We start from the raw sequence: 57137 nt of genomic DNA, 5'->3' as shown, positions 1-57137 counted from the left end.
GCAGTGTTCATAACCGGAATGTGTTTTTTCACCCCGAGAGTGTTCTCAGATGTTTCAGAGGATGGACATGTCATTGATAATGTGGCCAGTTTAGAAAGGTACTAACTTTTTGCCAGTTTCTGAGATGGACAGATTACAAATATCTTAAGCTGAGCTTGCTAGTGAATGGAGAAATTATCTTAGATGTATTTGCTGTCTCCATTGAAAGGCTGCTCCCTGTCCACTCTTTGGTCTGACATAAAGGATGGACTCTTCCAGAAACAAATGAAAGTACACATTTACATTCATGAATGTCAGTAATGGGTCAGAAATGTAACCTCCTAAAATGGCAATGCATTTTAATCAAAAGGAACTCCGCTAGACCTCTTTCTCCTTTTTCCAGCCCTCCCCCTCATACTTTGTTTTTCTACATGCCAGCTTCTCCAGTGGCTTCTGGGGTGCTGTGGAATCAGTACACAGAATTTAAGTAGCTCTTCTCATTCTTCTAATTCCAGCTGATTGCAGACACGTGTAACAGCAGCACCCATGCCATTCTGTGGCCAGAGAGAAAATGCTGTAATGGATTTTCTAAAAGAAGAGCACTGCTATTTTCCTCTTTGAGCTTATCTGGCTGAAGACAGACCTTGACTTTAAAAGTATTTTTATTTACCACTGCCCTGCCCTTTCCATACTGCCGCATTTTCTTTCATTGCAGGAGCAACAGTGTGATAAAATACCACAAAATTAAGTCTAATGATAGTTGAGTTTCCAGGAGAAAGCGAACGTGGCATGCTAGTGGCAGCAGCAATTAGTCAGAGAAGAAATACGTGTGTTCATCTGCAGAACATCTTCTTTTAGTTACACAAAACCAGCACAGATGTAAAGGAGCAAATACCTTTGGAGACAGAAAATATCTGGCCCAAAATATACCCTTAAAAATATAAATACCAAATACATCAGTGTTTGGACAAAAGATTACATTACTCCCTTGCCACCGAAATACAGTAAGATGCTAAAATGCCCTTTTTACCTTCCCCTGGTCTGCTATGAAACATGAGCAAAAGAAGGATTTAAAAAAGAAAAAAAGGAAAAAAATAAGAAGAGGAAGAAAGAAAGAAAAGCGTCATCTTAAATTTTCAGAGGATTCTGTAACGCCTTGGCACCATGTCAGGCAGCACGTGGTATATATTAGAGGTAGCTCTGCTGCACCTCACAAATGTGTCTTAGGGTTTCATTTTTCCACATATCATTTCACAACAGTGGGCATCTTTTTTTTCTTCCTTACTAATACAAAGTTCCCCAGTGAGCTGGCTATGCAGATGTCTCTTTCTAAGCAGCAAAGCACCAAATTGCTTTTTACCTGTTTCGGAGAGCTGGATGTAAGTCACAGTGAAGAGCTGAGCTGGGCAAATTAATTTCTGCATCTCACGGAGAACTGTGAACGTAAAGGGGTTTTCCTGTGCAGAGTGGAACATCAGTAATGTCTGCTTATGAAACATTGCCTCTCCTCTTGTGAAAGGAGCTGCAGGGACTAAAGCCACTCTGCATCTCAAGTCACTGTGCAGCTGGTACTTCCCTTCTCTAAGGGCCATCAAAAAGGAGTGTGGCCCAGGAGCCGGGCATAACAGAGGGAAAGCATACATACGGGTTTCTGGCAGCGTTCCTGTATGAATTCCACTGAAATCAAGTAATCTATAGAGAAGATTTATATCTGGAATAATCAGCAAATCTGGTGAAAACATCTGTTTCTGAGCAGAACTAGCTGGACTGGCTTATGGTCTAATGGCTCACAACACTTTCCTCCCTTACTGCTCCTGTTTTAGCTCTGTGAGCACTGTGCAGATGAAGGAAACCAGACTCAATGTCATGACTTTCCCTAAGTTGAGATAAAGACTTAAAGGAGAAAGAAGAGATGGCAAGTCAGCTTCAGCGGGCTGTTAGCCAGGGACACACACCACTCTTCAGTGTGATTCCACTTCAAGTGGAGAAATCATAAAAAGTGGTATTCCAGGACCTGAGAAAGAGCCAGATAGATAACCTGTCTGAAATATTTGGGAATGAAACTGAGTCTTGAATAACGGGGAGACAAGCTAGGCTCATTTTGACAAATGCCAGCATAGTGAATAGTAGTCACAATCATATGTGTGTTTCTAAAATAGACTTCTAAATGGTCAATGAACAGGTCAACAAAAATATCGTAAGCTTCTTGGTTGCTCAGGAATAGAGCTCAGTGATTCAGACCCCTTTCTTAGACATATCTGAGACTGGTATAGTCCCTCCAATGCAGGGAACAGAGGACTCATTCAGTCTATCTGAGACTGACAACCAGGTCTGTGCTTCCCCAGTTCCTCTCTATCTCCTTCATTTCCTTCTCTCAATCAATGCATCTGTGAATCCGTGACTGGACCCCTGCCAGGAGTATCTGAAAATGCAGTCTCATATTGCCCAAATCTATAAAGAGGAAACTATTCAGACAATTGATGGACCTTAAAGGCAGAGCATTAAATCGATCCTTTGGCAAGGAACGCCGTGTGTAACTTTACACAGCAATTCCCATAAATACTAATATGATTATCAGTCACAGCATAGATCATCCCAAGCCGTGGTTTTGTTCTAGGAGCAGCTCTGAGGTAAGGGCCTGTGGTGTGTGCAAGCACTTGTACACGCTGTATGCTCCCACTGCTATACCCTCCCTATCTGTGCCTCAATAATCATCACTGACAATGCATCACCGTGTATATTTGAGGTGGCCACGTTATTGAAGAGCAGCAAATCATCCAGCGGAAAAAGCACTATTAGATAATCAAAAGGCGACAGCTTAGAATCTCCGCTGGCAACAGCTGCTGCTTCCTCCATCTCAGGTATTCTGTTCTAAACACTGGAAGACCTCAGACTAAGCAGTGGGGTCTTCTGGGGCAGCCGGAGCCTCACTTCCCATTCTGTAGTGCCACAGCCAACCGAACAGAGCCTCACTGCCCCTGTAACGCTGCAGCTCTGCCCTTTCTCAGTCCCAAATGTTTTCATTGATTTGCATTTCTGGATCAGTGCTGAAGGGCAAAGTAGATGAAGCTCTGTGTTTGTGTGAAGGTACTTACATATTCACATATACACCACAGATCTGAGGTACAGTTTGAGTGCAGTCCTCACTAGGACATTTCCTGACCTGCCTGCATAATTCTGCAGAAACTTACTGTGCTCTAAACCATTTTGCTCAGAATTTAAATTTAATGTAAACAAGCTTTGAAAAGAGCATTCCTGGAATGTATTTATTTATTTTTTTAAGTGTTCTAAAGGAATCTTAAAAAATTAGCATGTCTTCAAAGCTTTCCCTAGAAACTGGCTGCCATTATATATGCTATCACAGAAAGAGAGTTTTTCTCTCTGCTGGGGACACAAAAATACAGCCCTGTAGTCCTTTCAGCATAATTTTCCTGCTCCTGTGTTCTCATGCACATTTTTACCTCTTGGCTTCTCTTTGGAAACCGACCACCTACAGAGGCACATAATTAGTTAAAGAGGATAACTGTGGTGAAATGCTCTTCGTGGTCAGTAGGACTGAAGTGTTTGGTTTTACTTTGAATGTAGGGTACATTTTTTTGCAGGTGCCCAGATATTTTTAGCTTGCTTCTAAGCACCAGGTAATAATGGCACATATCATCAACCACACCAATCTTAACTTTACTTTAAGCTCCCATCGATATAAAGAACACATCACCTTCTGGTCATGAGTACCTACGGATAAAGACAGCCCACTTTGAAAAACAGCTGATTCCAAAGTTTCAGAGCTAAAAAAATGTTAAATGTGTTCTCAGAACCAAAGCAAAGATTTGAAAGTGTGATGTATTATTAAAGGCTTCATTCCATTCTTCTGATGATTATTTGAGATCATTTAAGAAAATCTTCTGGAAAGAGACACACGACCTCCAGTCCTCACCGCAGCAGGTCAGACTCACACTGACAGCAGGGACACATTCACCTGCTTTTGTGCCAGGAAACTTGGGCATTCTGTGCTGTGTGTTGTCAGGTAGGAGATTTGCACATGTTCCCATCCCATCCCTCCTCTTCTGTTTCAGGTAGTAGCCATTATAAACACAATCCCACCAACACATGCTGTGGTAAACAGTAGCTTTATTTTTAGATTTCTGTACAAATAAAGATTAATTAACTGGATTGAGTGGCTTATAAGAATAAGTGTTGCTCAACTGCATCTAGAAAGTGAATAAATGAGGAGATTCTCACCTGGGTACTCAGTACCCATGTCACAGAATGAGAACTTGTTGGTCATAATCATGCTAGCTTGTACCTATATAAAAACAACCAAACTTCAAACAAAAATTGCAGAGAAATATGTCAAAACTGTGCATGATATATGCAGATCTACAGTTGTATTAAACCAAGGAAAACTTCAATTTTTCTTTTCTGTAATTCTTTCCAAACTGTAGGTCTGATTTGAAGTTCACAGAAACCAATAGTAGATTTCCCTGTAAAATTCTGAAGAGCGTGTATTAGATCCTTATTATGTGAGTTACACTGATACTTGCCTGATTACTCAGTAATTGTGCACATGGTACAGAAGGTCCAAAACCAATGTTAACTGCTTTTCCCAGCAGTTACACCCCAACAGGTTTATGATGGTGTAGCTTCACAGAATCATAAAATAATACAAATACAAGTTGGAGAAACCACTAGCATCATCTAGTCCAACTACCAACTCATCTCCACCATATCCACTCAACCATGTCGCTCAGTGCCACATCTACACATTTCTTGCACTCCTCCAGGGACAGCTGACTCCACCACCTCCCTGGGCAACATGTTCCAATTCATCGCCTTCACTAAGAGCCAGTGTTTTTGTTTATTCTGAGGACTTTGATCCTTTAAGTACCCCTTGAGAGATTCACAGGTCAGTTCACCTCTTTAAGGGTGCATAAACTAAGAGATGTAGAGTTACAGCTCAGCTTTAGAGTTGCAACTGAAATTCTAGTGATCAGAAGATCTGTCTGGTTGACAGAAATCTTTCATTGCCATCTCTCAGTTTTGAGGAGGCTGGTAATCTTTAGATTTTCAAGTTCTCCTTGCATTTGAAATCAGAAAACAACTTCCTCTGAAATTCCACTCTCAGAGGGCCACCAGATTTCTCCATTCATAGAGCATAGAGAATGAAGGAGCCTTTGTTACTCGAACTGACTCATCTTTCCTTCCCAAAAGGCTCTGCAGGAGTTAAAATCTCAGTGTAGCAAAGAGGGAGTTCTTGCTAATCCCCTCCCTCCCTTCCCTTCCCTTCCCATCCTCCCTCCCTCCCTCCCTTAATTCCTTCCTTCCTTCCTTCCTTCCTTCCTTCCTTCCTTCCTTCCTTCCTTCCTTCCTTCCTTCCTTCCTTCCTTCCTTCCTTCCTTCCTTCCTTCCTTCCTTCCTTCCTTCCTTCCTTCCTTCTCTTCTCTTCTCTTCTCTTCTCTTCTCTTCTCTTCTCTTCTCTTCTCTTCTCTTCTCTTCTCTTCTCTTCTCTTCTCTTCTCTTCTCTTCTCTTCTCTTCTCTTCTCTTCTCTTCTCTTCTCTTCTCTTCTCTTCTCTTCTCTTCTCTTCTCTTCTCTTCTCTTCTCTTCTCTTCTCTTCTCTTCTCTTCTCTTCTCTTCTCTTCTCTTCTCTTCTTTTCGGAAGTGGTCAGACAGAAAAATAAAGGAGATACAACAGCATACTTCCTTAAAAGTTGAGCTTCCTGATTAAGAACAAATGCAGGATATACAGATTATTTCAAGTCGAAATGCATTCCCCTCTAGAATTGCATGAATACAATTAGCCATTAGCAACATCATTACACACAGAGAGGCCTTAGATCAGGAAATAATAGAAACAGCCACATACTGCTGAAATGTGGAGAGGGGGAAAACCACAAAGCAAGAGCCAGCTGTTGAGTAAGTACTGTCCTGATGCTGCTCCATTTGTCTGTTGTCAAGCTGAGGAGAGTGAATGAGCAATCACGTAGTAAAATACACAGTGGGAACTACGACACAGTGGTTTGCTGCTCGTTATTACCGAGCTGTAGTGATGTTTAACCCACGAATGCTGCAGTTCACCAGTTAAACCCAGGGAATCCACGTGTCACTATGTTCTGTGAATGAAAATATTTCAAAGGCAGGAAATCCTTTTATTTTCTCTGCTGTCCAAGTGCAGTGAGTACCAGTAACAAGCCTGAGCACCCAAGTGCGAAACTTAATCCAAAGTTCTCCTACATCTGGTGCTGCTGGGGCCATCTCAGTGTGAAGGAAACTTCTCTGAATGCATTATGATGCCAGAGTTTCCCTTCCAACATTTCCCTTGCTGGATGTAAGTCTTCTACTTGATTGGCAAGTACAGCATCTGCACATGTGTCTGGCTCTGAGCTTCCTTCATCTGCTGAGTATAGTCCAATAGGAAACATTTACTGTCCTTGCAGAATCTTTACAATTATGGTGTATAGAGAACCTAGCTGCCACTGGATTTAAGAAACGGGTTAAGATAACCAAGTATGCTTCAGCTTTCCTCTATGCATGGGGTTAGATTGGGATTATCTGCATCTGGGGCTTTGAGAAAAAAAGATAGAAATAAAAAGCTATGTTTTCCATTTTGACATGGAATAAAGCTACAAACTGTATCATCCAACAGCACTTCCAGATATTTCTGACATCCTGCTTAGGAGCCAAATTCTATGATATTACAGCCATAATGAGTTCAAACAGACTTTTGGTCTGTGTCTTTGGTGGCTGTATTTGTGAAGTAGCATTACAGCTCAACCTGAGTACTGTAAAAGGAAAGCTATGAACACTGATGCCCAGAAGTTGATGTTTAACATCGCTCTGCTTGTTTCAGGCTAAAAGGGGATCATTTCAGAGGTCTTTCTGGTGTGCAAATAAAGACCAGTCTTCATAGCCCTACCAATCCCAAACCCTAAGCTCTAAAGAAACACTTCCTCACATACTTGTAATTTTATATATATATATATATATATATTTTAAATCAGGAATTGATTTTATTGTCCATGTTTGAGTTGCAGCAGCTGGTTCTTATGGCTGAGGAATTTTTTTTCTTATCCCACTGAGCCTAATTTCCTCAAAACTGAAACAAATCATATAATCCTCTCCACGATTGTGCTGCAACGATGTTGTCATCTTTATTTTAGTCTTCTCTTGAACAACCCACATTAAACAGTGAATATTGCAAGGTTATTTAATATGTACTTATTTAACAACCTTAAGCCTATCAATATATTTTTTTACCATTCATTGTAGTGGCTTTAAGTTGTATTCTGCCTAAAAGTTGGGTCCAGTTGAGTCAAGAGCAGGGTACAGCTCCAGAAAAAGAGAGAACAAGGGAAGTAAAAGCACTCCTGGGTAGAGCGTGGTTGAGATCCAGCCATGTTCCTATGGCAAGGCAATTCTGGGAAACTTACTTACTAGTAATAAATCTCTGTGCACGGTTCTGAAGAACTATCTGGTGGACAGAGCAGCTGAACTGAATATATGCATACTGTGGTATAAACATATCTAAAGAGAGAGTTAAAGTATTTGACTTAAGCTTGTCCGAACCAAGGTCACTGTGCTATCTACAGATTAATTGATATAATGCCAGTATATATGTGTTTAAAGTTTTCCTATATGAATCCAAGGCTCAGAGTCTTATAAACTCCCTTTGTCCAGAAGCTTTTGCTTTGGTTTCTGAGAATTACTCGAAATCTGAAAAGAGCATCAGGAGTTAGAGAAATCTGAAATTCATCATCTATAGCTCCTCAAGTGTGAATTTAATATGAGAGTAAAGCTGACAGTATTATTGCTGCCAGGGTGCATGGCTCTGAAACCATCCAGCAGGGCCAGAATAAATTAGGTTTCTATCTGAAAAGGATGTCTATTGACAAAAGTGCTTCAGCCCTTTTCTCAAGGGAAAATCAAAACCATTCTTTTCCAGGATTCACATACAGAGCTTTGGAAAGCATTTACTTTAAAAACAAAACCAGACGTATTGCTTCCTCTCTGTGCTGCACTCATCAGCTTAATATTCTAATAGATTTAACAAGAAATACTAATAAAAGCCATGGTTTGGGCTGAAAAGAGAAAAAAATGATTTACAATGAATAATTTACAAACCAGATTAATTTAGTTTCATCCCTGTTAAAACAAAATGAAACTAGTTTCCTTTATGGTACTTTCATCTTACTTCACAAGTGTTTCCATTGCTAAAATGAAAAGCTGCTTTTTAGGACAGGTATGAGTGACCAGCTCAAAAACAGCCATATTCAGATTCAGAGTGATTCATTACATTTCTTCCTCTCTTCTGTACTCCTATCAGAGTAATTACCTGCGAGTGCTTGGGATTTTATTATCTGAACTATGGGATCAGTTATAACTCACATTAAATTGTTTCCTTTCACAACACTGCCATGTCTGGGGATGTGGGTAGATTGTCTCTCCTCTCAGATGAGAAAACATTGGGAGAACAGTTGAGGAAGCCAGATGCACTTCCATTTTCTCAGTTAACAATGACAACTTAAAGCTGAGTAGCAGAAAGAGTTACAGAGCTTACAATAACAATATCGATTTTCATTTCTGGAACACAGAGTCCCTTTCCAAAGCATTGTTCTGAGTAGAATACTAGGCAGCTACCCTGATAGCTGCACTTAGCAGAGGTGTTCATGCTGCTCTTATATTGAATTAAGCAGGGTGACATGTAGGAAATACATAGTAATAATTATATGGCTTACTATTTTTCAGCATCAGTGCAGTCATTCCAGTCATCTTGCACATACTTGCACATACTGAAATCACAGAGATTTAGTAGAGGCCATGGTATTGTCTTGTAAGCTTTCAGAAGCTGCACTTGCTTGTCTCACTAAGTCAGTTGACATAGTTACATACATATATGCACTGTACTCATATGTTGTATCTAGAAATATATCTATTTTAAAGAGGATGGATGAAAGAGTGGTGCAGCAGAGAAGGACCAATTTCTTCTTGCATCTCAGGGAATACTGTCACAATCTACTGAACTGTAATATGGGGAAGAATAACTACCGATCAAAGCAGCTGCAAAATTGCAAGTAAGCCAGGGATCATAGCATCAAGAACTGATATCTTTCACCTTCTTTAATCTTCTCTGGGAAAGATTAGGGCTACTCAGGAGCATGTATTCTCAGACTGCTCTCTCAGAGAGTATACAGTGCCACATAACTAGAGGAGGGGCTATCACACCAGAGAGCCGTGCAGCCATCCGGAGTGACCTGGACAGGTGGGCTGACAGGAACCTCATGGAGTTCAATGAGGGGAGGTGTAGAGTCCTGCACCCACTGGGGGCACCCATCTGGAAAGCAACTCTGCAGAAAAGGCCAACTTGGCGGATACCACAGTGAACACAGGCTAGGAATGTGTCCTTGCAGTAAAGAGGGCTAATGGGCTAAGGGCTGCCTTGGGCAAAGTGCTGCCAGCAGGTGGAGGTAGGCAATCCCTTCCCCTCCGCCCAGCACTGGTGAGATCACACCTGGAGTGCTTAGTCCAGTTTTAGACCCCCCGGGTACAAGAGAGACATGAACGTACTAGGGAGAGTCCAATGAAAAATCACAAAAATGATAAAGAGGCTCATCACTCACCTCTCTTACGAGGAGAGGCTGAGAGAGCTAGCTCTGTTTAGCCAGGAGTAGAGGCTCAAGGAGATCTCATCAATGTGCATGAATCCCTGAAGGGATTGATAGAGATTGATAGAGATAGAGATGATAGAGTCAGGCTCTTTTCAGCAGTGCCCAGTGCCATGGTAAGAGGCAATGGGCACAAACTGGAATACAAGGGGCTCACTCTTCTTTAATGTGTGCGCGATGGAACACTGGCAGAGGCTACCTAAAGAGACTGTGGAGTCTCCTGCTTAGAGGAAAAAAGCAGTCTCAACATGTTGCTATGAAATTTGCTCTGGCTATCCCTGCTTTAGAAAAGACTGGACAACTGAGAAGATGATCATTTTCAATGTTATCCATTCTGTAATTCTACCAGGAAAACAGTCCAGAATCACCTTAGGGTGTCAAGATGGACCCTTGGCTACCATCTCATTTCATCAGGAGATAGAAGGCCCACAGATGAAGGCAGACAAATTTCACTGCAAACTTTCACTACTTTCTACCGTATTTACTCAAGTTAGGCTTAGATGTCTGGTAAAAGCATGTGATTTTCATTTCCACATTGATTGCTACAATTTGGAGGGAACATCCTCAGTGAAAAAGTTATCAGTGCAGAGTACAGACCAAGCTTACTTCAGTCATTTTACTGTGCGGCTTTTATATCCAATTCCCTGGATATTAATGTGTCAAATGAGAAGAATGCATCCTTGAATTCTGACACACCGAGGTCTGTATTTAAATTAGGATGTAATTTGACACTGCAACATGCTCTGAGTATTCAGAAATGCACCTTTGGCATAATAGACAATATTGATAGTCATAACATCAAGATTCTGCACGCCTTTCTCTAATTGGTAGAACAGAAAACATGCCAGTAAAGGTTTTGCAGCCCATGAATTTTGGAAGAAAAGCGAAAGGAATTGCACAGGGCCTATGAACTGCCTTTGGCAATTACAAGATTAAATGAAGACACATGTCTTAATTCCGCATAGATTTTATCAGTTTACAGAATAGCCCAGCAGACTGCATTTTCCACATTTTCACCAGTCTTACACATCTTTTTGCAATTAACACATGGTTCAAAGATTGGAATAATAATAAAAAAAAAATCATTGATATTTTCTGTTTATGTCGGCTGGCGTTCGTCCATTATTTCTCCCTAAGTTACTCCATATTGGCTGGGAATAGTGTTTGACAACAGCAGTCTTCAAAGGGTTAGTGCTGCAGGAGCTGCCTAAAGTAGATTCTGCAAACTCTTACATGAGTAGGCCTGGTTTAGTCAGATGATGATTAACAGAGAGAGCTGATCCAAAACAATTAAAGTCATGTAATGTCTTTTAAATGATTTCAGGCTGCTAGGCTGAAATACATGGTGTTAAACTCAGCAGCACAGTGCCTGCGGGCTAGGTGGCCATCCAACAAAGCAGGATCTGCAGCAAGCCAAGCAGCTGTAGGTACACATGGAAAGGAAAAGCACCCCCTACCTTCCAGGGAGCCTTCTGCAGAACTGCAGCACCCAAGGCTGCAGGAACAATAAAAAAACAGTGTTTTTCTTAGTATCAGCTGCACTCAGATTTTCATTGTGATTAGCTTTAGAGAAAATTTATCTTCTTAACAAATCTTGTTGGTTTGTTTCTTTTTTCCTAATACAATTAGGTTTCTACATTATAATAGTTCAGGTTTCGATATCTCTGTGCCTGTTGAATCAGACCTTTTTCTGTCAGTACTCCCAAATGAAAACATTACAATGAAATGAAAGAGGTCCATTCTCAGAGTAGGAGCTGCTTGTCAAAATAGCTGCAAAAATTTGCTCCTCTAAAGAAAAAATAATGTACATTTGTGCTCGACTGAATGTTGTTAAAATTATTCATTATTCATTGTGTTCTTACAAGCAGGGATGAATTTCTGGCAAGTGAATGATTGTGCCTTGTTAGTACATTACCTAAAAGCCATGGCAAACATTAACAGAACAGGTCCTGTGTGTGCCACAGAGAGTCACAGTTCAAAGCTTACAGATGCACATTGGTTGATATAACCCTCTGTCAGAGCATTACTGATGTGAATGACTGCCTCAGAGATCAGGTACAGGAGCAAACCTCTGGACTGAGGCATGACCCAATGCCCACTGTACAATCCTCCTGAAATTACTAGCAAGAAATGAAAACGTGCAGCATACTCACTGTTTTGTATACAAGGGTACTGTTACCAGACATTGTATTTCCAGGGTATTTGCAGAAGTATTTGTTCAGTTGTGCAACACCTCAATTATGTGTAATCTAGATTGTTATGTACCACAAAACCAAGGTGGAACAAGGAGAAATAGTGACACACTCATAAGTGTGGCAAGCTTTTCTACAAGCCAAAATTCTGTATACATGCAGACTGCAAAAAACCTGTGCTTCCCAGCTTGTGGCAGGCTTCTAAGACTGTTAGATCATGTTGTAGTATGTGGTGAGCAGTGGTAACATCACAGAGATCACTGCTGATAATGCAGGGCAGGTGTGCCAGTTGCACTCTCAAGTGCAGCCTGATTCCTTAACAGGATGGAGACACTGATGATACCTTTCCCTTCTTACACACCTGATTTCCTTTACACAGACCCACCAGTGCATGCAGGAAGGCAGATGCAGCACGCGCCAGAGAACATCTCCACCTTAACAAGCAATAGACTGATTGTGAGGCACTCAAGGAAGTGCGTGTTCTGCACCCTTGGGGCACAGAAACTATCATTGCGTCTGTTAGCAGTCATGTTTGGGGTCATGGAAGCAGGAATCATGTGTGCTATCACTATAACTGCTTCTCAACAAAAACCTTTGAGTGGTCAGACTAAAGGCCCATCTAACCCAGTAGCTTTTCTATTACTGATCAAATGCAGTTGATAAGAACTAGAAAAACTTACATGAAACCAAGCAGGTTTAAAATCTTGGAAAAAGTCATAGATGCATTATGGAATAACAGCTCCGGGTGCTATCTCCAGCCCAAAGTACCCTAAAGAAGGCCTTAAACAGTAAAACAAATTAAAAAAAGAGGCCTTCATTGAGGTTATGCATGAGCTTATGTTTGCATTGTTTCTCATGTGCTGTCTTTAGACATCACTACTAGTTATGGCTAGAGCCAGAACATGAAGCTCAATGGACTTTTGAGAGGGTCTGAGATGTGTTTGCTCAAGTTTTTGAGTATCAATACAGCCTGTTAAAATGGATATTAGGGGATATTGCAATGCTCAGCTTCCTATCAATGTTGCTTTCAAAGTATTTTTCCTAGACTACTTTATAAAAGCTCTGCTAATGAGAATGCCAATTCCTTGAGAGGCACTTAATATCCTTATCCTTAACCTCACTAGAAAAAGATTTCTCAAAGAAAGAATCTGCAGAGTATCTCACTGCAGAATATCACTTGAATGTTAATGGATCCTCGTGGAAGACCCTTGTGGAACCCATTTAACACAAACTTCTGTAATGACTGCACACCTTAGTAACCATCTCTCTGAGAATGGTTTTTCATATGTACATTATATCTGTTCTCTTCTAGACTCACATCATGTTTTCTAATTGATTAAGGGTAACTTCATGAGACACAGCATCAAAATATTTTCTAAAATAGAAAGTAGAATATGATCACAATTGCTTCTTCATTTTCAAAGTATCCATTACTTACCATAGGAAGAAAGAGGATTATTCCAACAAGATCTATTCTGACAACACTGTCTTCTAACTCTCTCCGTGTTATGCTCCAAGAAGGCTGCCTAGTTACTTGTTTCAGTACTTCTGTTTCCAGAAACAGAAGCTTTGATGACAGACTGCATTTTCTTCTTCCTTTTTAAAACCTCACCCTTCATATTACCTGAAAGGCCACCTATTCTCCATGAATTCTCAAGGGTAATTTTTAACAGCACTGGAATTTAATCAGCCCCTCTTGTATGCATCCTGGGCCATGAAGGTGCAATACTCCTTTGGACTCTGACAACTTAACTAGCAAAACTAAGTATTAGTGGGCTCTCAATCAGCTGTCTGATGATGGTGAGTGTTCATGGAGCTACAAGGTATGTTCACCCAAAGACTAGGGCACATCAAACATGTGATAAAAGGTACCTTTGAGGGACAGCATTTTTCAAACCCTGCTGGGAACATGATGAGACATTCATGCCCACTGCTTAATTTCTAGAATGAGACTGAGACTAGACTGCTGTTCTTTATGTTCTTTGAGACCTTTTAGGGGCAAGTTCATCAGTCCTCATGTAAGATTAATTGGCAAAGAGAATGTCACTGAGATGATGTAGAGATGAAGCACAAGAGATGAACTCGCGTATGCTTGGTTCAAATGTGACTTTTTCCTTCTGACCTTGTTGGAGAAGAATTTTAGTAGATATTGCAACAATTTTGTGAAATAAAATATATTGCTTTCCTATTTCCTTCTGCCATCAATTTCAAAAAATTTCGTAGCAGTGTCATACACAGGTAAGATTTAATTTGTACTCTAATAAATGCACACTGACCACAGAGCACATTTTGAAAACTGGAAGCAAGATGGTGTTGTTTCCAAAGTACCTGAAATGTAAAAGTTGCAAACATCATTTTTGTGCACAGCCACTTGTCCACTATACCACATCTGTAAAGTTATTCATATGTCTTTCCATATGATGAAAGCTCTGAAAGTCCACAGACTAATCTGTACAAGCAGAGAGCACCCATGTATATAATACAGGACTAGGATCTGGGGGCAAGGGAAATTTGCAAGGCCATATGTGTTCATTTCTATGCCAAGTACAATGATGTTAATGAATAATCCACTGCACTTGTATGTGATTTGCCCTGGAAAATGACACTCTTCATATCTTATTCTCTCTGCTGCATTTTGAACCTCTCAGACAGTGAGAATACTATTACCCACTTGAACAAAACCTCATATATTATGTTAGCCTCCATGCTTGCTTATTCAATTACCTCACATACTGCATAATTGAATCTCAAAGCATTTGCTCTTTTCCAATATTTGCTAAAGATGGCAATGCCGATTTAATGATTTTATTCTATTTCATTTTATTTTTGGTGAGGGGAGGATCTTTGGTATAATTGCAGATGGAAAGCAAGTACAGTTTTGTGTGCCTTGAATTTCAATTTCTGGAAGGAAAAGAACAAGGCAGTCAAATTATGCTGTGGAAAGTAATGAGTAGTACTTTCAAAGTAACAAAACACAGAGGCTTGTAATAACAAAGCTCTTATGTTTGCATGGGTATCATCATCAAAGCTGACATCAGAACTACAGGGACACCTGAGTGTTAGGACACACTTGGGACCATCGTTAGTAAGTACAAAGAATAGCCCAGCCCATCTCCATGGCCAGCATAGCTCCCATTGTATGCATTTATCTAATTCTTTCTTAACTCTGTGCTGTTTTCTGATACCTTTTCAAAAATGTTATTTCCAGCTCAGTAACAGTTTCTGGATGGATCACGACGCAGAAGGCTTAACTTCCACACTGCAAAATGTCTGTATAAACAAAGAAATCACAGTAGCTCTTCCTCAGAGCACAACTTAAACAAGCACAAAACAAAAATGCTGTACCTCTTACAGCTACATCAGGACAAACAAACAAGCAAAAAAACACTTTAAAGGACATCTTTAACAGGCATAGAAGTTCAACTTTGAAATTTCTAGTCATTTCCTTGTTCATTTTTCAACATCCCTTGCTGATGTATGAAATGTTAAGAGCAAGAGACACTTTGCAGCTGTGTTATCAATCCTTAGTGTAGCCATGCACAACAGTATATACAGCAAAGACCCCATTTGTTGGTATAATAATGAATTATGAAGTCACAAGCAAGAGGCTATGAGAAAACCATTTCAAATGAGCTAGAAGCACATGCTAGGTATAGAAGGTCAATCCTTTTATTCCACAAAGCTCCTACTGTAAGTCTACTCTTCATAGCCAAGCAGATACATACAGGTATTTGGTTATTAGGTTTAACATTATATGCTGCAGCGTACAAGGTCTAAGCATAGCATACTCTTGAATACTGTGTCTCTGTTAAAGATATGGATGTATTATTGAAGTCAAAATGGGATTTGTGATCTGTTTTCAATCAAAAAGGCAAATTGAAATGCCTTCACAAAGTCTATTTTGACAGTGAGTGATAAAGTATCTGAAGTGAAGACTGCCGAGATGGCTGAGACCACCTGTAATTCACTGGTTTGAACACTTTTGTTTCCAGATGCCCACCTTCAGAAATTCCTCAGCTTGAACAAATTATTTAACCAACATGCTGTTTCCTGACCTGATTTATTTTTTAGAGTAGGTGCAAATACAGTCAATTCAAGAACTGTGAAATGAACCGGTACTTGAAATTAATGCCAACACCTGCGTGCAAACACTCACCTCCACTGGATACTGCTATTAGCTACATCTTGTGTATTTAGATAACGGTATTTAGTACTACAGATTTCCCCATACTGCAGCGGCAGGCTGTTAATGTGCAACAGGACACCAATTAGCTATTAGTTAAGGCATTAATAGCAGTAATTCAGCTTATAAGGAAGATCCCTTGAGAAACAAGTGTAGTACTTAAAATCGATGCCACTAGAATTTTGTATGTCCTATCACAAAGTCACTGTATTAATAAAAAATAATCAGTTAATTGGTTCAGTAGATGAAAATCACGGTAAGACACTTAGTTAAGGGAATCACATTTTATGGATTGACTTCTCAGTACTAAAAATGAGATTAAAGGAGTGTGGTAGAAAGCAAGAAGAACAAAGTCAGAATCACCAAGGAAAGCAAATCTAGTGCTTTAGGTTATGAATGGGTCACTCACATGACCAGCATTTGAACGTATATTTGGTCCCAAAAGGGCTTGACCAAGTATGGAAATATGCTGTGTCTACCTTCCTTGAAAGATGACCAAAGGCCTCTGGCAGACAGTCAGCATCTCAGCATTTAGACTTCTGACCTTTTCTGGCTTGCTGAAACCAATATTCCTACACATATTTGAAGAAACCGTAGACTTCTGTTTGTATACTTGCCCTAGAATTCCTTATAGATTTTTATGCTTAATTTTTCATAAAGTTCATTCAGAATCCAATATGATTTTTTTGATTAAGAATTCAGTAATGGTATGCAATCATATAAGGATGTACGCACGATATTTTTTATTTGATGCCAAAGTTGCTGCTAACTGTATACAGGCATGAGAAGATAAAACACATACAGACAGGAGGATCAGTTAGCTATAGTAGGGAACATAATTTCCAGGATCTGAAACTTAAAAGTGCTAATTAAGGTTAGCTGGTAATTTCTCACATCTATATTAGCTGCTGTAACTATCAATCATTGCAAATTGGGCATACATTCCAAAGTGACATATTTATTAAAGATGCAAAAACTCATTTTCCCTGTGATTCAAGTGAACATAACCCAGACATAAAGAAATAAAAATTATTGGATATTACAGTGTACTCTGGACCAAACCATCCATCTCACTCCACTCCCTGAAAGATTCATTGCAATATCACCAAGAGAGAGATGAGAATGCTTATTACAAATAAACAAGGACAGATCAATTTCAGGGGAGTCAGTGTTGTCAGGGGTATCATCTATGAGAAGAAAATAGGCAAAGGGCTGAAGTTTAAGTTACGTATTCAAGCATCTTTCTTCAGTTTTTAATTAAACATCCATGCTTATCTTTCAAGCAGTGCTGTGCGTTTTGGCTGAGACAGGAAAATGCAGAATATGAAAAGCTCACAGTCAGTCCTATAAGATTTATAAAGGCTGCCCTACTTCACCTAAAGACATACACATATTTAAGCATTCTAATTCAGTGAGGAATAGTAATTAGTTTCAAGCATGCACAGCTCAAGGATACTTGCGTTCCTCTGAGTGCATGATGTTCTTTAGTTAAACAAATGCCATACATCCATCCCTACTGTAAATTATGAAAAAAAAGCAACAACCTTGTAGTTAATCCTGAGGCATCCTATAGATTGCCTGCTTTGCATCAGGTATAGAAACAAACAGCAGCGCAAGGTACACTACTTCCATACTGCCTCATAACCTTATACATACATAGCATTGCTAGAGCAGCCTATGGCTGCCTTTAAAACTAACAACAACTGATTCCTTTTGTGTGTGTGTTGGCCAGAAGCCACTTGCTTTCCTAGAATGGAAAAAGCTGGGAAAAGAACAGCTTTCTGGCTGTTTTTGTACCTTTCTCATCGCAACATGATTTGCTGCTTTCCAAGGAGCTGGGATGGCTCCCTTGGTACAGCTGCCCTGCAGGATCCTTTTACCCTTGGCAGCATAGCTCTGGAAGATGCTGCGCTACTATTTGTGGCTTCCTACCACAGCTGTACATCAAGTATACAAAGCAGATGCCAGACAGGCTTTGGCAGCAGAACTGAAATTATAGTGTGAGGACTGGGAGAGAAGTGACTTGTTTTTTTGTTGTTCTGGTTAGAAATTAGTAATCACATGTACAGAAGAAGGTAATTGCTTATTGTTTCATGCAGTTGTTCCAGAGAGAAGTCTTTGTTACCAGGAGAACAAGGGTCAAGTTCACTGAATGTAGACCCATTATTGGCAATAGGCTTAATCTAAGAACATTTTGAAGTTTCATCCAGGATCTATTCATCCAGTTTAACATTGCCCACGTACCTCTCTCTACAATCAGCATCCCAGAACGACAAATGACAGAGAGAAAAGGACTTTTGCCAGAATGAAATGGGAGTGGTAACGCTTCTCTTCTTGAGGAGTCTAGCAAAGTAGTTTGAGATGAATTTAAGTGCAGTGTGACACTGCTTCACTTCTGCTTCTCTAGCGTTGGTTGACTTAGGGTTTAAAAGCTGCAAGCACATAGCTATTTAGTGCCATTTTGAATGCCCTTACATGTCCTACTTGACCTCCAAGTACTACCCTAGAAGGGCACAGGTTTTTTGTATGTTCTTCAGCATATGTGCAAGCTATGCCTCAGAGGAATGCAATGGTATCTTGTGTTCCAAAGATGCAGATTCTCAGTGAGCACACTAGTTTTCATTGAAGTGTGTACCACTGGATCTGCAGCCATTCCAGTCCCAGAATCTTCACAATGTTCAGTATCTCACAGACATGTTTCATTTTGCAGCTGTAGCAGACAATGAATATTAAAACCAGTTGCAGGACTAACCTGTACTCTGTCCTTTTCCTGTAGCTCTGCTCCTGAGGTTCACATATGTGCTTAACACACATATAGCTCTCAGACTTTATTCTGTTCAGTGTTCAGGCTGAACAATGCACAGTTCATCAGGAAGGGGCGGTTAATAAAACATTAGTACTGTAGCTCTCTAACATATTTTGTCCAATTTCTCTTTGCAGTAACCTTGCAGACTGAGTGTGAAGCCAAATCCCCTAGTGAGAACCCCCATCCTTACTTTGCCTTCTTGTAGTGAAAGAAGAAAGTGTGCAGTGAAGGAAGTGGATATTGAACACATATGGGCCTCACCCTTTGTGTACTCAGCTTGCTGGAGATTCATGAATGAAAGAAGTCCAGTGAAAGACAGCAAATCTTCCCACAGGCAGCTCTGGGTGTTACTGTACTGTTAATACTAGTTTTAAAATCCCAAAACATTGCAAAGCTATTGTTATCATGACTAAATCTCATCCCATCACTGGCACAGTTTGTGAAAATATTCTTTCAAGTCCTGTATACAAGTCTCCTTTGCTTAATGATTTTTTCTCTACCAGGAGTTCCACAGAATGTAACTAAGGTCCAAATTCTGCATATCTACACTGTCTGTAATAAGTACTCATGAAGCAGGAAGCAGAGGAGGATAGCTGAAGCCTGTGACTTCCAAATTGAAAAATGAGAGCCTGAGGGTTAGATAAATGACCTAAGCAATTATACCTCTGCACACAACCCACGTGGTAGAACGGTGGGCAGCTGCTTCTCTGATCCAGTCCTGAGAACAACCACATTCAGTAGAATGCAGTTCTGGATGATGCATGAGCACCTTGCAGCAGGTGGATCATTCTCATGTACGGTATCTAGAGAGGAATCCTCTTTTTGAGTTTGTGAAATTTCCAGCTCTGCATTGCCACCAGCAATAGGTATTTCTGTGGTTTCCTTCTCTGTCCTTGCCCTGTCCTACCTCTCAGTTCTCTGCGTAGCTTCCTACTCAACACACCCCCAGGACTGATCACCATTGCACAGGAAATCCTGCATTTCTTCCCTATAAATTTCAGACCTTGATTAAACATCCATCAAAAACAACCACTTCCTTTCTTTTTCCCACACTGGATGATATGTCCTCTGAAATATCTCACATTTTTGCAAGCATCTTCAGAGGAAAAAAATGAAGACAAAAAAAGAAAAAATATTAAACAGTTTTTCCTATTATCTCATGTGGACAAGACAGTAGTCATCTGGCAAGACTGTAGGATCAGCAGGAGCAAGGTATTCATTGCTTCCCCTTTAAGAAGCATAAAAGGTATAACTTCTTCTGGTTTATGTAACTGTCTTTCAGAAATAAGATAATTTAACTGGCAACTACAGTGGACTTTGTAAGAAAAAAAAAAGACTCTCTTCACTGATGTAGCACCTTCCTAATCTAATCCCACATGGCTTGTGGTGACTACTATGTATTTTCTTACAAATTTATCACAAGAAACAGAATTTTGGCTCCCAGTACACACAATTTTGTTAAATAGCCTTTCCAAATTATTTTTGAGAGACCTGGTGAGTGGCAAGATAGAATACAAAAGATTATTTCACAACAAAGAACACCCAAACTGAAACCCTCAAACTGAAACCTTGAAATTAAGAACCCTATTGACAGCTGTAAGGTGAAAATAATACAAAGATGGTAATAATACAAGAAGGATGGTGATAAATATCCAAAAGGTTACCTATAGGAAAACTCACCAGCATAGAAGCCTTCAGTCTAGCTGGAAAACATTCAGGCAATCTCCACAGAGGAGCAACCTCCAAGAGATGCTGCCTTAGTGGTGGTCAGGTCTTAAATGAGGTCTAGAAGAGGTGGAGTCAAGCTCCACCCCTTCCGGGAGCACAGCTGAATTACCCTCACCTGTGCTCCCACAGCTGACCCAACACTTGTCTCAGCTGATTAATCAGAGGTTCAGGTTGTGATTACCAGTTTCCCATACAGCCAGCTCTTCTATCAGCTGACATTTATGTTTTGGCACTACTTGGGAGGCAAAGTTTCACATCTGCAGGAACTGTTCTCTTTCTCAGCAGATTTGTAACAGTGGACAGGTTAACTACTACAGGTTGCTTTCAGTAGAGGTGGAAACTCTCAGTCCAGCAGCAGCAAACCTGGCAAGCTATGCTGATTCATTATAGCTAGGACACATCCCATGACTTAAGCCACATAGAGAGGTTTACAACTGCTTTATATCAGAAGTCAAAGATCTTTAGTCCAAGCTATGAGGACTTGCATTTTTACTTCCAAGATAAGACTGAGTGCACAGAGATGAGACCATCAAGAGCTGCCTATGGTACATGGAACAGCCAGACCAATGCCTCCTCAGTCAGGAATGAATATCTCAGACATGGAGGCACCATCTCCTTGTTTGTTTGTGGTTTTTTTGTTTGTTTTCTGCCACATATGTAACTAAAATAGTTTGGCAAAGTAAAAAGTTGTTGCCTTCTGTCATTTGTCTTGTGAAGTGTCATCTCCAAGCCTGTTCAGTGAGCATCTGATGTCAATGGCGTGGGTATGACACCATGATGTAAGTGGGATCAGCTCTACTTCATCTCTCACAAATTCACTATTGTTTCCTTCTTGCTAGCAACTACCCATGGGAAATTCTGTCTCCTGCCTTGAGTGTGCTGAAATGCCAACCTCACAGGGGCCTAGATCATGGTGGTGTCCATCAAAATGAGTTTCAGCAGTAGAAGCCAAATTTCACTGCCTTACTACAAATGTTGGGCAGCCCATAGCTTTTTAAGTTGCCATACACCAGTGGTGTACAGAATGGACTAATACCCAGTGGGTGAGTCCACTGGGAAGGTAAGCAGTAAGTTCTTGCCTTAATTTTGTTGTTTCACCAATACTTTTCAAGAGCTGAGGTTGCCTTTACAACGCATTACATTCATTCTAATACCTCTAGGCAAAGAAATCCAAGGAAAACACTTCACAACAAAAAGAGATTATTTTTCCTTTTTTATGTGTAAACAGATAAAAACGATCTGTACAGCTGATACTAAAATAAATTCTCTTTGGCCTGGCTTTTGTTCGCATGACACGTAATGGAAAAGCTAATTGACGTTCTGTCATTTCTGTTTCAATAAACTGAACTCAGTTGTGCTGTCCTCTAGAATCCGTGGCAGCTGATCTACTTCCAAAATAAATCAAGGATCCAAGTTTATTTCTAAGCAATGATTACCTCATTCAAAAAGCTGTGTTAAATCTTTTTTTTTCCCCTCTCAGCAACTGATACAACAAAACTTCCAAAGAGTTAAAGATGAAGAGGGAAACTGCATTTCACAGGAAGCTGTTAGTTCTGTATTTCACAGTGGAGAAAAATCAATCATAGATATTTTCAAATGTTTTAAAAATAAATTAGCGTCTCTGAAGAAATACAGTATACTGGCAAATAAGATGGGAATGCAATAAAGAAAACATGGCAATTATGTACGGTACGAGACTGTGCCAAGAAGAATAATCGTATTAAAAAATTGAAACTTTTATGTCACTATCCATGTCAGGCTTTGGAAGGTCACTGAAATTATCAGGAGATGCATGCCTTCAGGAGAATGGGAGCTATAGGGCAGGATGGAAGCTATAGGGCAGGGACCCTGGGGCAAAGGCTTGGCCAGAAGCAGCTCCTGTGGCTAGAGTCTGGTTCTGTCTGTGGCTGCCCCATAACAGCCTGAAGTGCCCTGTCCTTACTCAGTGGAAAGGGACAATCACAGCTCCCCTGAGTCCCAAGAGCCACTTCTCATGAATTTTGCTCAGGATCCCAACACCAAAGGGAAATCCCAGCAGCAAGAGAAACTGAGGAAGAAATTCAAGTAGATGCCCTGCTTAGAAGCTTTTGCTATTCAGCACTCTATCAGCATGGAGCACCACAGGGTTGGATAGGAATCTAGGTACAAGTTACAGAGAAAAACCAAACCAAGAGAATAATATTAAAAAAACAACAACAACAACAACACACAACAACAAGAAAAAAAGGATTTTCACAAGACAATAGGTTTCTGTATACATGAGATTTTAATTGCTTGACATAACTGTAAAAGCTTCAATTGTGGAATGAAGATGTGTTCATAACAAAAATCGGTCACATTCCATGAACAATCAAATAACACAGTTGCTAGCATTGCTATTAACCATCTGCACAGATATTCTAGTGCTGTAAAGTGGAACATGGAAGTTTAACAGATGGGAATATTACTCAGAGGTACATTAGATCTTGATAGAAACATGTAAAGTGCATTTCAAATTAAACTGAAGCATTTGCTTACAGTCAAAATGCCTTATTTTTGTTTACAGGTGATGTCCACCACCTGTAGAGAACTTCATTCTGAAAGACAGATACATACTATTTACTAATGGGATTAATAATGTCTCTGCATTCTTATTTAAGTAGATTTCACTTCCTATCTGATTAGTATTTTATTTTGCATCTAATATGCTGGAAAATTGCTCTCTTTCCTCCTTTATTAATATTTCAGAACTATATCATATTGTTTTCCTTAGAGATACAGGAAGTAGCAAAATGGAATAAACCCATAATTGAGCTGTTCTGTTACTGTATTTATGGTACAGAGTGATGTATTAATGGAAGTTTTTGAGGGAAAAAAAAGGAGAGCTGGAGTTGGCTTCTAAATGTGCAGTGACGCAGTGCTTCCACTATAATATCCTGCAAGTATTTTTTTGCCACTGTCCATTATTCCTGCACAACCAAGATAAAGGAGAGACAACTTTCATTCCCTTGGGCGCTGTATTTCTGCTTTTTTCATTGCCCACTAATAATGCAATTCATTTCACTGTCCCTTATTACCTCGGTGTTATTTTTACCTCTATCATTGTTCCTTATAATTTGTGTTGTTGTAATACTTGGTTATCTTAGCCAAGATCAAGACAGTACAAATGTGGCCTCATTCTGCCAGTAATAATGGCAGAGGCAGGGTGAGAACAGAGAATGCAAACATTATTTTTTCAGGTTCACATAGAGAACAGGATAAGGAGAGGAGAAGGGAGCTACACCTACACCTGGGGATCTGGTGCCAGCTGAGATGTCCTGTTGTTCCCAGAAGAGGTGGCAGATGTGACACCAATTCTCCCTGCAGGCTGCCGGCCCAAAGCAGGGTGTGCTATGAGCTGCCCACGCTTGTCTAACAGGGTGCCTTCAAGTCACTTGGCCAATGTTGCACAAGGAGCGTGTCACAAAGTTGTGCTTGCACATAAATCCCATGAAATGCAGTCCGCTGTCTTAATCCCATATTCATTCTTCCTGTTTTCAGCTTCTCTTTCTCCCAACCACCCACACTACTGCTGTTATGTAGCAGAACACCCTTTTCTGCTTAAATTTTTCTTCTTTCTGTTTCAATCGTTGTTTTTGGCTTCTATTCCCATCTCTCGCTCAGCAGAAGGCTGAATGTTACTTTGGTTGGAGGATGTGTTATACAATGTTCTTCACCCCTTCTGCTCTTTTGCTGGCATCTCCTCCCACCCCAGCATGCTAAATAACACTAATATGCTCTGAAACATGAGGATCAATAGCCTCTGCGTTTTTATTTTAGCTGGCATAACACTAGCTGCTGATAGACGTGCAAACAGGTGATGCATTAAAAACCTCATGTCTATGAAATACCCACTCACCATCAACTCTCCAAATTAATTACGTATGTGAGAAAGATTCATTCTTCCAATTCAGATTGGATGTGTTCCCTTTAAGAGTCATTTTGCGCATATATTTTGAGCAAGATTAAGTAGGAAAGATTAACCTTCCTAATACAGTGCGTCGTTCCATATAGTCACATCTTTCTTTCTTATTCTGATATTAAGGAGCCATTCCATTTCTCTGTTGACATTTTTATCTTCTCTTTGCATCCTTCTCAAAAGCTGTGTAATTTATTGAATTTGCGATGACATACAAAGGGATGAGTAAGAAAAATAGTATAAAACCCCACATATAACAAATAGCAAGGGCATGCTGTTTTTCTCCCATGCAGATGAGAAACTTTTTAGCATTCATTTCTCATTTCACGACCTTTGTTTCCCCGTCATTTCCTTCTTTCTGGTTCTGCCTCTCTTTTACCAAGCACTTTGGACTCATCTGTTTCTTCTGACATTTCTCGGGCTTTGTTTGTGATTGCCCCTTCTTCCTTTAGAATTAATCTATTTGATTAAGTCTGTCCCTATCGCCCTTTAGTCTCTCTGGCAACATCTCCAGGTATTACTTTGCCATGAGAAAATTAAATGTAGAAGAATTTCTACATTGACAGTTCGTCAAAATGTCACCGTCAATGTGATATTTTCCTTTTGCATCACCAAATCAGGACAAATCCATGTCACTCGCCTACTTAACCACCACCTTGGGAACAAAAGAAATCCTATGCTTGGACTATCTCTCCTAAACACCAAGTGAAAGGGTCAGCATTGGCCTAGCTAGCACAGAGCTGTCAGAACAAGGGTTGAAGGGGTGTTTGGTGGGTGGTCAGCCTTATGGCCTCTGACTGAGCAGTGTTCTATCTATCTCTGCATACCTCTTCTGTCTCCCAACGAAACAACTGCACTGAGCCACCAAAGCTCTGCTGGAGGAGGCAGCACCTCTCATCACCCTGACATGTCCTCATCCCAACAGCACACAAAGAGACACCAATGCATTCTGAGAGGCCAGGCAAGCTCCTTGTCGCTTAAATCTAAATCTGGCTGTAGAGGAGCATGTGGCTTCACAATTGTCTTTTGCGTTGTCTCCTTCCCCCACGCAGGCAGTTGCTGTCATTTTCACGAGATGAAATGTGCACTGGTGTTACATTGGATGCTGAGATTCACACATACGTTCCCTAGTCAAAGTCTGAGGAACTTATTGCCGGCGTGCTGTGTTGTTTTGTTCTTTTTTTCTTTTGAGACGGTCGTGATGCTGTGAGCAGATTTAATTTTGAAAACGAGGTGATGTAATGAATTTTTGAAAGGAAAAAATAAATTAAAAAAAGAAGCAAAAAAAGCCAGCCACGAGAGACTCTGTGAGCCACCGCTCTGCCCCTGGGAACACCTGTTGAACGTTCTCCATCTCCCTCAGCCTTTCAGCAGCACACCCCAATCCCCTCAAAGCGCCCGGTCCCCCCCAGGGCCGAGCTCGGGCGGCGTGGGCGGCGTTGGCGGCCCTCACATTCTCCCTCCCCACCGCCGCGGGGCTCGCTCCGGTACCGGTCTCCGCTCGCTCTCGGCACCTCCTCCCGCCCCGCCCCGCCCCGCCGCCCTCGCGCACCGCACCGCACCGCACACACACGCGCACGCCGCCGGGGCGGCTCCGGACCCGGCCGCCGGGGCGCGGCAAGGGGTGGGAGGGAGGGAAGGAAGGAGGGAAGGAGAGAGGGAGGCGGCGGCGCCGGGTCACCTTCCCGGCCGCTCGCAGCCCGCAGGGCGGCCTCGCCGCTCTCCGCTCTCCCCGCCGCGGGTGAGCGCTGCCCCGGACATGAGCGGCGCCGCGGGGAGCGGCGTTCCTCACGCCGGGGAGCCGCAGCGGGAGCCCGGCGTCCCGTTGGAGCTGCCCGCCGCCTCGGAGGAGGCGAGCGGCGAACCCTCGGCGGAGGGGGAGAGCGGCGGCTCCGGCTGCGAGGCGGGGGCGGCGGCCGACGACAAGCCGGAGACCCGCTCGGTGTGTAGCAGCGAGAGCGGCAGCGGCAGCCACCCCGGCGGGGCCGGCCCCATCTGCAAGATCTGCTTCCAGGGCCCCGAGCAGGTGAGGCGGCACCCCGCGCAGCGAGCCCCGGTCAGCACCACGGACAGCGCCCGGAGCCGCCTGCCCGGCCCCCGCCGGCAGAGCCGCCCGTTGGGATCGGCCGGAGCCCGGCCGGAACAACCGCCGCCGTGCCGCGCAGCGGGTCCGCCAGCGCTGCCTGCCGAGCGGTGCGTCGTGCCGAGCGCTCGGGGCAGGGCGGTGCGGACGGTCTGCGGTTTGTTGTGTTCGGCTTGTGTGCCGCTTGTCCTCTGGGCATCGCGGTTTGCCGGCTCTCCCCTCAGGGACTTTAAGCATACAGATTTCTCCGGTTCCTATTGTCCTTTAAAATTTTTACGAGTGTTTGTTTGCAGATAACGTTAAAAAGGCGTCCAAGTGTCTTCACAGTCATTACATTACAGCAGTGGTTCTGCAACTGGCAGTTTGTGTCTGGTCTTTTAGTTTAGCTAAAAGAATCCTTCTAAGGAAATAGGAGAATAGCCAATTTACAAAATGCTGAAATATATGAACTATGAGGGAAGTGTTTAGTTAGATTACTTCTTCTCCTGTCTGACAGCTGGCTCTCTGATCAATATAAAACCCTGCTAAAGGAGAGCGGTTCCCCGTGATGACATCAGTTTCCTTCCTAGCAATGAGTGGGGAAATACATCTTGCCACTTTTGGTGCCATGTCATAGTATCATCGAATCGTTAAGGCTGGAAAGATCACTAAGATCATCTAGCCCAACTGTCAACCCATCACCACCGTGCCTACCAAATCATGTCCCTCAGTGCCATATCCATGCATTTTTTTAACACCTCCGGAGACGGTGACTCCACCACCTCCCTGTGAGGTACTTATTTGAGATATGCTACTTTTGGCTGCTGCACTGTAATCTGTTTTTCACATAGATACACATACGTGCATATGTAGTTGTTACCTGGCTCTGTACTTCCAGGAGCCCTTACGTCTTTTAAAGACAGGTTATCTTTTGAGGATTACCATGGCCAAGAATACATGCTTATAATTTCATGTGTTGAAATTGGAGCCAGTTGATAATTACAGAGATGTAAATGCTTTTGTATTGAATACAGATATGCATAAGGTATTTCTGTACAGTTCATGCTTTTGTGTTGCCTTTCCAGGGTGAACTGTTAAATCCTTGCCGCTGTGATGGGTCAGTACGATACACACATCAACTCTGCCTGTTAAAGTGGATTAGTGAAAGAGGGTCATGGACCTGTGAACTCTGCTGTTACAGATACCATGTTATAGCAATTAAAATGAAGAAGCCTTGCCAGGTAATTTGTGTTAGTTTTTAAAACTATGCCTGTCCAGTAATTTCTTGAAAAACAAAATAGGACTTTTGTTTCAATTTGTTTTTTGAAAAAAATTCGGTAGGAGAGCCTGTATGCTTCACCATTTAGCACCAGCACCCACTTGAGGTTAGGTTTTAACAGCACTTATATACTAAAACATGCGGTTGTTTGATTCTGGTGTGTTGTAGCTTTTGTCTTGCCAGAGAATTGGTCCTGAGAGGTTGCTAAATCCTGTAATTAGATAAGTCGTGTTGAGACATAGCAGAAAAATTTGCATCTCCCCGCTTCTCTTTCTAAACCTTAAAAATATTTTTGTATTTTGGTAAAGACTCGTTCAGAAGTTAATTTCATTCATTCTTGTAGTACGAGGTCCAAAAAAGTAAAATGAGTTGATTTTCAGTCCTAGCACCATCCAGAATAGAAGAACAGTCTTTAAGATTTGTCCACCAATGGCTCATTCAGAAGCTGAAACATGCATTAATGTTTTTCACAGATCCCTTTTATCAGCAATGCAACGTGTGGCTGGAAGTTGGAATATTATAGTGGTAGCATGTTCAGGGAGAGGGGAGGGGCAATTCAAAGCTTTAGGAGATCTGTTGGGAAGTCTTAACTCCACTTTGCATATCAGAATTCTTTAGAGACTTTAAATCCCACCCTAGAAATTGAATTTCATACATCTGAGGAACACATTTAGTAAGCTACTTGTATCTTTTATTCATTTATTTATTTATTTTGATCTTATGAGCTCGGGGGTTTTGAAGTTCCCGAGGGCCAAAGCACGTGGGTCGTTTATCTGCATCTGAGTTTGAGAGGACTTTTATTAAAAAAAAAAGGCATGCCTGGATGGTAACAGCAGTTGTGTGTCAGTGATAAGCATTCATGGATGTAGGATATCTGGAAAATTTGTTTACAGCTGTTCACACTAGGTACAAGCACTTTCAGAGCCGGTTGTGACTTCAAGGCTTTCCTTAATGAATCCACAAAAGGAATTTTTTATAAGCTATTCTGGATAAAACCTCTATAATGTAAAAAAGTCGTGGATTTGTAAAAACCTCTAGAAATTGAAGACAGTATATTTTGCTTCTATATCAAATTTACTTGGTAGTTTGGCAGCTCAGCACGGTATTCTGTTTGATCCTATTGGCTTTTTAAAATCTTTTGGAAATCTTTATTTTCTGTATATTCACAGCAATTGTATCCTTTTTCCTAGCAAGAGTTATGTTATAAACTGTTTGCAGTGATTGTCCCTGGAAATGGTACTTTAATGGTGAGGGCACTGAGCAGTCTTTTGCAAGCAGGCAACAGGTACAATTTGAGATCCCCAAAAAGGTAGCCTGACCATCTGCAGATATAACATAATTTACAAGAGGCTCTGTAACAGAGGCAGAGGCCAAGTGAGATACCAAAGCATACATGAAACATTCCTGGACCTCTGGAAAACAGGAGAGAGTTTCAGTGGATGCCAGCAACATTTGGCCAAACTACAAGTAGAAACAACCTGAAGAGCAAAAAAGATAATGTCATTATCTTCATCAGTTGTAGCAGATTTTCTTTTTTTGGAGCAGGGAACTAGATTCAGGTATCTCCTTTAATACCTTGTTAGAATACCTGACTTGTTCTTGGAGCTATTTTTCTTTTTTATAGCAGTGACTTATTTTTTTAATTCTTCCTGACAAGTCAGGTTACAAAAAGATTTCGTGGAGCTGCATACTCAAATCACAATTCATCTTGCATTCCTAGGATCAGATTCCTGAAACTCGAAAGGTTTTATGACTCTTCAGAGGGACATCTGTGTATTTTGTTAAGGGCAATCAATCTTAATATGCCCTCACCTCTCTTCCATCCTATTGACTATGACATTTTTAATAACTGCCCTTGTTTAAGCTTTTTGGACAGGTTCTGGATCATTTACTTAACTACACTAAAGTCCTTTTTAAGGCAACTTTTAGGTCAGGTTTTATAAAAATCTAAGGGTTAGAGTTAGACCATTTCAGTACAGAAATAGTTTACAATGTCTTCGTTGAAGTTGTGAAGGTAGTTAGAAGTTCTGAAGCAAGCATTACATTAGATACAGTATTTGCACAGGAGTTGTTCACTTTCTCTACAGCTGCCAGTATGCTTCAATCCATGCCCTTAGAATTGTCTCTACCAGTCTTTTATGGATTAAATCTGTGAAAACTGATCTTTCAAAGAGACAAGGATGTTATCTACCAAAGTAATTTTTTCTCAACTAAATCGTCTATGCAGATTTACACCAGGTCCTCAGGTTTAGTTTTATCTCATTTATGGAATGCCACCACAATACTTACAACGTTAATAAACTTTCTATGTTTTCATACAGAATATTGGAATATATGTGAATATTCCCTTTAAAATCTAACATTTTCCATGGTTTCTGTTGCTCTTTGGAGGCAGTACATTCAAGGAAAAGAATTTGCTGTGCTAAGTGAATATTCCCATAGATATTTTTCAGTATCGCTTTATGTATTTCAGCGACTATTAGTTAATTCCATTTTAAGAAGCCAATAGTGGAAGCACACAGAATTTTCAGACAGAACTAGGTCTTAAAACAAAACAAAATAAAAAATTAAATTAACCAATGGGCTAACAGTGGAAGATGAGCGCATAAACAAATTGGTGACATCTGATATGACATTTGACAGAGAAATGCAACTTGATCCTTTCTTTTCAGTGCTCTTCTCAGCATCGTATCAAAGAAACATATTTAACCTTGGACTAATTCTTTAATGAAAGCACATGTTCATGTTGCTGGACTTAATTCTTACAGCAGAGATGAATATGATCCAGTAACAGGGAAGATTATATTAAGAAATCAGTAGGAGAAAAGTACCCCAAATTATAATAAGAGGAGATGGGATAGATATTAGCTTAGGCAGGGAATTTTGGATGTTTTTTGAGACAAGAAGAAAGGAGGAACTTCAAGAGTCTGACTTGAAAATTTAATCACTTAGAATTACATTATAGATTAATGAGGAGAAAGAAAGCACAAGCAGAAATAACTATGATATTGGTTTGTTAGGCCTTATAATTTCTAAGGATTTCCTTCCTAAATGAAATATAAATATTGCTTTATTTTTTAGAGCATAATTATTAAGCTGTCAATAAATTAGTTCACAAGACTTGCAGTTAAATGCAAATGTATATTGCAGAACATTAATTCCCTTGTACGAGTCAGAAATAATGTTTAAAAGTGGAACAGAGTCACACAACGATTGGGAAAATATGCTTTGGTGCTAAAAACATCACCTCTGTAAAAGTTAGCAATAAATATATTTAGGGATTCTTGTAGACTGTTACTGTAGTCTGTCATAAAGTAATAACTGTGTGAGATATTTAATATACTCTGCATTTGTGTTCATTAACACGTTATGTTCTAGTACTTCAGATGAACTGGACTTGTTCCAAAATTGGTACAACAAATTGGTGCGCTAATTTAAAAGCTAATTGAAGGCATTTCAACACCTTTTTTTTTGTTTTTAATAGTAAAACTATCAGTTATTTTAACAAGTAAATTCTTAACTGTTAGGTCTGATTTTTGAATAGAGACAAAAAAAAAAATTAGAGTGGTGGTCACTGTTATTTAAGCAAGTATGTAATTACTTGAGGTGGAATATGACGCACGAGTTCCATGGTTCTCAGAGGCTTACACTGTGATTATTAGTGTCTGAAATATTCAACATAAAAATTATGGTGTTCTATAGTTTGAATGAATTATAGGCTGTTTTTTTCAAATTTTGTTAATGTGAATTGTCCTCAATCTGAGTTATCACAGTGGCATGAATTAGATGAAGGACTATGTAGCAGGCTGCATGTAGGTATTTGTATGTTCTTTATATTAAAAGATGCAGAAATTATTAAGTTCTTTAGATATTTAAATTTTGAGGCCAGTGTTGTAAATATAGTAAATGTGTAATAGAAATTAGCTATAATGACTATGCTCAGCTGGATGAAAGCATTTGTTTTTTGTAAGCTATAACTAAGAAAGGGGAAGAATGAAGGCTCAGATCTCCACTTGTGCTTTTTAAACTACACCACGTTCTAGCAATAATCTAGTATTGCTGCCATTACATTGCCTGTAATGAAGATCCAAGAGGATATGTGGTGTTATTCACTGTATCTTGGACAATTTACAAAGCAGTTTAAAGAAGAGAAATCTGTGTGGTTATATAAAATGTGCCAAATAAGCAGTAGTCTCTCAACACCAACCATTTTAAAATTTTGTTGTGTTTTTGGCATCTCATACGAGATGACTCTTAAGATGACTCTTGAAAAGAAAATAGGGTTTGCAGGCACCTTTTGAATGCGAAAGCAGCAAGGAAGGGCTACTGGAAAAAAAAAAAAACTTGGCTGAGATAGGCATTATGAACTGAACAGAGGTGAGACTCGGTGTCTGAATAGTCATTAGAAGATAATTAATAAGTCAGTAAAAACCCACAAGTACGTTTTTAAAAATCAAATCTTTTTTATTTGGCATGATGGAGAAAAGAGGAATCCATGCAGGGGTGACAGAAGGGCCGTAACACGGTCAAAGTAGAGGGCTTATAAAATTGTGTTTCAAGCAGTCTCATATTTGCTGAGAAAATTACATTTGTCAAGAGCTTAAAAGCTGTGTTACAGTAATTGAGACCTAAGATGAAAATGATGATGAGAAATTATTTTTTTAAATATAGATAGTTTTATATACGTGATACAGAAAGCTCCACAGAAATACTGTGAACAGGAAGATCCAAATAGATATTTAAATATATTAACTGGGTTACAGAAAAGATTCATGGGTTGGAGAAAGGCTGGAACATGAAAATCTTGAGATCCATATATACCGCATGTGTTAGTTTTGAAATGGGAGAGCGATATGAAACAGAAAAGATTGGTCATAAAGTTAGACAAAGTAGTTGTATATCTCATGCTCTTTGTTTTCCTAAGCACCTACTTTTAACTACATGTAGGGAGAAGCTACTAGAGTAGGCAAACCTTTTGACTTGATTCACGCTGAGCAGTTCCAGTGACATGTGGAAACTACTGATCATCAGTACCAGTGATCTGAAAGTCATAATATAACAAAGAAAAATACGTAAGCAAATGGACTAATTCTGTCACAGTGATATCACGGTAATGATTTGGTAAGAATAAAGAAGAATTAATAGCAAACACTGGATACGGACCTAGAAGAAAAGCTATTCTAAGCACTGAATAGCTGTTTGTTTACTATGAACACCGAGCTGCATTTGTAAGCCCAGTGAAGAGAGATGATATTCCTCTCAGAGGTCAGAGTGACAGTCAGCATGGGAGCTGAGGCCAACAGGAAGGAACATGAAACTGTAAAAAGAATACTGAAAATGAAAGGAGAGGCTGAAACTGAATGTTTTTAAGAGAACAGACAATAGAAGGTTGGTGGAAGGAAAGGAAGCTGATTTGGTACTAGAGAGTTCTATGAGTGAACTGAAAGTGAAGAGGGCAGATTTAGGTGAGAACTGTCAAAAATGGTAAATCATAAGTTTGAAAACTATGATTTGGTTCAGAAATTTGCATATTCCTAGTCTAGACAGGATTTTAGAGGTTTATGGTGAAAAAAATATGCTTACTTGATGGTTGGAATAGCTGAAGATTGAGGTGTTTGTCCAAAAGGAGTAGTCAATATTTGGGATATTGCTAGAATGGTTGTAGTGTCACCAGAAAACTCTTGTGATCATCTTTCCTGATTCTCTATGTGCTCATACTTCGCTATATGGAACATTTGGTCAAATTTGGCATCTTAACTGATAGGACATCTGTCATTCTTCTCAAAGCATCAGCTACGGCATGCAGGGAGGTAGATAGACAAGCCACTCTGGTGCTTACGTCTGTTAAGATAGAGGATTTGCAGTAAAAAATAGGTTATGAAGTTTTAATTATAGCACAGAGAACAATTTTGCACTAGTATGTAGACAATGATTTTAAACGTACCATATCTAGCTCTCTTGTATTCTTGCCATATCCGTCATTATTTTGAACTGTGCATTAAAATAATCAAATACCTACACAAAATAAGTACAGCATTAAAAACAAACACACAAACAACAACAACAACAAAAACAATCCAACAACAGAGTAGTATCAGGGTGTGTATGTTCCCCTTCCATGTTATTGTTTTACTTTCCATTGCTCATTAAAAACCCCATTTGATTTCTTGTTTTATTTTCTGAATGCTTGCACAGTGTGGAACAGCAATTAACACTGTGTAGACTGCAAACTGTGCTTGAAAATATAAAGCAAAAATTGCTGATGTCAACTTGATCTAGTGATTATATATATATATATATACATATATATATGTATATTTAAAGAGTGTTGTTATTGTGGTGTATTATGTAGTGAGTTAACTACTTTAAGGGAAAATAGTGGATTCTTTCATAACTAAAATTTTCATGGGGCAAAATGGCTAGTGTTAGTCATGAAAGAATTTTGAATAAAAGTCATAACTGCACTTATAAGTATAAATTACACATCTCAATTAGAAAAATACTTCCAGATTTTAAGGATAGCATGGATAGAAATCCGGTTAGCTACATAAGCCTAGCTACTGGCATTTTAGATGCTTAGGGTATCTAGGTAAACAGGGAAAGCTTAAGATAAGGTGTTGAACTTGCTAGTCAACTCAAAGCAACTCAGTTTCTTTGAGTTACTGTTTTTTTCTTTTTTTAAAATTATGCCTAATTGATTGGATATTTCCCCAAGAGCTTGATATTCCAGCCTAATACTGATGTAACTTACTTTTTTTCTTTTCTCAAGTCCAAAGTCCTGATCATTCAGTTCTTTAAATTCCCATTGCCAGGGCTTAGTGAAAGAACATTATAACCAATTACCATTTGTTGTTTTGTTTGTTTTTTTGTTTTTTTTTTTCAGCAGGCTTCTTCTAACTCTTAATAGCTAAACTTGTTTATAAATGATAGTGTAAGTGTACTGCTTTTGTACTTCTTGTTTATGATTCCTTTGCTCATGCTTGCTTGGCAGTGTGAGTAGCCTGCTCACCAGACATTTGTTAAAATCTCCTTCCTTCTCTACCATTCATTCTGTGTCACCTGTGAAATGCTACTATAGTTGTGTTTTGTTTTTTTTTTTCCACAACAGAAATTTGTCAAAGAAAGTTGACTTTATTGACTTCATTTTAAAACTTCCTTTTAATGCTTCTTGATATTGAATTTTGTCAGTTTTCAATGAATTCTTCAAAGCTTTATGTAAATAATCAGTGGTTACACTAGCTGCTTTCTTATTCAATTGGTGAGATAGCTTTTCAGCTTATTGCACTCATCTTTTTTATGGCATTTTTTGTCCCACATGTAGATCTAGTGTTTGGCATTCAAACTGGAGGCTTTTGTTATTTGTGCAGAATGTACAGAAGACAGCCCGTTTCTTTTCATGCCAGTAGTGCAACAGTCAAAGAACCATTTGACCTCAGTTCTTCTGAAGTACTTGTCTCAGTCAGAGCACTCTCTGCACTGTGAGTTTTTCCTGCGTGACTTTTTTCCCATAGGGTTCTTTGCTTTTTGTTGTTTAATTTATTTCATCTTTCCTTTTTATTTTCCTTTCTGTATTTCTTCTCCAAGTCACGTTTGCTTACCTTTCCATGAGACCAGTAGAGAATGAGTCTTGGAGTTTTAGCCACACAGTTTTCTTTACACTTAGTAATCTTCTTTTCCCTTTCTTTATTTTTAGATATTTTTATGGCAGTATCTTCCCTCCAGGGCAGTAGTAATCTTTGCCATTTCTGTGATGAGCATATTCCTGGCACTGGGATACACCATACTGATACCCACACAAACTAAATTACTGGAAGAAGGCCATATCCTAAGCTTTTTTTCCCTTGGTCTTTTATGCCCAAACAACAAATAAAATTCCAAAAGTAATTCCTTAATTGTTTTAGACAGTCATGACCTTCACCATCAAGAAAAATGCTTGCCAGCCTCAAGCGTATTTAGCAACTATGCTAACACTGAAAGAAGACTCCTCCAAGCACTACAAAGATCTTGAAAAAGATAAATGCCATAACACTGGCATCCAGGAAATGGTATTCTGAGAAAATGAGAGTACACTTCAATATGCCTTCTCTTCTTTCATGCAAAGGAAGTCTCTTCTGCTCACCAGGGAAGAACCGTCTACTTTTTAATGGGACATTTTACATATCTCTAATGGCCATTATCTGAGCAGTCCACAATTTACAATCTACTATACCTTGTGGTTACTTCCAGCACATTGTGTTCCTTCGTGGATGACAAGATTCAGCATCTCAATTTCAGGGCTGCTGTTTCATAGGAGGAAAGCAATCTGACATATTTTGCTTGAAGGAATCAGCATAACACAGTTGTTCCCTGTATCTTGTCAGAATAACATTAATAGAATATAGGAGTCCTATGTTTGCAGTCTTTTCCTACACTTGCAACACTGTTCTACACATAACCTCTTTTTTCAGAGGCCTCAAGAATTATTTGGAGCTCCAATCATTTAATGTCACCTTCCAAAGAGGATACTTTGCTTGTATCAAAATACACAATGATGACTTTAAATCCTCATAAGATTTAATAAAGAAGGTCTCTTTTTCTTCACTTACAGAGTATTGCATATCATCTCACTGCTTTCTGAAAACTAGCACCAAATAGTAATTTGATTAATTACTGATGTCAGCTGATGTCCATCAAACTTGAGGGGAAGATCTTCATTCATTGTATGACGAGGGAGCATTAAATGCTTATGGATTTCAAAAGTCTATTCTTTCATTTCTTTAGCTTTGGTTAAAAGATACAGAAATATGTTGAATAGCTGATGATTCTTAGAAAATGTGTCTACTTTAGAGATTTTCCATCAGTAAGAGTTGATACAGTTACCAGTTACTTTAATATGTTCAGAGATTTGTAGATTCACTGGAAGAGTTTATGGCTATAGGGGTTTCAAAAACTGATCTATCCACTGGGTATTATCTTCATACTTTTGTATGTACTTTCTGTTATGACTGCCATAAGCTTGGCCATGACAATTAGGACCTGCAAGATCTAAGTACTTCAGCCTTCCAACCTAGATTACTTCTGAATAGATCTAGTTACGTTTGGATGTCTTGGTGTTTACAGCATGACAGAAGGGAATCTTTGTCTTCATTGCAGAACTATCATGCATTAGCTCCTCATGATAATCTTAAAAGATTCCTTTCATCCTTGCTTGGGTTCAGAAGTAAAGGCATTAATTCTGTTCCCTTAAACTCGTCTAGCATTTCCATGGTGCTATGTCTCTGACCTTGAATTAGCACATCTAAAGTGTGAATATTATGCCACATCTTTGTCTCAGTGTCGCTCTCTCCCATTTTTTAATCTTTTCCTAACTTCATTAATGAATTGACCAGATTGAGCACTAAACCACGGGTGCCTCTGACATATGAATCCCAAGGGCTGTGTGTGATCCTTGGTTATGACACTGAATTTGTCACTCTCTAATTCCCTTAGTAACTACACTGACTACTACTTTTCCAGGTTTATAAAAGAAGTCAGAAAGATTCCTGGGATAAAAATTTCCTTTAGCAGGAGTTAAACTGTCTTTTTTCCTTCCAATAATCAAAGGTATAATACCATTTTCTTTCAGGGTGGAGGGTATTGTAGAATATGTTTTATGATATGAAAAGGAAAAGGACTTTAGAAAGTTAAATAACTTCAGTTACGAGCTCAAATTTGTCTGGTATTTTGCACTGTTCTAAAAGGGTGATTAATTTGCAACTCTCATGTTTATTTTCAAGAATAAATCAAAACACTTATTGAAAAAAATATGTATGTGATATGTGTGATCCTACTGCTTGGTCTGCCTGTGGCATTCAACATTTCTGGGGGCGTTATGAGTTCCCTAATGGCAGATGCTTGACTGCCTAATGGAGAATTCTGCTCTTTTACTTCGGTGGGCCACGAATAAGCATTCTAAAAGCTACTCCTCCTTTAGAAGCTTGCCAAGGCTTGTTTTCATAGTCACAAAAAACCACAACAACCTTTCTCTTGCAATGTTAGGGCTACTTAAACATTCCCAGCTCCCCTTCTAGAGAAATGATTAATTCCCATCCCATGATCTTTTCTCAGAATCCTTTATCTTCTAAGGCCAGCATGGCAGATCTGGTCCTCTTCAGTACAGCACAACAAAAGATGTCTGGTGTCAGCATCAGAATAGTGTCCATTATGGTTAGGTTGCGGTTGGACTTCATGATCTTTAAGGTCTTTTCCAACCTGAGCAATTCTATATTATGATTCTATTTTCCTGATTTTGTTTTCATACACTGGAACAGGCTGCCCAGGGAGGTGGTGGAGTCTCCTTCTCTGGAGATATTCAAGACCCGCCTGGACGCCTACCTGTGCAATGTGGTGTAGGGAGCCTGCTTTGGCAGGGGGGTTGGACTCGATGATCTCTAGAGGTCCCTTCCAACCCCTACAATTCTGTGATTCTGTGATTCTGTGATAATGGACATTAGGCCATAGCCAACATTCTCCACTTAGAAATGTACAGTAGATAAGAAGTTACTAACAGTCAGCCAGATTTGCATGAACCTCCCTAAAGAAGAATATTAGCTTCTCTCCCTACTAGATGTCTGAGACAGTTACCTCTTTCATTCTTTGAGCCATAAGATCTTATACTGTTTCACAACGGTATGCTGCATGTGATGCATGTTCCGTTAGCTCTGTCTTCACTTACCACTTTTAGGTGCTCTGCACTTCTGTAGTTTACAGTCATGATGTTTCTGAGAGACTAGTTCTTATAGTTCTCTTCTTATTAAAGCAGCAGTAGTTGAAATGGACCTATATAGTTATTGATATAATTGTGGTTTAGTTGAGTCTGAATGCCTTTTTCATTTAGACTTTATGGTTTTCTATGGCTATCACCCATGCCATAAAATAAACTCAGCTGAAGTTCCTGACCAGGGCAATGCCAGATTTCTATCTGGCATGCTTTCTTAATCAGTATTTGGAGGGATGAGTTGCTTACAAACTTCAGATATCAAGGGTCTTCTGAAGATCTGATTGCCTGCTTCTATCTGTTCCAGAGAGCTGAACAAGAGCGTTCTACATAGAACATTTTTCAAAGCATCTCAGGACATTTCAAAATTTTGATGTTGTCTCAGGCCTTCCTATAGGATCACCGGAGCACTTTTCAAAGAGCAACCTAATCAAATTTCATCTAGCCCTGTTGTTAATATTGTTAAGGACTGACATAAAACTGCTGATTTTAAGGTAGAGAAGCTGATGTGAAGAGAAGACCAACACCTTTGTCATATATGATTAGTGAATTTAAAGAGGGGACTACTGTCTAGAGAGACAACCAAAATGAATACAGAGACATACTTGAAAAATAATTTGCAGTAGTTCTAGCTAACTAACTAAAGAGTAAGTAGCTATTTGATACAAGTGTTTTCTTTGTGTACAGCATGTGCACATCCTTCTTTCTCTTAGGTGCTTCTTGATTTGAGAGAAAACAAGGGTATTTTTATGTCTGTATTTATTTATCCTGGAAGGGATGGTACATAGGTTATGTGTGAGTCATATAACCACTGTTAGGCCAAGAGCAATTTATAGTTTCAGGGCTTCCAAGCACAGCAGTATGAATTGGATATAACAGTTTTTATTATTATAACCATTGCTTCCTGTAGTGTTATGAATGCTGATGCGTAGTAAGCAAGAAAGTGGCCAGCCCAAACTATTAGAAAAAACTGATTGCTAATTCAAACAATAGTGCCTACCATCTTGTAGCCATGATCATGTAGTAATACCTGAAAAAACTAAGACAGTTGATTTTTAAAATGTTAATGCTTATTAAATTAGAATTAATAGTAATAATTATTGCTGTTAGTAATTGTAAAATGCATACATCATATTAATATGTATAATCAGTGATGTATTGTGCATCATTTTATATCATGTTTTAATTATTATACATTATACATAATATCTAAAACAAAAGTTATCATAATAAATGAATTTTTCTATTTGGCCAAATTTTCAAGCAGTATGCTGCATGCTGTATTAATGTGCATAGTCTGAAATCATCTAATTATGACTACATTGTCTTCAAGTGAAGATTTATTGCAAATGTAATTGATTACACAATCAATCTAATTGATTTGTCAATCTAGTAGATTAATCTCAAATTGAATTTTAAAGCAAGCTTTGCCAGATTTTGTGCAAGCCAGAACCTAGGATTGCCTTCTCTGTGATTACATGGTGGTTGATAATACAGTGACACATTTATTGTCCTACTTTTTAACCATTGCCCAAGACATACACATCTTGCTTAGGGATCAGGTGAGGCAACAACCTTAACTCTAAACTAAGTATGTTTCTTTCACCTTTCCCTCAAAATCTGAAGTGCCCTTGTTTTATATCTCACAAAGATATAGTAGTCTTCTCTCAAAGATTTTCTTAGGGTCACATGAAAATTTGGATACAATTCTATGAATTATTTTTGGTTATGACTGAAAGGCCAGATGGCTTGAGGCCAGTACTCACAGACAGATGCTTTCTTGTGAGGTACCCTTCACTACTGAAACACATCATTGCCATAAAGCAAAAGGAAGAAGACTGGATAGTGAATGTCCTTCAGATTCTGTACCTAACAGATGCTAAAGAGCTGGTTTGTGCCAAAATTATTGAAAAGGGCTTGATTATCAGCTGTCTATGTAGCTTCTGTAGGATGTAAAAGAATCCAGTGAAAACATATGAGAATGCACTACTTGGTATCTTGTGTTATGGACTTGGACAGACGAGAAGCAGGTGGTGGAAAGCAGTGCAACACTGGGTACTTGAAACACAATGATACTTCACGAGTTATTAATCATGCTTATCCAGTCAAATTTGTTTGGACACCTACATTTTTGTCTCTATCATGTAACCATCATTGTGTGTTGGGCCTAGATTGGAAAAATATATTGATACTTTGCATTTTAACTCTTACAGTACTTAAACGATATAGAAAATTCCTTGCAGTCATTTTCCAGTAAACTCAAAACTCTGAACTCTAAAATTCCCATTGTATATCATTCCTTCCACCTTCACATCATTTTTATGATTATTTTTCAGGAAAGACCATGGTCTCTTTGTCAGCATTCAGAACAGCTGAGGTAGACCAGTGTCAGAAACAGGTTTTGATGCTTTGTGTAGCGTTAAAATCATGTCCCCACTCAACCTTATAGAGGTGATATGAGTACAGGAATCAATTAGATTTGCTTTCTCTTCGGTTCAGCAAACATCTGTTTGTCTGGTATATATGAATTGGAAGTGTTCCAGTAAATGACTTTGAAGAGTCATTGCATATTCTGAATAATGTGTCAATATCTTATATCTTACATACCTCATGCATTTGAATAATCTGTCAGCATTTTACAAGGTGGATGTTTAAAATCTTGCTTTAACTCAGGTGAAGAATGGGTTTCAATGAAGGCCTTTCAAAAGGGAATGCATCAACCATTAGGATGTAGAATACTTTCAGGTTAAACCCTTTATCTTTCATCTTGTATGAGTAGTAAAAAATATTTCACTATTCATATTGTCAAAAAGACGGAGAAATAGGAGCTACCACTTTTGGAAAGTTCAGTTAGCAGATGAAACATGAGTTTCACTAAACGAACTGGAATTAATAGTTGAATACTTCAACATAGACAAGAAGGCACCAGGAAAAGCAGTCAAGAACAGATGACCCCTCTTTACACTGATAGGTGGTCAGGGCATTTTGCAGGTGAGGCTTGTTCCCTCCATGCTGAACAATATTTTTAACAGCTTTGGTGAGTGTACTAATATTTCAAGGAGTTCCATGGCCTTATACTCAGGCTCAGCTTTTTTCTTTTATACCTATTCAACCATCTTAGCTAAAATTTGCAATTAGTTCCTTTCTCTGAAGAGAAGGAAAACGCATCTCCAGAGTTTTTTTAAAACTATTGTTTTGTGTCCAAAGTGAAATAGATTTCCAGGATTTCTAGGCTTCTGGGCACTCAGAAATCCATAATGCATCCAATGTAAGTGCAGATGTTCTACTCTGCCAGGTACATGCAATAAGCCAACACTTCCAGGATCTATCAGCTAAATTCCATGTGTGCTGCACAGATGGAATATACCTCTGCAGTGAATGTTATGCTTTCAGAATGCCCAATGTATGAGGACTGCCTTCCAAGCAGACTGAGAAGTTATATGCAAGCTGAATTATCTATACTCTTGACCTATATGATTTATAAAAGAAAAGATAATTGCATTATGACTACAGGAACTCTGTCAATAATTCATCAGAATTGGTAAGCATTAAAGGTGAGCCACAATTTTTGTATCATCAATTTTTTTTTTCCTTTTCTTTCTGCCAGCAATTAACAAAGGCCTGCATGCTGTGCTCACAGAAATCTGCACGGCTGCCTGGAATGTGTTTTGTCTTTCACATTCCTGATACCACTGCTGAAACACATCATCCACTGCCTCCCCTTGCTTCATATGCACTTCCATATCACATGCCATTCTGTCAGACTTTGCTGCCATCTGTCACAAGGCAACAGCACGTAATGGATTATTGGTGGCTCTTCTGCCACACTACCAACATCTGCCTCTGACATTGTGGGTCAGTATGATAAAATAGGAGGCATTACTTTCAGAACAGCCCACATAAAAATATGGCCCAAAAGGGCATTTCAAATGTTTACATACATATACTCAATCTTATGCATTTTCTGTCCAAGTAGGTCAATAAGTTGACAATATCTGTGCATATTAAATCATGCAAAAAATAAAATAAAATAAAATAAAATAAAATAAAATGTTATGTGCATACTGCAAAACATATTAGAAAAATTATCTGATCATTTAGACTACTAACAATGAATAGTCATTTCAAAAATGATGTATTGGACCTAAATCATCGAGTTTTTTAACTTATTTAGGTTTTATACATGAACAGATTGCAGATCCTGTAATGCATAATGAATGTCTGTGTTTAAGAACTTGTTCCTGTCACAGCTACCTGTTCCTAGCAGCCAGAGAAAGTAGAAGATTCTATAAAAATCTTTTTGAAGTCATATAATTAATACATCTTCAGTTTAATCATACTATGTTATAATAGGTCACCATAAGGTTGGTTCACCACCAGCTATTAATTATTTTACATTAAATACATTTCCAGAATGATTAGAGGGAACAAGATTCTACCATCAGCTACCCTCACTCCTGTGATGGCAACTAAATAACCTGCCTCTAGGTGACAGAGAAGATAATTGGTGGCTGCCATGTCAAACTACCACATCAAAATTTAGCAGAGATTATGAGCATCTTCAGAGAATTTAGATGTCTTGTAGCAGACTAGTTGGTACATTATAGTTCAGTATTATATCTAATTTAACTTAATACCAACATGACAAGGTTGATGATGAACCAGTGTGCACACGTGTGACTTCTTACTGTGTTTTTAAATTAGGTACATTTTTGTGAAAACTCGGAATCTTTGTGGCATTGAATTCCAGATTAGTACATGAATTCAAAGAAAGTGAAGGGAGCTCATTGTTTATGATCATGTGCTTGAAAAACCCAACAGTGAGTCAAAAATTAAGAAAGTGGTAAAGGTACACATATTCAAAAGATAATGTTACCCTTTGCAAACATGGAATAGTCCGTGTGTGCCTTCACAGAATTACAGATTGGTTTGTGTTGGAAGGAATGTAAAGATCATTTATTATTTCCGAACCCTCTGCTATGGGATAGGACTTCTTCCACTAGACCATGTTGCTTAAAGCCTCATCCCACATGGCCTTAAACACCTCCAACTAAGTTTTCTGTGTCATCACCCATTGGTAGTACTATATGCAGGGGGATTACTCTCTGTCATCTAATCTGGGCAGCCATGAGGAATTTTCATATGTTCTTTATTAGGGATGTAAGAAAATCTTCAGTTTCACTGCAGACATTTTTCATATAAAGTATTTTGAGTCCAATTTCAGTCTCAGTGAGTGCTTTTAAGATCACTTTTCTGCCATGCATTTTATGACAATCAACAGGCTTTTATAAGGCACAATTAAAAAAAGCTAAGTTAATACTGATCTATCTTGAAGATGAGAAATAATTGAGTAATGTATCAATTTTTATGTTAGTATATAACATGCATGTTTCTTTATTAACTTTATTCTTTAGCAGTTAGCCCTTCAAAGTAGTATGTTTCTTTCAACTTCTGGAAGTCTCTGCCTGAAAAGAAATGAAATTATGCAGAATTTATCCTGATAGAGCACTTATGGGAACAGTGGTTCTGGGGTTAGAAACAGAACTATAGGGTGCATGAAATGTACCAAACTCCCAAATGATTAATGAAAGGAAAAGCAGTGGTAAATAAAATTACCAAAGCCGAATGTAATAAAGTGTCAGTAGAAGTGAAAGAGTAGGGAATTCTCAAGGGATGAAAAAGCAGTGCTGTATCAAAATCAGAAGCCTGGGTGTGGCATGGTACCTCATAACATTACTGATGTGATGGACAAGAATATGAAATGGGATCCTATTTCACAGAAATCTGGGATATTTCTATTTATTTATTTAATAATCTGTCAAGGAAAAATTATGATTATTTGTGTCAGATACACAATATTTAAAGTTTTCTTTTAATTTTGATTTTAAAGCAAAATGCCAGGTGGTATCAAAATATTTATTTCTTACGGTTATGTACTTTATAGAAGCTTATAATAGAAAGGCTGCATAGAACTTTTTCTGTTTTACTAAAATTTAACTAATAACTTAATGTTTATGGGGATGTATTGTCAGCAAATAGCAAAGGCAAATTAGGAAGTCATAATTTATAATCTTGAGCCATTAAGAGTTATATGAAGAAAAAGTGAAATAATGTTATGGAAACAATGGATTTAAATTATAACATACCAATAATGATATCTTTCAGTTTGAGATGTTAAATAAACCAGACTGCTAAATTCTAAACGCAGTTTCTTTATTGCTGTTTCTTTTACCACATTACTTTTGTGACCTCTTTATCAAAAACAGTTACTTTAAAAGTTGAAGTGAATAGGACACGTAGCAGGGCATGCAGTAAGGATTGTAAGAAGTCAAATAAGGTTTAAATGTCTTTGGTACTTAAACAGAAAAACTCTTCTATCCCTAAGCATTTATCTGAGTGTATTCTTACATTCTGTAACTACACTTTGCATGAGATTTCAGACAGTAGAAAGCATCGTGACTACCACTGCCGTTCCTCTTCATAAATCCTGTTATGAAATGCAGTGTAACCAAACAATACAGTCCCATGTAGTTCCTTCTCATTGCCTAATGGCTAATATTGTCTATGGCTAAGTAAAGAACTAAATCTTCGGAGCTTATTTACATATGAATAGTGCAATAACTACAGAATATCTTCTCTGTGTGAAAAATATGCCTGTCTCAGACCAACCTGCTTGCTCTTTATAATTCATACCCAAACACAATAATAACTAAGGGAAAAATGAAGCCATATATTTCCCAAGAGGCAATCTCAGACTAAGTTTCGGAAGCAAAATTGCTTGGGGGCAGCGGGCCAGGGAGAAGAAAGTTTCATTTCTGGTCAGTCAGACATCAGTATCATGCATGGGCTTCATGCCTTTTGTACTAAGGAAAGACACGCAGTAACAAAGGTCCTGAGTCTGATCATGTTAGACTTGAAAACCTACCTACCCTACTCTGTCAGTGTTATGCTGTTGGATTCTTCCAGCAGACAGCCTTGCACCAGAAGACAAGTTAGCAGTTTTGCGTAAAACTGTTTGAGCTTCTTGAGTGCCTTCCATATTACACGTACTGCCCTTCCTCCCCTGTCTACTGTGGGATCTTCTTGATTAGTTTAACTTACAAACTGTACTGAGAGGAAGATAACATATGTAAATTGCTTAGAAACTGCTGACCTTCATATTCAGGAAGGTGGAGGAGTATAGTTTCTTTTGTACAGAAGAAAGGCAGCAGACACCACAAAGGTCAAAGCAGCTGAGTAATAGTAAAGAACATCCAAATCCCTGTATGGGTTCCTGGTGGTTGTTCTTGTTTGTTTGTTTTTGTTTTAATTGCTCATTGATTTTTAAGGGCAAAAGAACTAGGAACCATGATCTGTGGAAGGCTTATGCATTTTCTCAGTAATTGAAGCGTCTCCCCTTCCTGGTTGGTAGCATAGTAGTATGTTGAATTTGTGGAATTATTAAATTTACAGAGGTTGAGAGATGATTGTTACTTACGTACATGACAGCCCGTTCATCTGATCTCAAGAGCAACAAAATGACTAGGGCACATTATTAAGAAGATGCCAGGGAGAGGCTGAGATAATCTCTATGTCTCTCAGGATTTTTAAAGGTCAAAGTTTTCTAGAAGGAAGTTTGGGGAAAGTCAACAGATGCCCTAGTGAGACCTTTACATGAGGAAAAAAAAATAAAGCGGAAGAAATGGCTGAGTCTGGTTATGAATGGGAGATGACAGGAATAGAGATTGCATGCCTGGCTATGCTAGAATAGAGGGTAAGCTTTATATCTAGACTGCACTCTATGTTACTTATCCTGAACGTTTGGACCTGCTTTTCCTTCTGCTCAGTGCTAGTTCTGAAGAATAATTAAGAATAACTGAAGTAAATAAATAAATAAATAAATATAGAATTCAAAGTAAGCTGAACTAAGCTTAGGGACTTGCACTGTGAAAGACCAGCTATTTATTTCAGTGATAGACCTTTTTTTCCCCCAGTTTATTGCTAGCTTCTTCCATGAATTTGATAGTTTAATACTTTATGACAGTTAATGCATAAAACTGAATTTTACTTCGTGTAAACATACTATGATTTCATGCATTCTGAACAAATATATTACAGGTCTGTCTTATACTGATAACGAAAGAAGATAGAAATACATAACCAACAGCATTTTTGACAGCTTTCTGCCAGGTCACACCGTGTAGCGTTAGCTTTGAAATGAAAAATAAAATAATTAATGTTGTTGAACACATTCCCACCAAGTCTAAAGAGAGCATTATGAATTTCAGCCCTGCCACTTAAGTCCTGTGTACAATATCTGAATCATGAGAATCTCATACCATTCTGTCATGCATCAATTGTAACAGATCTTCCATGACCCTGTAAAAAAAACTTTCCTAACAAAAGAAATGAGTATCCATGCTTGCTTTACTATTAAAAAACCAATTTATTTCTGAATACAAATAGCTCCATTCCAACCCCCAGATTTCAATGAAATGATTAGTATGGGTTTAATAAGTTAATCATAAAAGAACAGCATTTTTAGATACAAAATTCATAAATTGTATGGCTACCTTTTTGTACTGTTATACTCAGAAGGCTGAAACAAGAGGAGATAAGCAGGACCAGGTGTGCAAATTAGGCACCAGTCTAAAAAGTTAATGTAGAAAGCTGAAATGGAAGAAAAGGGGAGAGGATCTCATTGCTCATCTAGCAGTGGGACTTGATGGGAGAGCTTAAATTGTGGTTCAGACTGGATGTAAGAAAGAAGTTTTATGACCTGAGAGCAGTAAAGAAGCACACTAGATTGCTCAGAGAAGTTGAGCTGTCTCCATAATTGGAGATTTTCAAGCCTCTGAGCAATCTGGCCTGATCCCATCACTGACCCCATTTTAAGCAGAAGGTTGAACTAAAGACCTCTCACAGCCCCTTGCAACCTGAATTATTCTAGCATCTTACAATCATACAATACTGGCTACCCAACTGCTGTTAAAAAAGAATGCTTTTATAAACTGAGAAAAAACTATTACCAGATGGTTAAAGAAGTAAGAGAGCTGTTGGTTCAGTTGGTTCAGTAGAACCAACAGTTCAGTAGAACCAACAGTTCAGTAGAACCAGTTCTCCACCTGGTCCTTATTGCAACCCTGGAAGTGGGCAGATATTTTCAAAATTAGGAACAGAAATGACATCAATCAAAAGATTCAGCACCCATCTCTGGAGCAGATCATGGGGCTAGAGTGGGGAGCCTGCCAAACTAATTCAGGCAAATAATTGGCTACAATAGACCACATACATTAAGGGCAATATGTGATGATTTTTGTTGTTGTTACGTTGCGTTTTGCTTTTGTGATTTTTAATTTTAATAAAATTTTACTTCTATTCATATCTTTACAAAATTCAGTAAGTATATTCTTTATACTAAAATCATTATCTCACATACATAGGATCCAGCCTTCCTAAGAAAGGCAGACATAGGTAAAGTGCACTTGAAAGAGATGTGCCTGCTACCTATGCTCAGGGCTCTTCCCAAGTCTTCAGATTGCCACCATACTAAGCTATGGATGTCTCTTTGTACTGTTAGCACCGGTTTATGCACAGAACCCCATCTCCCTCGGCACGCCTGGAGACAGCCAGGAGCTTCTTTGATGAGCAGCAGGAAAATGGAAAATGGCTTTGGACTTGGAAGGGGATGGGATGGGAAGGAAAGGTGTCACTTTCAACTTGTTATACTAGAACAAAAACAGACGTAGACTGGCTTCCCAACTTTCTTTGTATTCTGTTAGCATACAAATACGAAAGGCTGAGTTCCATTCCTAAAGACTAATTTTTTTTATTTATTTTTATTTTTATTTTTTGCTTATGTATTCAAAATAGAAATAAACTAATAACTCTTCTGAAGTTCACAGCTAGATGGTGATGGTAGTGATGCTGGAGGAGATGGCGAAGCAACTGTTAGTTTCACTTTTAGCTAAAGTGAAATAGGTGAAAAGGTTCTATCAAATGTTAGTGTCAAAAATATTAGTAACATTTTATGAAGATATGTATACATTTTAAAGTAATTTCTGATTTTAGGAAAAAAAAAGTGGAGTTGAATGTACAATCACAGAAAAATAACATTTTTATCTTATACACCTTTGTTTCTCTTTTAGTGGCAAAGCATTACTATAACACTGGTTGAGAAAGTGCAGATGGTTGCTGTAATCCTAGGATCTCTGTTCTTAGTAGCAAGTGTGACTTGGCTTCTATGGTCAGCCTTCAGCCCCTATGCAGTATTGCAAAGAAAGGACAGCCTTTTTCAAACCTGCTATGGATTGTATGGTTTTATGGATCTAGTATGCATAGGTAAGCTCAAAAACTTAACTCAAAAACAGCACAGACTGTGGTTTAAGACTGTGACTATCTATTTTTCTAATTGGTCACTCTAATTAATCACTCCAGTTGTTCTTCGATTTATTCTCAGCTGATACCAATATTGCTATTTACAGTGTTACCAATACTGCAAAGAGAAAAGAACCAAAGAGGCTTTACTCTCGGACTGATCTAAGCACCTTAGTGATGAGAATAGGATCAGTTTCAAGTACTTGAAAATACAGACAGCTAGCAAATTTCAGAAATTCGGAGTGATAAATGTTGGTGTTATCCCAGTCTCATATATGGGAATTGTGAAGGGCAGTGCTGCATTCTGCTCAATAAGGCTCGAGGAAACTGTATGATTCCCAATATCAGTGCTTTTGCTCCAACCATAAAGCCATATTGTCTTTGATTGTCACCTCATTACTGTATCATAGAATCACAGAATGGCCTGGGTTGAAAAGGTCTACAATGATCATCTAGTTTCAACCTCCCTGCTATACGCAGGGTCACCAACCACCAGATCAGGCTGCCCAGAGCCGCATCTAAATGACTGATGGCCATTTCTGTTTGTTTTGTAAATTTTATGAGAAGCCCACTCTCGAATATTTTTGTGTAAATCTTCTCCAAGCAGTGAACACAACTGTAGTTTCAAACACTCTGGGCTGGTACTCAACTTTTAATGAAAAACAAACAAACAAACAAAAAACCTCAGCTTCATCACCAGCTACATCCTTGTTCTTGCTGAGCACTCAAAGGTTTTTGCTTTTATTAGTAAAAGATAACAAAACAAAACTCCAGGGTGTACACAAAAGGTGCTTCAGGCATTCTAAACTTTTCAGTTATATGGAATTCTATGGTTGGATTTTTGGGGTTTTTTTGGTTGTTTTTTTTTATTTTTTTTATTTTTTGTGTAAATTACAAAAGTATACTTTGATAGGTATTGGATAGTTGGAATAACCAGTTCTTTCTAACTATTTTCATTCCGTTTGATTTCTCTAGTTGTTAAAACCAACAGAGAATGTCTGTGGATGAGCCAAAATACTTCTGAATTTACCTACATAAATAAACCATTCGAAGACGTGTGTTCAGTAGACTGCTACATGCAGTTAGGTAGTTGCCCTTCAAGTCAACCCGGCTCAAGCCACCTCTGGACTGGAAGTTTGATATGCCTTAAATTACACAAATATATGTTTTACCGGCCTATCAGAGAAAATACATTAAAACCTTTATGTTGCTTGCCCCAAAACTGACTATCATTAAATGTATTTGTACCCTGTTTTTTTATAATGCTTAAATTCAGTTCACATATGACTTATCTGGAAATTCAGAAACAGAAGTTTGGTAATTGAAAAATTCTGATAACACAGTCATTCAGCCTACACAATCTACATGTAATTTCAAGTAATCTGCATTCTGTGAGCTTGTAATACCAGGAGTTCTTGTAACTTTTCCAAATATTTATTAATATATTCAATTCTATTCAAATTTATCATAAAATGAGGAATTTTAGATTGATAGTTTTAATTTAAATTCTTTGAATAAAAAGTTCTTTAACAGACAAATGTAATTATTATTTATGAGTCAAGTAAAAACACAGTACTGCCAATTATGCTAATGACCTCCCAAAGACATTAACATATGCTTTTTACCATTGCATATCATATATAATCTCTTATATCACAAAGCTTGTAATGCTTACAGACAGCTACTTCTTATTTAGTCTGTCCTCTGCTCTCATTTGTATCTAGTCATCCATGACATTTTCTCCATTTGAGCTTAGTCTTACAAGGGATTTGCAATTATACATATACTCCCACTAAAATCTCTGTTTATTTCACTCAAAATTGTGCATGCAGATGAGTTTCCCTGTGCAGCACCTATTCCAAGACAAGTGGATGAGTTTCTGTTGTTATGATCAAGATTTAGTCCAGCTCATTTGAGTAATGGAGTAATGCCTCCCTATACCTTTACACAAACAATGTTATTTTTTTGGCCATTTGTGCAGTTTAAGTAGTTGTACTTCTTGAAGTATTTTGTTGTTATCACATTTTAAAAGCAATTTTCCCCAACATAATGACATATTTACATGATGTCTTTTGATACCTGCACATACTTGGCCTTCTACCCCTCTTCTGCTTCCACCTTCTTTTGTAGATGTTGTTTTTTAGCAAGACACTATTTTGGTGGGTTTTTTTTTTTTACTTCCCATCCTCTCATTGGTCAGTACTTCTTCTCAGCCTCATGCTTTGTACTTAGTCTCCCACCTTATTTCAGCCTCATCTTATGCTAGGCCTCCATCCTTCTTCAGCCTTTCATTACCTTTCAGCTTTTATTCTTGTCTCTCACTCCTCTTCAGCCTCCAATTTTTCTCAGCCTGCACTCCTGCATCTTGTATTTTTTTTTTTTTTTCTGATTTTGCACTGCTTTAGTTTATTTTTCTTTTGCCTCCACCTCCTTTTTTATTCCATCAGTCCTTTTCAAATTCAGCCTTCTTCTCAGCCTTTACATCTTCCTCTGCTACCCATCCCTTCTTTTCCCCTCAACCTTTTTTAACCTGGACTCTTTAACCTTTTATGGTTTTCTCAGCCTCACATCCCTTTTCAGCCCCAAGCCCTACTGCAGCTTCTTCTTATTCTCAGACTCCTACTTTGTCAGAGCTCCCAAGCCTTCTCAGCCTCCACTTCTCAAAATCTACCAGTCTCTCAGCCTTCCACACAGTTTCTCTCTCCACTTTTCTCATGGGAGGATAATCCCATGTTGTTTCAGTCTCCACTTCTTCTCATGCTATTTTCTTAACCTCCCTGCAACTTTGGATTTTATTGAACCTCTCACCCCCTCTTTGTCTCCTACCACCTTTTTTTTTGCATCTTACCCTTTCTTTGGCCTCGGCTTTTTTCCAGCTTCCTTTTTCATTTTTATTTATTTATTTATTTTTGAGTCTCCCACCCCTTTTAAAAAGTTCCCACTTTATTTCAGCCTCTACTTTTCTTTAGTCTCCCATTCCTTTACAGTTTTGGTTTCCCGCCTGTTTTCAGCATTCACTCTTTCTCAAGCTCCGTGTTTTTCTAATGCCTGACAAAGCTTTTTTTTTTTTCAGCCTTCCCTCCTCTTTTGGTTTTCTACTATTGCTTTGGTATCTCACCCTTCTTTTATCCTCCCAACTCTTTTTTAAACCTCTTCATCGGACCTCCTACTCTTTTTTGTCTTCCTTCTTTTATTTCCCTCTAAGTTTACTTGCAGCCTTCTACTCCATTTTTTGACCTACAGTCATTTTTTTCAGCCTTTTACTTTCTCTCAGTCTTTCTTTTTTGTTGTTGTTCATCTGCTCTCTGTTTTGTTCTGCTGCTCCTTTTTGACCTTCCATTCCTTTTTCAGCCTCCGCTCCTTCTCAGACTGTTTTTCTTCGACCTTTCAATGAAATAGTCATCTTTCAAGCCCTCTTTCATGCCTTATTCTCTCCCATCATCGCAAATAACATCTATATGACTAATTCCCTTAGTTGTAAAACTGCACTGGCAGAGTTTTTTTTTTGTTTTTTTTTTAATAACTAACACATGTAGCAACACTTAGTATTTTTTCACTCAGAAACAGTTTTTCCACAATTCTATCTAACTCTAAATAGTTGAGAAATAGTTAAATTGCTCCTTTGAAGTGGATGTTTCACTTTAATGCTTTGCCAATTATTGGGGTTATTTTTTGTTGTTGTTTTGTTTTTTCTTGTTTTTTATTTTTGTGAATCTTGAGACTTTTGTCCAGTGGGTGAAGTTTGTTTTTAAAAAGTGTTTTAATTCCCCACTAAAAAAATGGTTAGACTTCTGGGATGACAATTCCTGAGTGATTATAAGAAAAATTAATGTGATATGTAAGACAACACAGGAGCCTAATGCCACATCTGAACAGCGATGTGTCTGTCCTTCTTGTAAAGACATTCAGTTTGAAAAAGCACAAGTGTTCTGTGGTTCAGGATATGAAAGCCTTTGGACAGAGCAAATGAAAGAATCTCACAGCACTTTACAATGAACCAACAAAAAATGATATCCTCATAATCCTATTGTCTGGCTCCCACCGCAGTCACTACATTTTAGAAATAAATCCTGAAGGTAAAGCCTTCTTAGAACCTTAGCACACTTTGCCAGGTCTCTCATTCCCAAAACTCTGTTCCTTGTAGATGTTACTTGGACAGAATGTTGGAACAGCTAACAGCACTGAAATCTAACACTGCTTCTTGGGATTGTCTAGGTCAAACAAAGTATTCTGCTGATCTGTAATTTTTTCTTCTAGGACTGTGCTATTATGTTCTCTGTGCTATTGAAACGATGGGGTTTCGAACAAGTTAGTATAAATCAGGGATTTATCCTTGCTTTTTCTTCTCTTGTATCCCCATTCATTGCCATGAACCTCATAAGAAAAAGGCTCAGTCAGTATCATGCAGTTTCATTTCAGGACTAACTAAACACTTGTATTCTGATCATCAGAACTTCTGTGTTACTGGAAAATCATATCCAGCATTTAAACCTTACCCAGATTTCCCCTTATTTATGGTCTCAGGACTTTTGGTGTAGAGAGGCATTTTATCTTTTTTCTGCCTGAAAGTTTCTTTCAAAAGAGACAGACTGTCTACTGGCATTCCTCTGCCTCTTCTGTACAGATCCTTCTGAATGCGCAGTTTTATCAGGTGGGAAATCAACCTTTTGAAGAGAAAAGTTAGAAAAGTGCTCCTTTTTTCCTTCAGCATTGGCAAATCAGTCAACGTTATTTCAAGCCTTGCAATATTTGATCCTTTGTTCCTTAGCTCTTTGAAAGCATATGTGAATAACAGCTTCCATTTTAAAGCAGGTTTATCTTTCGTACCACTGTTGAGAAAAATCTGAAAATATAATTTCACTAAATCCTGAAAGCTCAAAAATAGGAAAAAAATAGTTCCTTAATATAAAACAGTCCTGTGACTTTTCTGTCACAGTCCTGAGTGGATGCTTTTGACTCTCTAGGGTTACTTCACATACTTCATCAACCCTTCCTCGTTGCTTCCTACTGCATTCTAAAAATATGTTGTTTGGGCACCAGTGGAGAGCAGGCAGATGTCAGAAATCTTTAGACTGGGGTAAATTAGTTCTTTCAGTTTTATTTCATCACAGTCTTGTGAGAAATTGGATGGAAGAGTATTATGATCCAGGAACAGGTAGAGGGGAACTCCTATTACGCTCTTTTCATTCTGTAGGAAATGCATCCAGGAAAAAAAAACAAACAAAAAAACAGAAAAGAAAAGAAAAAGGAATTTTCATCACGGCAATAAAACCCTGATTTATTTAGTTTGTAGACTTTGTATGTGGTCAAAGATCATTTAGCCTGTATCAGATGCTTCAAGGAATTCTAGTTGACTTGAGAGGCTCAGAGGGCTACTACACCTGCTGTCATGTGTCCTGGAAGCAACCTTGCTTTTATCCATCTTTCAATGCAATGATATTTAGAAGTGTCTTTGAATATGTACTGTTATCTGAAAATCATTGCAATTGAATCAGAGGTTTGTTCTTCATATAAGTTCTTTTATCATACTTTCTGCTTGTGCCATCTCTCTTTGAATGATTCTTTTCTGGTATCACTTAACCTCCCCCTAAGAGACTTGGATGCTTAAATTAGAAGTTTGTTGTGTAGCAACAGGTAATACCTGATCTCTTTTGATAAACAAGTGTAGCCTGTGGTGCAACAGAGGCTAATACAGACTTTGATACGTATGGGAAAATTTTAAGCAAGTAACACATCAGACAACTAATATTTTGCAGCATTACTCAGAACCATGCAAACTTCCATGCCTGAGCAGAAGAAAAAACTAGTAAGGCTGAAACTCAATGAACCCCACAAGTAAATTCATATTTGAAACAATCATGCATGAAGAATGTGCATATAAGTATAAATAAATAAAAGTATATGCACACCTATGACAAATAATTTCATTTAAGTAAACAAATTTCTTGCAGTTACAAAAATCACAAGCCTACATGGAAGGCCAGAAGCAGATTGGTCTATTCAGAACTTCAGATGAACTGTATTTTCCATGAAAGGACCATCTAAAAGATTTCTGGGGTATCAGCAAGAAAGGTCGTGCTTTTGTCTGCTGAATTTTGGAGTAGAATGCCCATCACCCTTGCCATGCTCATCATAATTAATCATAAGATGTAATTTCTTCTTTCTCTACTGAAGCAAGAAAGGAAAGTCATTATTCTTAGAGCTGTTCCAATTTGCCTTAACTTTTCTGTGCTCCCAAGCTGAAATAAGATTGTAAAAACAGTACCATTTGTTTGTATTGAATTCAACAAAACACTGCTGAACAAATTTAAGATCACTATAGAAGGTCCAACTTAAAAGATCTACTTAAACTGTTGCAATTCTCAATAATTTATTAAGACTCGCTGTGAACAAGGATAACACCAGCATGAACAATCAATCTACAGGTCTGCTGGTAAAGTTGATTGATAGGGGTTTACTTAAGCACAAATACTTTTTCTTTCAGTTAGGCACGCTCAGATAATTCCAGTATTCATTATGTTGAGCTTCTGTTCTGAACAATTTTATTCCCTACTCAGGAGGACTGGGAAATTTGTGTAATTTTTGGACTTTGTTTAAATAAATGAAGGAAAAGTTTGAAATTGCAAAAAATATACAAGTGCAGCATTTATGTGCATGCTCCCTTTTCCCCAGTCTTGAACATATGAATATTACATCACACATGTTCAACTTATTGGACTTGTCAGCTGTAGTGGCTTGATTCATTACAATTTGGCATTATGAATTAGATCTGTATTTACTCTCAAGACGATACCCTGCGACATTTTGTACAAACTAATTTCTTCTTTTCTTAATTTCAGGTCTCATAGTACATGAAGGTGCACCTGTCTATCGAGTGTTTAAGAGATGGAGGGCTGTGAATCTACACTGGGATGTGTTAAATTACGATAAAGCTACAGATATAGAAGAGAGCAATCGAGGAGAATCCTCAGCAGGAAGGACATTGTGGTTACCACTGACTGCATTTAGAAACAGAAATTTAGTTCACCCAACACAGTTAACCTCACTAAGATTTCAGTGTGGCTACGTATTGTTACATCTCCTCAACCGCATGAGACCTCAGGAAGATTCATCAGAGGATAATGGCTCTGGGGAAGTAGTAATGAGAGTGACCTCAGTGTAAAGAATAAACTCACTGTGCTACACAGATAAGAATAACATGCCCTGATGTTACAGGGGTTTGGAATGTAGCTACAACAAATGGTAAAACCATTAACACTTGAAAAAAAAACAAACAAACACACACACACAAAAAAAAAACACAAAAAACCCCACATTTTTAAAAAAATTTAATGCTTTTTATACGATCAGCTAAATCACAAATACATTTTTCTGACAAAAACAACAACAAAAACACCACAACAAAAAAACCAACACCCAACCTCTTGCTTTTTATATAGTCTGGTTTATTAAATTTTTTGTCAATTTGTTACATAAGGTGTATACAATTATAGTTTAACTCTTAGGTCTTTGAATGCTGAAGAAAGTCATTTTTAAGTAAAAAAATATATTTAAATGTATTTTCTTAAACACTGGCTTTAACCCACTGTTATTATTTTTCCCACTTTCATGAGGATTAAACTGAACAGATTTCTTTCAAAAAGAAAAAAAAAAATGTTGACACAAGTCAAGTATTCTTTCTTTACTATGTCTTCATTTTTGTTGTCTGTAGCTCAGTTCGGGTTTGTGAAGGTGAGGGATATATTGTCACAGAATGCCAAAATCATAGGGGTTGGAAGGGACCTCCAGAGATCATCGAGTCCAACCGCCTTGCCAAATCAGGTTCCCTACACCATGTCACACAGGTAGGCGTCCAGGAGGGTTTTGAATATCTCCAGAGAAGGAGACTCCACCACCCCCTGGGCAGCCTGTTCCAGTGCTCTGTCGCCCTCACCGTAAAGAGCACATTCGTGCAGAACTTCCTATGCTCCAGTTTCTGCCCTTTTCCCCTTGTCCTGTCTCCACACACTGCTGAAAAGAGACTGGCCTCACCACTTTGCCCCCCACACCTTAGATATTTATAGACCTGGATCAGGTCTCCTCTCTCAGTCTTGTCAAGGCTAAACAGACCCAGTTCACTTAGCATTTCTTCATAGGGGAGATGCTCCAGTCCCTTCACCATCTTTGTGGCCCTCTGCTGGACTCTTTCCAAGAGATCCCTGTCTTTTTTGTACTGGGGAGCC

At 38.7% G+C, this 57137-nt stretch overlaps 1 protein-coding gene across 1 annotated transcript; it reads left to right on the top strand.

The window, feature by feature from the left end:
- Positions 1 to 26136: 26136 nt before the first annotated feature.
- Positions 26137 to 56550, top strand: MARCHF11 (membrane associated ring-CH-type finger 11). Its single transcript, XM_072329471.1, has 4 exons — positions 26137 to 26509; positions 27631 to 27786; positions 48687 to 48879; positions 55755 to 56550. The coding sequence occupies exons 1-4, from the start codon at positions 26243 to 26245 to the stop codon at positions 56075 to 56077; spliced, it is 939 nt and encodes a 312-aa protein (XP_072185572.1). The 5' UTR covers positions 26137 to 26242; the 3' UTR covers positions 56078 to 56550.
- The last annotated feature ends 587 nt before the right edge of the window (positions 56551 to 57137 follow it).

The sequence above is a fragment of the Excalfactoria chinensis genome, chromosome 2 (genome assembly GCF_039878825.1).
Source record: "Excalfactoria chinensis isolate bCotChi1 chromosome 2, bCotChi1.hap2, whole genome shotgun sequence".
Lineage (NCBI taxonomy): Eukaryota > Metazoa > Chordata > Aves > Galliformes > Phasianidae > Excalfactoria > Excalfactoria chinensis.
The sequence above is the reverse complement of the archived record's forward strand: the minus strand, read 5'-3'. Positions and strand labels throughout refer to the sequence as shown.

What these genes read in the sequence shown, in the direction of transcription:
- MARCHF11 (XM_072329471.1), top strand. Translation starts at nt 26,243, where the DNA reads ATGAGCGGCGCCGCGGGGAGCGGCGTTCCTCACGCCGGGGAGCCGCAG. An exon ending in AAATGAAGAAGCCTTGCCAG is followed by an intron (nt 27,787 to 48,686) that starts GTAATTTGTGTT and finishes TTTCTCTTTTAG; the next exon opens with TGGCAAAGCATTACTATAAC. An exon ending in TATGGATCTAGTATGCATAG is followed by an intron (nt 48,880 to 55,754) that starts GTAAGCTCAAAA and finishes TCTTAATTTCAG; the next exon opens with GTCTCATAGTACATGAAGGT.